The sequence below is a fragment of the Nuphar pumila genome, chromosome 10, assembly GCF_984573655.1.
Source record: "Nuphar pumila chromosome 10, dmNupPumi1.hap1.1, whole genome shotgun sequence".
In the NCBI taxonomy this organism is placed as follows: Eukaryota; Viridiplantae; Streptophyta; class Magnoliopsida; order Nymphaeales; family Nymphaeaceae; genus Nuphar; species Nuphar pumila.
In genome coordinates, this window is record NC_143258.1 from 118,849,051 (window position 1) to 118,921,139 (window position 72,089).

A 72,089-nucleotide genomic window follows, 5' to 3' on the forward strand; every position below is an offset into this window, starting at 1 on the left:
CTCTTAACAAACTTCACAAGTACTGTCACAATTTTTATATTATAAATGCAAAAATCGTGAGAAATTTTGCAACCCTTGATTGCAAAATTTCTTATTCACCTCCATCATTCGCATAAGATTTGGCAAAAAATCGTTGGAGGGGGCTGAAATTAGAGGTTTGCGGAAATAGGGCATCCGAATGCAAAAAAAAGGTTGAGAAATGAGGTGTCATTCTTTAATAAAATGAAACCGCTCATACATTACATTCATTTCATTCTTTCATAAAATGAAGTTGCTCGTATATTGCATTCATTTAATTCTTTTACAAAATGAAGTCGTTCATACATTGCATGGAGAAAAAACATCATCATTGTTTAACATATCTTAAAAGTTTTCACAGTTTATTAGAGCAGAGGCACCCCATCAATTCTACATCATCATCTTTCATGTTCTCTATGATGAGAACGAATTTTTAGCTAAACAATTTTCGCACTCACGAACAACTCACATACTTTTGGTTTTCTATCCCTCCCATACCATACGATCTCATTGTCGATGCTTTTATCAGAAAAACTCATCATCAATGAAGTATCGTTGATCTTCTCACTGCTAATGCTTTTAGTGAAAAAAGTCACCGTCGATGAAGTGTCACCCATGCTTTTACAGAAAAAATCTCACCGTCGATAAAACTGCCACCCATGTTTTCGGGGTTTTTCACCGCCGGTGAACTGCTACCGATGAGAGATTTTTGCAAAATTGAAATATCGTCGGAAGTATTGGGAGTATCGGTTGGGGACCAAAAGAACACTAGGGGTTGTAAAAATAGCACATTCACATGCAAATAAGGGTTTGAGAAACGAAACATCATTTATATAGATAGAAAATTTACAAAAAAAAGGAATTTTGCAATACCATTATGATACTCCTCGAGAATTTCACAATATAGGACTTTCGCAAGTTTTTAGTAATTTTGCAATATTTCATGTGATACTCTTTAAAAATTTTGCAAGGTAAAGGAGTTTCACAAAAAAAATTTAAATATTGCAATATCAGTTGCAATTTTGTTGACGAGTTTTGCAAGTCCAACTTTTAGTGTTGTGACTTGCGAAAATAAAAAAAAATTGTAGCTGCCAGGGGTAAAAATGTTAAAAAAATGAAAACCTACAGAATTGTTCATTTTGACAAATTTGACAAATTGTGAAGCATTTTAGAAAATACCTTAAATTTGTTATACAATACCGTCATTTTCTGTTCAAAGAGCATAAAAATCAAGGACTCAAAACACTGAAATTTCACGCTTGGACTTGGAAAAACATGCTTTTACATATCGCACAACCAATAAACCACACGCTAAACATTGGGATCAGATTGATCAGACGATGTTGGCACCTATGAACTTCCCCAAGAGAGTACAAGTACCAAACATAATCCTGATAAAGATTAAAGCTCGAGTGCCCCAAAACAACAACCATCAAAAGGTAGATTCCAACATGGCAAGCAATATTAAGGATGGAAATTCATAGGAATTGGTTCGATGTTAGCCTGCGTAATTTAGTAGAATTTCTTTTTTTGAAAAACCATTATGAGAAATAACCCCATATATATAGAGTGATGAAAACCTACAAAATGGATTTTTCATGTGTTTTTGGCTCTTTTCCTAAATAACATTTTTTTTATATTTATATGGAGAAACCACCCAAGGATCAAAGACCTAGCTGCACTGACTCTGCCTGCTGTACTTACGATCACTGTCCTGGCAGCGCAAAACTCCGTGAGCTTACTCCTTGCCCCCAGGGAGTTGCCACGCTTTGGCTTGCACAAGGGGTGACACTCATGGGATTTGATCCTAAGCCACCTGCCTAGGTGCTAGGTCACATCCCACTATGCCAACCTCCTTGGGGGCCTTAAATTTTCACCATAAAGATGTGATCTAAATACTTGATTTAATACAGATCAGCTCTTACATCTAACTCTCCTATACATAGATGAGTTTTTATATGGTTCAAAAAATCAACGGTCTAAATTCCTTGTAAATGTTCAGGGATCAAAATATTTATTATTCATTGAAAAAACATGATCTAAATTCCGATTTCTAGAAAATTGACTATGCTGAAAACATCTGTAGGGTCAAAATTGTAAAAAAATGCCAGAAAACTCAGTTCAACTCATTTGTAGGTTTCATCTCCCTCTCTCTTTCTCTCTCTATATATATATATATCACGTGGCTTTTGAAAGGTTTTTTTCATGCTTTTTCAAATCTGACTATACAAATGTATTCGGCATTCTTGATTTTATAGGAATCGACATTTGAATAGCCCAAAATTCTGACATGGCAGGTTTTTATAAGGTTTGATAATCAATAATTTAAAATTTTCATAAAAATTCAAGGCTTGCAAAGTCATACTTTTTAATCAAAAAATACAATCCAAGTATGGCCTCCTAACAAATCGACTATGCCAAACACATTTACCAAAAGCACCCGAGTTCAATCACTGTAGGCACCTGGTCCCAATTTCTCTGTATATATATCACATTTGTACGATAAAATTTTAAAAATAAAACAAAAGAAACCTGGAAAACTCATTTCGCATGTTTCATTTAGCACATACCCATTACCATAGTGACAAACGTTTTTATCGGCAATTTTTCATTTTTCAAAAACTCACAAGAAATTGAAAAAAATCCATAAATCTTGCATTTTCTTTAGCAAAATCTCGGCAATAAAAAATAAATTAAAAAATCTAAAAATGATTTTTTTTATGAGAAAATATTAATAAAATTTATTAATATCATGTTTAAATCGCGATAAATAGCCGATTAAAATGCAAATATCACGTTTAAATCACGGTATTTACGTTTTTTCATAAATCTTGCGATATTTTGAAAATCTTGCAAGAAATTTCTGCTTTAAACTTTCAGGCAATTTCTCATGATATTATCGCGAGATTTTCATAAATCTCGCGATATTTGTCACTATGCCCATTACTATATATATATATATATATAGTGGTACCTGCACAACCCTTAGGTGAGCCTGTTTACCCGACCCGTTTATTAAACGGGTTAACCATGTCGTGTCGGGTTACCCATTTAATAAATGGGTCAGGTTCATGTTTGCCACAGCCAACCCGTTTAATAAATGGGTTGGGTTCATGTTGAGGTATGCTGACCCGCCGACACGACCCGATTGTCACCCCTAGTACAAACTACAAAGGTAAGCACACATTCACCTTCCAAGAGGCGCACGGGGAAGTATAAGAAAAAGTGGTTGATCTGGATAAGATCTGCGGTAGTAAAAGTCTTTGGTTCTTCAGTCAAGAAGTCTTTTGTGTCATCCAATTGATTGGAATGAATGTAGCACCTTTAAAAGCAGTGGTAATTTTGAAAATGATGAATCTAACTTAGACATAACAAGACAATTTCACTTTTTAAACTAAAATTACTAAAACATTTTTTGCTATTTTTTTAAAACTTTTTTGTCTCTACAAAACAAACTTCTTAAGAGTAGGTTAGCATATACTCAAAAGATTAACACCATGATAGTCTCAGTTGAATCTAATCCCATCTAAACCAGTTTCTTATGCAACTAGGTACTGGATTCAACTCGCAAAGTATGAGAGTTTAGGCACATGCAGACATTCCACGTCCGGTACTTCCCAACTCGTCACCTATTTCCCCGTTTACATGCAATTAATGGACTTAAAAACTATCCCGAACATTGGCCAGGTGAAAATCAAGGTTACGCAGTCAACATAAGCTGCCCATGTATGACCAGGAACAGGTACAATCCAAAGGCGCAAGAGTACCATGTAAGACTAACAGTGCTCAAAGTGCCACTAAAACGTCTTGAATAAAAGTTTGAAGGTGCTGATGAGCCAGTACCTTGAAAGCCAGACCCTAGAACACGACAACATGCATACGAGCTCAAGATAGCTAAGTTTAACATATGGCATATGTGCAAGGTACATCAACATCCAGAATGAAGTCTCAGCCTTTTAAATTGCTAATCCCTACCGTCTGATGATGCTTTCTCCTTGAATTCCCAAGGAATTTCAAGAGTCAATAAGATAAGATGCACTTGACCCTCGGTGTAAATGAAGAAAATAGAAAGTTAATAAACCAATCCACATGTAGACCGAACTATACTTAAGGTTACAACACTGCTTTTTCACAATAGAATGATGCACAAACACTTCAAGCCTAGATAGAGCATAATGAATTCTATGAATACCAAACCGTGTTGAAGGAAATAAACGAATCCAATAATGATGCAGTCATAACAGTGAAATTACCAAATATGAATCCAATCTCCACATCTGACGGCCTGCCACATCATAACAACTGCCAGTCGTCCTCATTTGAAGGGCTATCAATTATTTCATCACAGGAGTTGGTTGAGCTCTCCACTGCAAAACCATGCATACCATCACCCAATGAATCCGCCGAGACATCATTGCATGATCGTCTAGAAGAACGTGTGGCCTGAGAAACAGTATATAGGGGTGCACCATTTGATTGATTCACAAGATCTGTAGACCGAACACGGAAGTCTTCAAAATCATCTGCATAACCATCCATATTCCAGGTTAATCCCAAACCAAATTATTGAAGAAACATATATCACGGAATGTAATAGAACCTACCCTTATCTCTGCAATAAAATCCAATGGCTATAGATGGATCTATCATGTTCAAAGGCATTTGCCGAATGATACTGAATCCATACAAGCAAAAGGAGCAAAACGGAAAATATGAATGGGTTAGAAATGGAAAATGTTGTCTCGCTTCTGTGCATATTAGAGCAAGGAACTATCAAAGTGAGCTGATGATATTGCTTACTTGCAGTGGTATGAAGAAGGATCTGCATCCAGGTTATCAGTGGATATATCAACAACCTGTTGCGCCAAAAAAAACCACAATTGCTTACTATGGTGTTATTGCCAAATTTTAAGGGCATATTTGCTTGACCTTTCGAAACGTGTACATGATGCAAACATGAATGTGATTCCAATTCACAGGGTCACCCGTGAATTGGAATCTCATGACTTGTGCGTAAATGAATTGTATTTGATTCATTTGCACAGACCAAAACTTACGTGTGGTTGGAGGTATGTAAATGGCCTAGTGTGAATCAGAATCTCACAATTGTGAGATTCCAATTCACATTGGGGACAAATGAAAATGTGCCCTAAATATCAAACCCAAGAAAGAAAATCCAAAAGAACAGAAACAGGAAGAGGTCATGTAAACATGTAGTTTCCACAATTTCCCAACATATTGTCCTCTAATTTGCATGAACCGGTACAAGTTGCACTATCTTAATTGAGGGATTTCAGGTTCAAATACCATCAGGGGCAACCCTTACCTTGACTATCAAAAAAGATTATAACTTCAGAGAGGACCCAAGGGGGTTTGGCGTAGTGGGGTGGAGCCTTGGCTGCTAGACGGGCAGTCAAGGTTCAATTCACATGGGCCCCTCTGCCCAAGCCGATGCCAAGCATAGGCCCTGGGGCCGGGGGTCCTAGCCTCAGAGTTTTACGCCACCGACACAACGACCATAGGTATGGCAAGCTGAGCCAGTGAGACCAGGTCTTTGGGGCAGGTGCAGTTTCTTCGGGTTATAAATCGGGATAAAAAAAGACTTCAAAGAGATAAACTTGATCTACTAAACCACTATAAGATCTATAACCAAAAGTGACAAATGTCAAACAAAGAACCTACATGTGGTTTTTCTAGCAAGTATTCAAGAGAAGATTGTGATACACAATAAAATGGATTGGCCATAAGGATCATTTACATCAAAATAAATGCTTGAATTAAGCAATCACTAAAACAGAACATGGAAGAAATAAAATTCACATGGTCCTAAGTGTTAAGCACTTACCATGATGCTTCTTTATTGTAACACGTGTTTCACATCTATTACTATATATAAAGGCATCATCAGTCAAAAGATTTGCGGAAAGTAAGGTTTCCCATCTTTCCAATTGGTTATGAACTAAATTACAATGTTTCAGTATTGGATGCAAATATGAGGCTGGTTTTCAGACGTGTATGTTTGACTTCATCATGCAAACCTGCAGTGTGTCTCTGTTTCCTAATATGTAGCTGACTCATGGTTTTAAACATGCACCACCTGGGGCGTTCTCGAGTGTAGTATGCAACATATCAAGCAAACCACCTTTCCCAACAATAGCAGCTGTTCAGGTTAACACAAATTCTTATCGAGTGCAAACACCTTTTGTTGCTGTCACATGTTATGTCTGGCCTAAGTATATTGGTGGCAGAACTCATTCTTTGTAGCTGCGACCTGTTGTGCCTGGCCTAAGTGTGATTCAAAGCTAAGGTTGATTAACGATTCTTTTATGGGTTGCTAATACACAGCCATGTCTCAGTTAGTGACAACTCAAGACTGCTTCTCAGTCTCCAATCATATATTCCGTGTTCTGTCTCCCTTTGTGTCCTCCTGACCGAGTTGCTAACTATAGAAAGGTTAGTCAATTTTGACTTTTCCCCAGAAGGGCCAAGTGGGCACATACACTCAAAGGACCCTCATTACTCACCGCCCCCTTCCTTCGAGGTCCATCCCTTCTTTAACCACTGCCCCCATATTTATTAAAATGTAAAACTGTACATATATATATATAAATACATTTTTCATTTCTGTAATTTTTTTCCTTTATTTTTATTTTTTGTCTTTGTCATCTAGTTCAGTTTGAACTAGAATGACTGTTGCTAGTCAAGTCCTGTCCAGACTTGACTAGCAATAGAGTTGTTGGACTGACACAGTCCAACAGCTCTTAATAGAGCTGTTGGACTGTGTCCAACAGCTCTATTGAGTCCTCTTTCAGCTGTGTATACAAAGGGGTGCAGCCCCTCTTATATTTCATTCCAATGCTTCTTAAGCAATTGGTTTTTCATATCAATAAAGAATACATTTTTATTTTTATTTTGTTTCCAGTTATACCCTTTTTAAGGGTTATGCTTTAGTGTCATTCTTGACACTTGCCCTTGTGAATCTAAGCTCGTGTTTCGAAGATCTCCATTTCATTTCATGGTATCAGAGCCGCGGAAGTACTAAATCTTGAGGAAAAGCTGCTTCGGTTTCTGTGCCCGTTTGCAAAAGTGTTTGCCACTTGAAAAAAAGTGTTTTATCACTTCATTGGGGAAGATTTCACATCTTGTTGTATTGTTTTTTTCTTCTTTCTTTTTCATTTTCCTTCTTGTTTCTCTTCTATCCCTATTCTTTCTCTTCTGGTAATCGATGGATGACAATGATAAAGTCACCATCATGCCTATGAAACTAAGCGATACGAACTATATAACATGGGCATCAATCATGAAGCACCATATATGGGGAAAAAGCCTATGGGAGATTGTGGATGGTTCCGATTCAGAACCTAAGCTATCTCTTACTAAAAAGAAGGGAGATAAAGAGGTCCCTCTATCAAAAGAAGAGAAAATCAAGGTTATTGCCTCATACGAGAAGAAATGGAAAGAATGGAGAATATCTCATGCGAAGATAATGTCATGGTTTATCAATAACGTTGACATTAAAAAACGCTCAAGTCTTGCCAAATTTGATCATGCCGATAAGGCGAATACCTTAAGAATATGTATTCCCTTAAAGATATTGCACACGTGTGCAACCTCCAAGAAAAAGTTTGAATGATGACACAAGGAGACAAAACTATTCGTGAATATTACAATGGGTTGTCTGAACTTTGGGAAGAACTTTTCCTTTTAGAACCAAAGTGGCATTGTGCCGAAGACATCGAGTTTCGTCAGAAACAACTCGATGTTGAACATTTTTACCAGTTTATCACTGGATTAAGGCCGGAATTTGAAACCACTAAATCGGCCCTACTTCATCGGGGAAAAATTCCTTCTATTGTTGAAACTATTGAAGAGTTAACAATGGAAGAAAATCGTCTCCGGAAAGGTTCTTCAAAAATTGAAGATGATTCCGTTTTAGCCGTGTCTAGACCAGGGAATCATGTTCGATCATATAGGCCTCCTCACTTTAACCGACAAAATGGTGACTATGATAAGAAGAAAGTTATTTGTCATCACTATCATGAACCGGGACACTACAGGCCACAATGTCACAAACTTAAGGAGCTGAGAGAAAAAAGAGCTGCAATTGCTAGATCGGAGCCTAAAGACCAGGATGCACCAGTTTCCCTGGCCCAACTAATGGAGATTCTTCAGTCTCTCATCAAAAGTGCCTCTTCCTCATCTGAAGCTTTAACCGGCACAGCAGCTTCATCTTTTTCTGATCTAGGTAAAATTTCTTGGCTCCTTGACTCTGGTGCATCTTTTCATATGACCCCAAATAATCAAAGTCTATCCAAATGTGTTAAAAATAAAACAAGTGTGTCAAAGGTCTTTACTGCTGATGAGACTTCTCTTGAAATAGAAGGAATAGAAAATTTTGAAAAAATTTATAAAACAAAGAAATTTTCTATTGCAGAAATTAGACATGTTCCCAAATTAAATTTAAATTTTTTATCTGTATCTCAAAATTCTGATTATGGGTGTAATATTTCTTTTTCTTCTCATGGTTGTTGGGTACAGGATCGCCAGTCAGGCAAACTGATTGGGGAAGACCATAGAGAAGGACTCTATTACATGATTTTTTTGAAAATGCCGAAGAAAACTTTTTGATATAATATTCAAAAAATATAGTTGAAACTGTGGCATAAGAGACTTGGTCACCCACATATAGCCAAAATCCAACATTTTCCAAATCTAGGAAAATTTTGTAACTCTCAATCATTTGATTGTAAAGATTGCATTCTCGGCAAAATGAAAAAAGTACCATTTCATAACAGAACCTTTTTTTCTTCAAGACCACTTGAATTAATACACTCGGATGTTTGGGGTCCTGCACCAGTAATTTCTAAAGGAGGATTTGTTTACTATGTTATTTTTGTCGATGATTTCTCCCGACATACGTGGATGTACTTTCTCAAACATAAGTCTGAAGTATTTTCATACTTTCAAACTTTTCATAATATGGTTAAAAACAAATTTCAAAATGATATTACTATTTTTCGCACAGATTCAGGGGGAGAGTTTTTATCCACAGATTTTCAAAATTATCTTAAATTGCATGGCATCACACATCAAAGATCTTGTCCTTATACACCTCAACAAAATGGACTGGCAGAACGAAAACATCGCCATATTATAGAAACCACTAGGACTTTATTAATAGCAAATCAAGTCCCGAAAGACTTTTGGGCAGAAGCTGCCTTAACTAACACCTATCTCATTAATAGGATGCCATCTTCTTCGTTACAAAATATCACTCCCATTGAAAAACTTATGAACATTTCTCCAGACTACTCTAGACTAAGAATATTTGGGTGCAAATGTTTCATATTTACTGACAAAAATGATAAATTGTCCCCTCGTGCGATTCTCTGTGCCTTTTTAGGATATGTTGAAAACCAGAAAGGTTATAGATGTTTTGACTTCAAAAATAATAAACTATATATGTCTAGAAATGTTTCCTTTCTTGAAAAGGAGAGCTTCTTTGATTTTAGAAAATTAAAAGACGTCACTGAGTACTCCTTTTTGCTAGATCTAACATCAACATCTGATGAATATGACTTTGACTGTAACTTTGATGATGATCAAAGAATTATTGATCTTAATGTTGAAAATGAAGTTCATAGAGATACTAGTATTCAATATTCCAGGCGACAAGAGTCTAATCCTCCATGTGCACTTGAAAAATATTCTAACATTCCAACTAGACAATCATCCCGAGTCTCGAGGCCTCCAGGAAAGTTTGTATCATACGAGTCTTTTTCACCCACATATAGGGCAATTATTGCATTAATTCACTCATATGAAGAACCATCCACATATTTTCAAGCAAAAAATAATATCAAATGGATAGAAGCCACGAAAGCTGAATTATATGCACTTGAAAATGCTTCTACATGGAATATTCAAGATCTTCCTCTAGAAAAGAAAACTATAGGATGTCGATGGGTTTATAAAATTAAAACCAAGAGTGTTGGTACTCTTGAAAGATATAAAGCTCGTTTAGCAGCCAAAGGTTATGCCCAAAAATATGGGATTGATTATGAAGAAACCTTTGCTCTGGTGGCTCATATGACAGTTGTCTGAACCTTAATTGCCTTAGCTTCTATCAAAAAATGGTCTATATTTTTCAAATGGATGTCAAAAATGTTTTTTTAAATGGAAAGCTAGTTGAAGAAGTATACATGGAACCCCCTCCTGGTCTAAGTATTCCTAAGGGTAAAGTCATTCGCTTAGAAAAAACTCTTTATGCACTTAAACAAACACCAAAAGCTTGGTATGATAGGTTTAGTCGTGTTATGATTGATATTGGTTTTCAATTCTGTTTAACTGACACTGCTTTGTTTATTAAGAATTCTGATGCAGGGATCATTGTGCTTCTTCTCTATGTGGATGATATGATCATCACCGAAAGCGATAAACAGTGAGTTGAAACAATCAAAACACTTCTTAAATCTCATTTTAAAATAATTGATTTGGGCTTGTTGAGATATTTTTTAGACATTGAAGTTGCTTATTCTCCTAGAGGATATTTATTATCTCTGACTAAATTTGCTTTTGATATTGTTTTCAGGTCTAGTATTACTGATGATAAGAAAGTTGATACTCAAGAAGTTGTTAATGTTAAAATGAAGATTGATGATGGAGAACTTCTTGCAGACCCTACTCCTTACAGACAACTTGTCGAGGCACTTTCCTATCTATCCATTACCAGACCAGATATAGCACATGTTGTTAACACAGCAAGTCAATTTCAACATGCTCTTACTTCTGTTCATATGGGAGCAGTCATGCGTATTATTAGATACATCAAGTCCTCTCTTTCACGAGGACTTTTCTTATCTTTTTTTTCTTCTCTTAATTTAATTGCATATACTGATGCTGATTGGGGAGGTGATCCCAATAACAGACACTCAACCACTGGCTTTTGTGTCTTTTTAGGAGAATCATTGATCTCGTGGAGGTGTAAAAAGCAGCAGAAGGTATCTCTCTCATCCACCGAAGCTGAATACAGAGTCATGGCAACCACGACCATGGAAGCAGTTTGGCTCTGACGACTGCTTGCTGACATGGGAGCTGAAGCAACAAAGGCTTCACAAATGTGTTGTGACAACAAAAGTGCGATCTACATTGTCAGTAACAGAACATTCCACGAACACACCAAACACATCGAAATGGATTGTCACTACGTTAGAGAGGAATATCTACACGAGATAATTGATCTGCCATATGTCACTTCAGAATATCAGTTAGCAGACTTCTTTACAAAGCCTCTCGCTGCTCCCCGATTTCACTTTCTCTTAGACAAACTTTCGCCCATTGTACCGTAAGTTTGAGGGGGAGTATTAAAATATAAAATTATACATATATATATATATATATATTATATTATTATTATATATATATATAAATACATTTTTCATTTCTTTCTTTTTTGTATTTTTTTTCCTTTATTTTTATTTTTTGTCTTTATGTCATCTAGTTCAGTTTGAACTAGAATGCCTGTTGCTAGTCAAGTCCTGTCCAGACTTGACTAGCAATAGAGCTGTTGGACTGTGTCCAACAGCTCTATTGAGTCCTCTTTTAGCTGTGTATATAAAGGGGTGCAGCCCCTCTTGTATTTCATTCCAATGCTTCTTAAGCAATTGGTTTTTCATATCAATAAAGAATACATTTTTATTTTTATTTTGTTTCCAGTTATACCCTTTTTAAGGGTTATGCTTTAGTGTCATTCTTGACACTTGCCCTTGTGAATCTAAGCTCGTGTTTCGAAGATCCCCATTTCATTTCAATATTCACCTACCACTTCTGCTGCAGCGCTTTTTCTTGCAGGGCATGCACTACACTTTTGGCTTTACCCATATTCCAAAACTGCCCATACATTTGGTGAGATTGACACAGGAAAAGTATGGTTGATCCTGCATATTGGTTAGTTTAGCAACCTTGGTCAACTGAACCTGGATCCGATTAGGCTATCTACGATTCTACCCTGATCAGATGCATATTGCATGTTTTCGGATTTTAAGTGGACTCTTTTCCAGATATAGATTCGGATCCAAAACTTCTCCATCTTAATCCGAGTCCGATTTTCAATTAGATACAAATTTGTCTACCAAGATTGACTTGATGTTCAGTTGGGTGAACCAAACCCATACCTATATATAAACACATATTTAGGATTTTTTTTGGCACTTTCTTGACACCCTCTTTGACAGATATAGACAAGCCCTTTGCTGTACCTTTGTTGGTGTCGATTCTCCCGTTAATGTTAGTGCATTGCTTCATTTTTTATGTTGATACTTATTGAAATTATGAAGTATATTAGATATTTGCTAAAAGGTTTATGCTTAAGGCCAACATCTTGGAGATTGTTTTCTTCTAGACTACCTTTTTTTTTTTTCCTTGCACACTACCCCTCACTGATGTGCTTAGTTTTATATTCTGAATTTTAATTTAGTATTTCCCTTTTACATTGGCAATACTGGCTTCTTTAGTGCTTATAAACCATTGTAGCTACTTTTATGTAAGGGTTTTTTATATGCTTTTTGATTTCCAAATTTTGGTTCTTTACTATCACTTTGCCATTTTGCTTGGTCAATCTAACTCTCTTAGTTTAATTTTTCCTTTTCTTTCTAACATATGGTTTCTATTGCCTAGCTAAAAGAAGTCATAGTTTTAACTTTTGCTCATGCCTTATCAGCATGTTTCTCTATTTAAATCATTGACATAATTTACTTGGTTGATAAGTCCTCTTGGTGCGGAATCTATCCATGTAGCTTATTTATGAAGTTAAATTACTGAATTGGAGGCATCAGTGTTGATTGTGTTTGTACTTTAAGCAAAGTAATGTTTATAATTATCAGCACCGTCAATCATGTGAAAGATGGAAGATGACCAACATGAAGTTAATAGTTTCATCATTTCATGTACTTTAAAAAGAAGCATATGTCAAATATGTGTGCATCTAACTTATAGTTATCATATGTAAAATTGCAAAAAAAAAAAAAACGTCAAATAATGAATTGGTGCTTAAAAATGTTTTGCATTCAAGTTGGATGAAAAAAAGCAGCATACTGAATTAGTTAAAAAATGGGTTAGGTACAATTCAGTTTTGAAAATGGACATCCACATGAGAATTTTCCTTGAAAATCATGCTACCAAACAGGAACTATGGGATCCAAATTCAAGACTCAAAATGATCCAAACCCAAGATGTGATAAAATTGGTTGTTCTGGTTTGCAATTTTTATGATAGGTATTTTTTCTATTTCATGTTATTAATCCTCGTCTCAAAAGAACAAGTTTTGCCAGCATTTTGAAAAGGCAAGAGTTTTCTTGTTTTTGTTTCCAAAATTTTTATTTGAAAAGGATGTACAGAATTCTGCTAACATGGTTTATCTTTACTAAATTGCTTAATAGTTATCATTTTACAAGGTAAAGCATAATCACTTGAAAATTTAAAGCTCTCCTTGTGTTTTTAGGTGAACATCCCGTTTTGCTAGTAAAGAAATAAACTGTTAGATTGAAAATTCATCCCACTCATGCAGAATTTACACCATATCAACTGAAAGGGAAAAGGGATGCATTTGAAAACCTGTTGTCCCTCCAAAACAATGACCATCAACAGACAAATATAGGACCAGGTAGGGCTGTCAACAGTCAGGCAATACCAACCTGACAGTATTAGGGCTTAAACTTTGAACACACTAAAGTAGGTCTGATTAGCTATTCAGGTTGGACTCACAAGATCTAAGTAGCAGATGGACCAGGGTAAGGTCTGGAAGTTTATAAACAAGACAAGTCTGACATGAGAGCAATTTACATGTAAAATGTTAAAACAATATAGATGTTTTATCAGGTCTGCTTCTTGCCATCCAGACCCCAACCCAGATCTGGTCCTGCTTATCGGACCCTATACAGTACCTCAAACTCAGATTCAGGTCTGGATCCAGCAGGGTACAGACCAAAAGCCAATCTATTAATAGCATAGGAGCAGGCACAAATTAGACCAATATCCTTCAGGCAATAAGACCGACTGTAAATATTTCAAAATATAGGGCTTCATATTGTTAGGGCACTGAATCCAACTTTAACCGTGTATGGAGGCAATAACCATAAAGCCATCAGTCTTGAATTCAAAACCTTTGTTCAATGTAAGTACAAGAAAGTTCATTTAATTTCAATTATTAAAGAACTCACTGCTTGAACTTCATGGGGATCCAAATATATCGCTTGATCATCTTGTATGCCTACAATGTAAGTTGAGGCTCCAGGCTTTCCGCCCAAAATGCCAAGAGATTGAGGAAACGTGAAAGTTGCACATAGTGATGGTATATACCTGATTAAAAACAAGGACCGAATTGTTAAGCACCACAAAGGATTTGCATTGGAACTACTATTTTAGTAGAGCAACATCTGGAAAAAAAGTTCATTTAGATTCAAATGCCACCTAAGAATATATATAATGAAGGTAAGGAACTAATGAGCTAGATATCAAAGGTGAAAGTTGTATCGACTCAATCTAACCACATAGATGTGTTCAGCATGGTTTGTTCGCTAAGGATCAAGCCTTGGATTGTGCTTTTCTGATGTAAAAATGTGATTTTTTGAGTAATGAAAATTTGGCACATTGTGGGCTGTTGATTTCTGAAGCCCTTTAAAAACCTTGTGATAATCACATGATTCAAAACAAGTTTTCTACTAAACAAACCATGTAGATCACATCCGTAACATTTAATCCACAAAAAATTGGATTTTAAGAAAATAATGATTTCTACTCATTAGTTTGTTACCTTCATTAGTAGCAATGTTAATTACACATATATGGTGAGATTTAACATTTGGTAGCTGGATCCATGCAAACAAGGTGTACTGCTGCACAGTATCGTGGTTCAACCATAATAAATTCTCATTCAAAAATATATATATATATAGAGAGAGAGAGAGAGAGGGTAGCTGCCTACACCAATCCATGCCTATTGCATCCTACATGGCCTTTGAAGGGTTCTTTTCCGTGTTTTTTTCAAATCTGACCGTACAAATGTGTTCTATGTGCTTGATTTTATAGGAATTGACTCTTGCATCATCTGATTTTGACGTGCGGGTAGGTATTTATAAGGTTTGAAAATCGATGGTATAAAATTTTATAAATAATCATAAATATCCAAGGCTTAAAAAATCCTGTTTTTTTTATCAAAAAACACAACCCAAGTGCTGCTTCCTAGCAAATCAACCATGCCAAACACAACTGTGGAGTCAGATTTGCGAAAATACCAACCTGGAAACCTTCCGTTTGCTTGTGGTAGGCACGAATATATATATATATGGTATCAATGAGTTGAACCTCATATATGCAGGTTGTTTCGATTCTCGACCCAATCTGACACTGTAGATGTGATCTACATGTTTGATTTAGTAAAGATTAGCCCTTGGATCACCGGATTCTGGTGTATAAACAGGATTTTCCAGCAAATAAAAAATTCAACGACTAATTTTTTTGCACAAAAAACAAATTTTTTGTCAAAAAAACATGATCCGAGGGTGATCTTTACTAAATCAAACATGTAGATCACATCTACGGTGTCAGATTGGGTTGAAACAACCTGCACTTATGAGTTTCAACCATGGTTGCCAGTTGAGGAAGTGGGAGCGGGAAGCAATACGAGAAGCGGAAGCGGAAAGCGAGGCACTTTCAAAATTTTAGGAAGCGGGAAGCGTGGGACGACTTAGGAGCGAATCAGGAATCGTCTCGGAAGCGAGGGGGAAGCGGAGGGGGAAACGTGATGGGAAGCACGCTTCCCAAAAAATGGCACTTCCCCGTGCGTTTCGGAAGCGCGACGTTTCGCGCTTCCCCACTTACCTAGGCATTTTCGGTAACCCTGGTTTCAACGCATTGATACCGTACGGACATGTGTAACAAAGACTTGTATATATATATATAGGGCTACAAACATTTGTCTGAACAAATGCCTCTAGATCACATAGGCGCAGTTTGTTTTGATCCAATTGGCCCTCATAAATGGATTCAGCATGGTCCAAATGCTAGTAACCGGCATTTGGATCATTTTTTCTTGTAGCTAAAAACAGGATTCTAGGTGTTGTGAAAATACCGCATAGTGTTGGCTGTTGTTTTTTGAAAACGTTCAAAATCATGCCCATGTAATGTAGTTGGACGGTCAAAGTGCCAATGTCCACTAAACAAAACATGTAGATCACATCTATGATATTAGGCTCATGAAAAACAACAAAAAAATGAAAAAAGAAAAAAAATATGAGGCGTTTATACATACAAATGACTGTAGCAAATATCACCCAGATATGTATACATACATACATATATTATTGATTTATACATGTATGTAGAAAACATGCTTCAAACTGAACCATTTCCAAGAAAGACTGAATCTTTTTATTGTAAGAATTTAGATGCAATATGAAACATTGAGTTTTAAATTCTTTTATAAATATGCATACATATGAAAGTTCTTTATTCTAGAATATGGCTTTGACTAATAAAGGGTCTGATTTGCAAACTATGCAATGCAACATTGAAAACTAGAACCATCAGCACCACGCAGGTATATATATATATATGTCTCTGTTCTGTAACAAGAGTACAGTCAGGGAGTCAAAGAGAAGTCCCTCTTTTCTGCATACTCCATCTCCAGGGCATGCTGACTGCACTTCAAATTTTAGCATGCTGATATTTTCTTAAGTGCTCCCAATGAAAACAAATTTTTTTTAGTTCATCATGATGTTTTTTGCGAAGATTTCCGATAGAACAAGATTTGTGATATTGCTCCAAACTATAAATTCAACAATGAAAATTCTAGTTTATTCTATTCATAATAGAAAACCAAGGAGTGAGGAGACAATTAAATTTAATGAATAAATGGCAACAGCAATATAGACAGAGAAAGCACAAACATACTGCAAGAACTAGAGCAATTTCCATAACCATCCTTAAGATAAAAAAAATCCAATCTAATGCAATAATTTTTTTTTGCTGACCTTGGGTTAACTTTATCAAGTCCAAGAACCAAAGGAACCAACAATAGAAGAGGCGCCCATGCTCTTTGATCCTTTGAGAATTCTGAACAAAGTCTAGCAGCAGCATCAATGCAAACAACTGGTGCTCCACCTCGCTCCCCATGCTCATCACCAGAAACTATATACACAGCCATGGGCAAGGATTGGCTGGCTTCTTCAAGGTCATCTAGTTCTCTTTTAGTACGAGCAAGAGATTCCCAAGCCCGACACATAGCATATGGTCCTAACCAAGAACCAGGAGTCAGGCCATACGCTTTCCCAGCTTGAAGTAGATTGTGTATGGACAAGGCAGATGCCCCAGAGTCACCAAAATGATGCAAAATCCTGATATACTCCAGATCAAATGGCTGCATAATCAACACGGTACCATCATGAGCAACCCTGCAGTGCAATTTAAAGATCCTTATTACCCTCAAGATCCTTATTACCCTCTATATGATAACTCACATGAAAGATTCAAAACTATGCAATGGAGAAATCATCTATTCCCATGATCTGCTACTGTATCCATGCATCTCACCTTCTCAATGGGTTTTCTCCAAGATCTTCCCAAGTAGTGAAAAAGCAGAGCCTGTATTCAGAAAATCAATGTACAGTGTATTAATCAACATAAGAAAAAAATGCAATAACATTACATGATGAAAAAACAACTTTGATTCAAATTGGACCAAAGGAGAGGTACAATATATCATTAGCAATCTAAAAGAAACAAAGGAAAGTAATAATGGTAATCATATTTTGGAGAGAAAGGGTTGAATGTGACAGACTGATTAATGGGGTTACACATGGACAAGGGATCATGAGTTCCACAGTGGCTAGCTCCAAGATTGCTAGCAAGAGAGAAAAGAAAATAAGATACCTGAGCAACAAGCATCTGACTACTTCTAAGCATGCAACCCCAGTGAACATCACTGGTGAACTTTGACTCACCAATAGCTTCAAAACCTATCAAACACCCCAATAACTTAGTCTAGCAAAACATGTTTACTGTGATATATAATATAATAGCCAAGAAAGAATGACTTGTTCAGTGATGGATAAGTGCTCAGTCATGCAAGTTTCAAAACTAACCTTTGCGATATGTCATCCGAATTCTTGAGGAGAAATCTTGTAAGAATGCAGTGTATCCATCACTATTACTTGCATCACTTGTGGCTTCCTCAGGTGAAATTTTATAGCAGACTCCCAGAAGCCATATTTCACTGGTAGAGCTAGAAAGACCAGGCCTGTTAAACCCAAGCACACGCTCCTGGAAGCGCCTCATGGGGTTGCACGTTACAGCTTTTCTCAAAGCTGTGGTCCAACCATCACTTCTAGGTTTGTGTTCCTTGGACCTCTCCCTGGAAGACGACTCTTTATATGCATCAAAGACAGCAAAAGTGGAGGCAAATAAGCTTGACCAAAGAGATTTATTATGAGACTTGTTCTTTGAATCAGAGGTACACGGAGCACAGTCTTTCACAGAGCAATCAGAAGAATTTCCAGTAAGAAATTTTGAAGTTACAGTTCCCTCAGGCAAGCCCGTCATTACCTATCATACAAAGAAAAAAGACCCAAAAGTTAGCAGCTAAGTCAATAACAACATCAAAACATATGCCTTCAGAATGGTAACCTTGTGTGGAACTCAACAGAATGTAAGTTGCAACTTTTAAGTCCAGTCATAACAAAATGTCTGGAAAAAATAGGCATTGGACATTGACCAGAAAAGAGAATCACTTGCAGGAAGGCTGGCTAGAGATTTCTTCTCTTCTGCTCTTGAAAAAGAAAAGGGGACCTCACTATGAACTACTAAATGAATGTTTTGCCAATCTATATTTGATCAATAATAAAATAACTCAAAAGTGATATCCAAAATGGGCCTCAGAGCAAGCAACAAGCACACATTTAGGTAGAAGATAATTCAAAACAATTATTCTCTAGCCAATGACCCTTCCAAAATTTCAGAACATCAAAACTCCAAACCGCCATGCTGCTCTTTCCCTCCTAACATAACTAGTTTGATTTTTCTATTTGGATCACATTACCACAAACTGCAGAATCATGCTCACAACAAAATAGTAGCTTGCTTCTGACTAGATGGAAGTATGAAGTATGCACCATCCATTACATTCATGGCAAGCACTTTTTACCCCTAGGCTGAAAAGATAATAATCTGAATTAAAGATCAGATTTATTCTTGATGTAATGGTCATAAGTACACTATTCACATTTTGTACCTGATAGATACATTTACACAAGTGGAAGACTGATATCCATGTTCTATAAATCAACATGATTTCTAGGTAATCGAGTAAACATAAGTACCTAAAAAAATTAATGCACATAACTAAAACATTTTTATTCAACAAGAACATATGCATAGATATTTACGCACAATAATGTAATGAAATGGTGGTCTTCAACAAATGCACAAATAACTCACAAACAAGTGTCTATTGGAGACACTACAAGCATGACCCTTGAAAGGGTATAAAAGGAAGAACACTTGAAAAATAAATAATACTTTATTCATGAACAAAATGCTTAAGAAGCATGGTGATTTACATTGAAGGGGTTCACCCCTATATATACAAAAAAGTGGGAGAGAGGAGAGCTCATTTTGAGCTCTCCAAAAGAGACGTTGGATTCCAACGTCTCTTAATATAGCTGTTGGACTACAGTCCAACAGCATTTATTATTATAGCTGTTGGACTATAGTCCAACAGCATATATTATAGCTGTTGGACTACAGTCCAACAGCTATTTGCACAGTCAAGTTCCAACAGGAACTTGACTGGATCAAATATCTAGTTTTTATTGAACTAGATGCTAAAAAAGAAAATAAAGAAAAATAGAAAAAGAAAATAATAAAAGAAAATATTATAATAATAAATAATATATATATATTACAGTTTACATTTTAACAAATAATTTCACTGACAACACACAGATAGAGAATACTAGCCAAGTCGAGCCTGAACCTAGCTCACCATGCACAGCTAAGCCTGACCTGAGACAACCCCCTTACTACAAAGGAGGGGACCTTAGTTGTCAAAATCGCTAGTGCCTAGGCGGTGTTGGAACATGATATATGGTTTGGATCCAGATATGGATCCACATTCGGATTCATTGTGAAATGTGTTACTTTGTAAAACAAGTTTTGTGTGTATTTTATTCTACATGCCTATTTTATCCCTTATCTCTTATTTGATGTATATTATAGTCTAGGGATAATATTGTACCTCTGATGTAACAGCTATAGAAAGGTAACCACATAATGAGGAAACCCCACACATCTAAAGGACTGACGTTTTTTCTAGGGTATTCACTGAAAGGAAACAAGGTCCTCCGAAGATGTTCACCAAATCAACAAAGTAGACACTCAAAGAGTTCGACCAAAGCAACAAAAAAAACATACACAAGCCAAAAAATGGGTTCACACACAAACACCCACTAAAGGGGCAAGCACAAAGAATAAAAAAATAATATTTTATTTATCAACACATGCAAAAAGCATACATCATAAGGGGAGTCATCCCTTATTTATATACACAAGAGAGAGACTCTAAGAGACGTTGGGGCAGGTTCAACGGCTCCATTTAGGGCCGTTGGGCCGGTCCCAACTGTTAAGTTGTACATGTATATATATTTTCATACATATATATTTGTTTCATATTATACATATTTACATATATATTCACATATATATATATATGTATATTATTTATAATGATGTAATAGGTAAATATCCTCTAAGGGTATTTTTGCCTTTTCACTAGTCAAGTAATAGGTTGTGCACATTAGGGGCATAATAGTCTTTTAATTATTTTTTGTATAGTTGAGGGCATAGTGGTCAAAGCCACATAGAGTCGTTGGGACCTCCCCAATGACTCCATTTCTAGCCGTTGGGGAGTGTCCCAAGGGCACTATGGCTCCTTTGTGTGTATAAATAGGTTGTCCCCCCTCCTTGTAACTTAATGCTTCTCTTAAGCATTTATGCTCAATAAAGATAAATAATTTTTATATTTTGTGTTTTTCTATTTAGTTCTTTAACGTTTTATATGCACTTAGTGCTTGTGTTGTTGTCTCTTGATGGCTATTGTTTTGTCATATAGTAGACTTGTGCTTATGCACATTGTGTTGCAATCTTGTAAGCCCTTAATGGCATTGGTTTGTGCTTATGTACTTTTTGTGATCGTAATCATGTAAAACCCTTAGTGGCATTGTTTTTGTATTTTTCGCTATTTCATTACATGGTATCAGAGCCAAGAAATTCTTCTTGACATTTTGCATTTTTGGGTATTGGGATTCTTTGGTTCGATTTCATGTTGCGTGAAAGATTCATGATCGTTGAATGGCTTGGATTTAAGGGAAATATAAACCTGGTATATATATTATATCTTTAAGTATTTCTTGTGTTATCTATTTCATGCATTATGCATGAGAAAACACTTATTTTATTTATCGTTAAATATATATATATATATATATATATATTTGTTATTATTATTAAAACAAAAAAAAACTTTAAATGGTTTTTCAATCTTCATTTTGACATTTACAACTTCGGAAGTGTAAACCTTCTTATCATCCGAAATACCAGACCTGACAACAATATCAAACACAGATTTAGATTGAGTCAGCAAATAACTTCTAGAAGAATAAGAACTTCTATACCAAGAAAATATTTTAGAAACCCCAAATCAGTCATTTCAAAATGTTTTTTGAAAGTCTTTTAGTGTGTTCAACTCCCTGATTGTCACTTCCTGTGATGATCATGTCATCCGCGTAAAAGAAAAGAATAATAATACCTGCATCAGAAAGCTTAATAAATAGAGTCATGTCAGTTAGACAAGATTGAAATCCAATATTGAGTATAACTTAACTAAACCTGTCATACCAAGCATTTGGAGCTTGTTGAAGGTCATATAGGGCCTTATCTAAACGAAGAGCCTTTCCTTAAGGAATAGCTATGTTGTGCGATGCCTCCATATAGACTTTTTCAACCAATTTTTCATTTAAAAATGTGTTTTTAACATTGTAATCGTTGAAAAAAAAATTCCCTTTTTAGGGAGAAAAGAGAAAAACTCTCGCAAGGTCTCACTTGACCTTTTAAAAATAGATTTTGAAATAACTTGCATCCGTTTTTTAGAAATTGCGGGAAAATTGGGAGACGGGATTCGCTCGTCGGTACGAGGTTCAATCGTTCATGACGCCTTTACCAAGGATAATCGAAACTTGATTTGAAAGATTATTTGAAGATAGATTTGAACCAGACTTGAAATGATTTCGAAAATCATTTAGATCTTGAAATTGATTTGATTTTAAAAATGAAATTTTGAACTTTGAAATTTGGACTTGAAAGAGTTGAAATTATAAATAAAATTGAAAATTCGAAATTGAATTTTGAAATTAAGAATTAAAATTAAAATTCAAAGATTGAAATTGAGAATGAATTGAAAATGAAATTGGAAATCGAAAATGGGATTGAAAAAGAATAAGATTGAAAATGGAAAATTGAATTTAAAGTTTGAAATTGAAATTGAGATTTTGAAAGATTGAAATTGAGAGTAAATTTGCAAGTTGAAATCGAATTTTGGATTTAAAAGTTGAAAGGGAAGTTTAATTCAACACTGAAATTTGAAATGGAATTTCTAAAATCGAAAAAAAAATGGAATTGAGATTAAAGTTTAGAATGAAGAATTGAGTTTGGAAATGGAATTTTAAAGTTAATTTTGAAATCTGAAATGGAAAATTTAGAATTGAAAATGGAATTGAATTTGAAAATTAAATTGGAAATTAAAACCAAAATTGAGATTTGGAAATGAAATTGAATTTAGAATTTGAAATTAAAAGCATTAGGGCAATAAATTGAAATTGATTTGGCCCATAGAACGTAAAATTTGATCTATTGAAGATCAAATCCTAATTCTAAATGGCGAAAATAAAAATACACTATGTAAATAGCAATTTGAATGGATCAAAACATAGAAAATGAAAATTTACATGGAATTAAACTAGATCTACATTGCTATTACACGAAATTGAAAGAAAATGCAAGAAAGAAGGGAAGAAAAGGGGGGCGATTTTTGAGAAATTGAAAAAAAAATAATAAAAAAATCAAAAGTGAAGGAGAGGACCTACCTTGAGTTTCTTTTTTTTTGCTCCAGCCACCACTCCAAGCTTGAGCCACAAATGCAAAGGAGGAGAGTTTTCTTCTTTAGAAAACTTGTCAACCTCAAAGGGAAAAGGAAAGAGAGAAGAGAAAAGAAGGGAAAGAGAGAATTATTTTTTGTTCTCTCAATTTCTCAACTTTTCAAGATAGTTTAATTTTAGTTTTATATGTTGATTTAATTATAGTTTAATTTCAGAATTAGTTTAACACTAGTTGTAGATGTAAATTAGATTTAATTTTTAATTGTGTACTAACTTAGTGTTTTCATTGTGTAGGTTGATAAGTTAGAACAGGTTCACAGATGTAATTCAATTGTGATGTGTGACTGCACTTGTTATGAAAAGACAAAAATGCCCCTGGAGACCTGCAGAAGACTTAGCCTCCTATTGTAGTTTTATTTTCATAGTTTAGATTGTAATTTGATCTAAATTGTAATATTGACATAGATTGTAAACCTTGTTATATTAATAAAGTGTTATTTTAGAATTAGTTCAGAAGTATAGATGGCATTTTGTTAATAAGGTAAACTACAGTTAATGTGGCTTAGGCTCAAAATTCTTTAGGTACTTTATTTGAAATAAGCAAAGTTCTTATGGTTTCTATGATGTACATATGTTTTCTTTCGGCCAAGCCGTTTTGTTGTGGTGTTTAAGGATAAGATTTTTTATGCATAATATCATTTGCTTCTAGGTAATCTTTAAAATCTTTTGATAAAAATTCTCTCCCTGAATCAGTGTAAAAAATAGAGATATCCTTTTGAAATTTATTTTTGACCAAATTGTGAAATATTTGAAAGTATAAAAAAACTTTAGATTTGTGTTTAAGAAAATAAATTCATGTATGTCTAGTAAAAATCATCAACAAAGATTACACAATATGCAAACTAACCCTTAGATACAACAGGTATTGGACACCAAACATCCGAATGTTTTAACTCAAGCGATCGTGTAAAGACAAAAGTTCTTTCTTGGAATGACATCCTTTTCATTTTGCCAAGAATATAATCTTCGTATGTAAAATTTTCAAGATTACGAATTTTTTTCATATTTGGAAAGCGTTGGATTTTGGATACATTGGGATGGCTAAGGCTTTTATCATAAATTTAAATTCAGATTTTGAACATTACAACAAAAAATATTCTTGGGTATTTCCAAAAAATCCATATAGTATAAACCTCCTTCTCTACAGCCTTCTCCAATCAGCTTCCCTGATTGATGATCCTACACTCGACAACCAATAGAAGAGCAAGAAACATTATACACATGGTTAAATAATTGAGAGACAAATAAAAGATTTAGGTTTAGTTTGGGAATATACCTAATTTTTGGAATAGAAAAACTTTTTGAAATACTTTTGAATTTTTCTATTCTCTTTATCTCAAGAAATGTCCCATCAGTAGAAAAAACATTTGACCTACTTGAGTTACGACATTCGGATAAAATATAACCATTTGAAGTCATATGAAATAAGGCACCTAAGTCAAGAAGCCAAAGAGATTTACCGAGGTCAGAGATGCCAACAGAATAAACCGCAACTCCGGTTGATAAGGCTCCTTTGAGTAGAGGTTGAAGGAGTCAAGGACATGATCCCAATATTTGATTCTTGTGTAGTTTTGAGCTCACTTGATTCTTGTGTAACCGAGGCAGTCTTCTTCTCGTAATGTCTCTTTATTTTAGGACAATACGTCTTGACATATCCCGGTTCTCGACAATAATAGCAAATGATTTTTTTTTCTCAAATTCATTGCCTTGTTTTCCACAGTGATCATTGTTTGGTCTCATAGCTAGGACGAAGTCATCATCATCTTTAATTGTCTTCTTTTTTAGTCTATTTTCTTCCATACTTAGCTCTTCAATGGTATCTTCAATAGAGGAGACTTCTCCTCTACGAAGAAGAGACGATTTAATAGACTCAAACTCCGATCTTAGACCATTAATAAATTGATAGAAATGCTTCACATCAATGTCTTTTTCGGAGTTCTATGTCTTCGGGACAATGCCATCTAGGCTCAAGAAGAGCCAATTCATTCCAAAGATGGGATAACTCACTAAAATATTCTCTAATACTTTTTTCTCCTTGAGTCATAGTACTTATTTTGTCTTGTAGATTGCATATGTGTGTAATGTCTTTAAGAGAATACATTCTATTAAGATAGTCCCATGCTTTATTTGCATGTTCAAATTTCGGTAGACTCGAGCATTTTTTTATGTCAACACTACTAATGAGCAAAGACATAATCTTGGTGTGTCCCATTATCCACTATTTCCATTTTTTCTTATAAGTAGTCATAGCATTGATCTTCTCTACCCCTGTAAGAGGTACTTCTTTTCCTCCTTCTACCTTAGTAAGAATTAGCATAGGTTCCGAATCAGACTCATCCACTAATCCCCCACAACCGTTTCCCCCATATTAGGTGTTTTATGATCGAAACTCATGTTACATAATTTGTGTCACTGAGCATGATGGATTTTACGGTGACATGATCATTGTTATCCACGTTTACAATAGAGAGGAAGGAGAAAAAGAGAAGAGAAGAAAACAAGAAAGGTCACAAATAGTCCACTACTAAGAGAGCACATCTCTTGAAGAGAACGAACCCACTAGCACTCCTCCATCAAGAGAGCACCTCCAATGAAGAGCATGAACACTACACAAAGTACGTACCACATTCTCACAAGTACTTAAATGGGTCTTGCAAAAGAGACTTTATCTCTTCCAAATCATAAGTAGCATGCTTCTCAATGCACCAAAAAATCAGCTTGATCTTCCAAGCTTTATACCATGAAAGGAAATAAGGTCCTCTGAAGATGTTCACCAAATCAACAAAGTGGGCACTCAAAGAGTTCCACCAACGCACCAAAAAAAGCATACACAAGCCGCAAAATTGGCTCACACCCACTAAAGGGGCAAGCACAAGGAATTAAAAAATAATATTGTATTCATCGACACACATGCAAGAAGCATACATTATAAGGGGAGTCATCTCCTATTTTTATACACAAGAGAGTCTCTAAGAGATGTTGGGGCCCAACATCTCTTTTGACTAGTCAACTTTGTGTTGACTAGTCCAAAAGAAACTAGAAAAAAAAGAAAAACTAAAAACCTAGTTACATTGTAATATATATAAGGAATACATACATATATGTATATATACTTAATTATATACAATGTATATAGATATACCTTTTTAACATTACCAGCAGCCGCCTCTCCATTTCTTCTTCCTCACGATTTTCGTGGATGATCCCTGACTTTCATGATATCGGAGTGATCGATCCTAGATTGACTATCAAGGTGAGTTCAAGATCTTGGTTGTTTATTCTCTTGTTCTTCGATCCTCCTTCTGTTCTTTCTTCCCTCTTTGATTTCTACATATTCTAAAATCTTGAACATTCTCCCTTGATCTTAAAATCTTTTCTTTGTTTGGGTTTTCTATTTAACCCAAAAACAAACCATTGATCTTGTTTTCAATACATCTAAAACCAAAACCTTTTTTGAATCTGAAATATTCTTCGAACCGCATCTTCAGGGCATCTAAATCTCTCCTTTGTATCCGGTTCTCACGCAAAATATAGTTTATTCTCCAAAATCGTATGTTACTGATTTTTTGGTCTCAAAAAAAAAAAAGCACCCCAGTTTTCTGTTGAAAGATGATTATTTTCATATATTTCTGTCTTTCGAATTATTGCCTTTATTATATCTTCTCATAAATCTTGAAATGGATTTCTTTGCATCTTCATCCCTTTCTGCCAGTTTCTTGAACCAGCTTGTCTCTGAAAAACTTATCAATACCAACTTTCTTACCGGGAAGAGACAAATTGTTCCATTTATGTGCAGTCAAGATCTTTCAGGTCATCTGAATCAGTCCCGATCCCACCAGAATTTATTGTGCAGGAAAAGAATGATGAAAAAGGGGTTGTTGAGATTACTCATGTGTGAAATCCAGATTTTGTTTCTTGGATGAAGCGGGACTAGGCACTTGTGGCATACATCACATCTTCTAATTAGTATTTCTGATGACTACATGGCTATGGACTCTGGACTGAGTTGGTTCAAACATTTTCTAAAGTTTCAAAAGCAAAAGTTATGTTTTCGAAAAGATAATTTCAGAATCTCAAAAAGGGTTTCATGACCATAATGGAATACTTGAATAAGATGAAGCAAATCATTGACCAACTCGCATTGGTCCGGTATGAAGTTCTAGAAAAGGATAAAGTGCAGCAGACACTTAATGGATTGGGACCTGAATACAGTGTGGTATATACCACATTATCTTGTTTTCCTGAGTTGCCTAGTTTTGAAGCACTAAGATCTAAATTGCTTATCTATGAAATGAATGTGCTCGGAACATCAGGAGCAAACTCAGTTACTATGGACAACCATAGTGTTTTCTTGTCTAAGTCAAAATATAGAAGAGGATGTGGTGGAATGCGAGGTGGAAGAGGCATTAGACGTGCAGGAAACCAGGGAGGCCGAGGTCTTCTTCCACTTCCAAATACACCACCATTGCTAAATCAAAACAAAAGAATACAAACATGTTATGTGTGTAAAAAGCCAAGTCATGTGAAGAAGGATTGTTGATTTAAAGATGATCCCAAATACAATCCAAAGGCCAAAGTTCAAGAGAAGTCGTCAGATAGACCAGAAGGATCAAGATTGAGTTCAAAGGCTCAGGCACCCATGGATAGACAACTTTTGTTGGCAGCTCTTACAGGACTCAATTTGGAACAAAATAATCAAGGAGGTTGGTATGTGGACTTAGGGGCAGCCAATCACATCACTGGAGATAGAAGATAAATTCCAAAAGTTGGTCTCTTATTTTAGAAAAGATAGAGTCATTACTAGAGATGGCACTCGACACCCCATCGCTGGCACTGGAAATTTTTTTATTCCTATGTCTAATTTCAGTCTTCAATTGTCGAATATATCATACTCCCTAACATAAAAAAGAATCGCGTTTATGTTTCCAAGTTAGTTGACAATATCAATTTGTGTGATATTTTTACTCCTTACGTTTATGTAAAGGATCTTCACATGAAGAAGACGCATGCTGAAGGTCAAAGATAAGGAAATATGTACCTCTCCAAGGAAGACCCATCGATTGAAGCCAAAAATAAATCCATCCAGGAGTCCAAGAGTCACTCTTTGTCATTATGTTTTGACAATGAGTCTGAGTCAAATAAGTCTAGTGTTTGGCATAGTTGTCTTGTGCATTGTAATAAAGCTTTCATTGGAAAGCTCATTTACAATAACTTAATTTCTATTTCAAGCGAAAATCAAGAGTTGGAAAGTCATATTTGTCCTAGTTGTCAAATGTCCAAGAGTAATGTACTATCCCGCATTTTCAACAATAAAAGAGCCTCTAAACCTATGTCACATGGGTGCGGGTGCAGGTGCGACACGAGTGCGGCGCAATTCCAAAAAATTTGGACACGGGGACTCGGCTATATATATATATATATATATATATATATATATATATATATATATATATATATATATATATATATATATATATATATATATATATATATATATATATAACAATAAATTAACACATAAAGATTGTAAATTTTAAAGCAAAAATAAAAAAGCAATTCTTAACAATACAAACTTACCAAAATATAACACATAAAGAAGCTTGTGAGTGTGATAAACAACAAAACTTATCATAAATCTGCCTCATCGTCTAAATTAGAGGAAAGAACAGGATCGAGGTAATCCATGTTGAGAGTATGCAAATTATGTTCTTCCTCCAAGTCAAAATCTTCTGGATTTACATCCCAATTCTTGGATGGTCCATAATTGCATCAAAAAATGACTATATTAGTATCTAACTTAAAACTTTGAATACAAATATTTAATTACAAACTTTGAATACAAAGAAAAAAAAGTATTTATACTCTTCTTTGGTGCGGCGAGAAATTAATCGTAGATTTGAATGAACATAAACCAAATCCTCTGGTCTTTTACTAGTGAGTTTGTTTCTTTTAATGTTGTGAATTTGAGCATATGTACTCCAATTTCTTTCACAACAAGATGATTTAACAGGTTGGGATAACAACTTCATTGCAAGACGTTGCAGATTTGGTGTCTCTGATCCAGATGTTGTCCACCAATTAAGGGAATCTTCCTCGTCCTTTGCCACAAGTGCTGCTAAAGAATAAAATCTCCCAGTAGAAAACTTGTCAAACTCACTATTTACAACCTTAAACATGTGAGGATCATTAAAAAAACTTCCCAAACATATCATTTTATTTCTTGATATCTCAGGATCTTCATTTGGAGAAACACGACCAACACCTGCTGTCAACCATTTTTTTGCATAGTATTTTGGATTGAGAGAGTGTGTCATGCAATGCAAAGGTGTATTGCTTTTATTCCATCTTCTCACTAAAACTGAATGTACATGATTGTAAAATTCTGAATCATCAAGTGCAATATCTTTCTTCTCATATTTAAAAATGATACTTTGAACTTTTTCAATCATATTGTCCCACATTTCATAAATTCTATGAAGCATGGGTACATCTTTGTCAACTTCTCTCAACATTTCCCAAATAGGCTCTGTAAATTCAACAAAATATGTAATTTTATCCCACCAAAAATCATCACAGATGCATTTTTTGATAGCATGAGCCTTGACATCATCTTCAGTACGATAAAAATCTCAATCTTGATCAGCCACCATCATCATCAATGCATTCTTGAGTTGCTTAATTCTTTTTATCATAACAATGAGAGAAGCAAAACGAGTTTCAGTAACTTGAGATCAGAATGACTATTAAATATAGAAAGGGCATGACGATGGTTTACAACAAAATTTCTAATATTTCGAACATTATGCTCTATTTCCTCAATCCATAAGCACATTTCATATGCATTTGCATCATCTTTTGATGGATTGCGTATACTAAGTGTCAAATTTAAACTGTGTGTTGCACAAGGAGTCCAAAAAATATGTGAATATGTATCTTCACTTGCCAAATTCATTCATGCACGACTGCAAACTGAAGCATTGTCAGTAATGATTTGCACCACACTTTCTTCACCCACTTCTTTTATCACTTCGACACATAATCTCTTTAAATATTCAGCATCTTTATACTCTCCAGATGCATCAACAGTCTTCAAAAAGATTGGCCCATTAAGTGAGTAAGCAATGAAGTTTATCAGTGGTCGCCTTTGTATATCAGTCCACCCATAAAAAACAATCGACACTCCATGTCGTTTCCATGCAAATTTTTGGGTCTCTAACAAGTCTTCAATTCTATTTTTTCCCTCTGCAAGAATGTTTGTTCTTAGTTTTTCTAAACTAGGAGGCACATAACCACTCAAATTACAATTAGCCAAAGATGTAATCATATCTTTCAAGTATAGACTTCTAGCTACATTAAAAGGAATTGAGCTTGAGTAAATGAATCGACCAATCTTTTTATCAATTTCTACTCTTGCCATGTTTTTGAATGACGCTTATATTGTTTTATTGCTTTCCATCTTTCTTTTCTTTAAAAGCTCTTCTTGTATATCACTAGCAGTAGGAAAAGACAAATTAATCGAATCGCTTCTCATCTCTGCAGTTTTCTTCTTTTCAGCTTTCTCTTGTTCTTTTTTTAATTGCTTTAACATGTCTTTGTCAACCCCAGAACATGCCCTAATTCCTTAACCACGAATATGCAAAAAATGTGCTTTCACACGCGTCTAAGAACCTGTGAAAACAGTCTTACATAGATTACAATGAAACCGTACATTCACACCACCACCACTACTAGCTTTTACCCCTTTTGTCACAAGCCTCCAAAGTGGTTGAGAAACTTCTAATTCAGGGTTAGAACTTGAACCAAATGTATTGACACTGCCGCTAGAACTCGCCATTATATCTGAAAAGTGAAAACTGAAAAAAAAATAAGTAAATAAAATAAAGTTAATAAACACTTCAAAATAATAGTAATAGGAGCTCCAGGTTTGTTCCCCCTGTTCAAACCAGGCCCTCCTCTGCAAACCAGGTTCAAGATAGGGGGCCTACCCCCTATCTGACGCAAAAAGGAGGGGCAAGGCAAGCCCCTTCTGAACCTTATCAGTGGCAGGGGCTTCGCCCTTGCCAAAAAGCCAAAGGCAGTTTTGTTCGGCAGGGGTAAGAAGGAGTGGGGGAAGGAGGGGGCTCGGCTGACAGGCCAAGCCTTGCCCGCCGGACAAAAGGAAAACGAGAAAGGGTCGAGCCCCTCCTCTGTGAATCGAATGCAAAGGGAGGGGCCGAGCCCCTCCTCTATGAATCGAATGCAAAGGGAGGGGTCGAGCCCCTCTTCTGCGAGCAGAGGGTGCAAGGAGGGAGGCTGCGAGCAAAGGGTGCAGGAGGGTCGACATACCTGTTGAGTGTTGACGGAGGGGGAGACGGTGGCTGGCACCTGTGCGTACCGTCGCTGGAGTCTGGATCGCCAGCGTGGGTGTAGAACAAAGCTGCAGGGGCTGAGGGGGAGAGGCAAAATTGAGAGGGTAAGCCCCTCCCCCTGTCGATAAACCCCTTTTAGGGTTCGGTTGTAGATAAAATTTCCATCTGGGTCGAGTCCGGACCCGATCCGACCCGGATCCAAAACGTATTTCAGAAATCAAAACAGACATTTTTGGAATCGGTCAAAGTTGACCGAGTCCAAAATGTGGACGAACTCGACCTCGACTCGTTGACCGAGTCCGACTCTGCGTTGACCGAGTCCGGGCCGAGTGCGAAGCCGCACCCGTGTCGGAGCGTGTCGACTCGGGTGTGGCGCCTCCTTAGCCGAGTCTGTGTGACTTAGCTCTAAACCTTTTTAAATTGTTAACTCTGATGTGTGTAGACCAGCTCCTAAATTATTATTCTTCTGGAAGTCTATTTTATGTGATCTTTGTTGATAAGTATTCCTGGTATGTTTGAAAATATTTTATGAAAAATAAGCATGAAGTTTTTAATATTTTTAAAAAATTTCATGCTATGATTAAAAATCATTTTTCCATGTCCATGAATACTCTTCGAATGACTTTATTGATTACATCAAAATAAATGGGATCAATCGAAGAGTGTCCTATCTCCAGATAAGGAAATAGGCGGAAGTGTAATCCAAGAATGCACAAGCATTCACAAAGTTCAAAAATGGACAAGCACTACGGCATTCAAACAAGAAGTCCACGAAGGGACAATGTGAAAGCCTAAAAAGGCTACACAAGCATGAAAAAATAATAGAATATTTATTGAATTGAGCCTTGAAAGGCATATAAATACAAGGAGGATAACCCCATATTTATACAAGAAAGACGACCCAAGGAGGGGCGGCCATATAGGCATTGGAGCCCCTCCAACGGTCATATTTATGACCGTTGGAGGGGCCCAACATCTATATGGTGGGCCCCTCAATGCCTAAAATACAAAAGAAATAAAAATAAAAAATACAATAAGAAATAAAAACATATTAAAAAATGAATATGCGAGAAATGGTGAAAAGACTATTGTACCCCTATCGGGTATTACAAATAAATTACATATTATATATATATATATATATATATATATATATATATATATATGTATATATATATACGTATGTATATATATATATATATGTATGTATATATATTTTTAACATCTCAGCAAAATGGGCTTGCTGAGAGAAAACACGGGCACATTGTCGAGAGTGCATTAGCCATGATGCATGAAGGGTATGTTCCCACATATTTATGGACAAAGCCTTTTCATACTGTTGTTCATGTTTTCAATATGCTGCCAATGAAAATAATTTGGGATAAATCACCTTATTATGAGTTCTTTGAAAAACATCCTGATTACGGATTTTTAAAGGCTTATGAATGTGTTTGTTTTGTGCATATTGATGCATCTTTGAGAAATAAATTCGATAAGAAGGCATACCTTTGTAAATTTGTTGGTTATGCTACTGATTATAAAGGTTATCGATGTTATGACATTGAGAACAAGTGTACTTGAATATCAAGGAATGTAGCTTTTGATGAAAGGAAATTTGATCACAGGGACAACACACATGGAGAAGCACAGACAGCTGAGTTTTATTAGCCTTGGTTGAGTGAAAAATTATTTCCAGCAGAAATTAATGAATCAGCTCAAGAATGGAAAAATGAAAATGAATGTGAAGATGAAACCTATGAAACGCAGCAACATGATGATCCAGATGATTGGCAGCACACTGCACCGAATGCAGATTTGACGTCTCATGATGGCAGGTTAAAGGGTAAGGTATATAACCGCAGAAATAGGGATGAACTCATTACAAGTGCAGAAAATCAGACTGATCAGCAAAATGCAGCCAGCACCTATGTTGATCACATGCCTTCAGGTATAAGGAGATTTGGTCGTATCAGACATCCAGTGGAAAGATGGGTAAGCTATGAAATTTTCAACATAGATCATATATTTTTAACGGTTGTCTCAAAACAAGTGTAACGCCCCAAAATCCAGGACTTGTAACTTTTTATGAAAAGTTTGAAAGCTTTGAAATCAATTATTTATCACAGTTTGAAATAGAAGTTCAGCGAAAAAAACTTATTTGAAATAGCAAGTCAAGGGGCCTTAGGCGCATTACAACACAAACTTTCTCTTTCACAACGGATTTGCAACACCACACATTTAAGAAATCAAATAGATTATGAAAATGCAATTTTTATTTAATAGTTTAAGACTTGTGCAAAGAAGAGATTTTTAGGAAAACTTTTATGCAAATTTACCAAAATGTCCTCAAGAGCAAAACGTCAAACAAAGAGTCTCATCTTGAACTCATCACGTCATCGTGCCATCGCAAGCTGCCTCAACTTGTCCACCACCTGCAAGCAAAACTCCAGCAAAGCAAATAGCTAAATACAAGAGCAGTAAGAAACAAAGTATTAAATAAGTAAAATATGCATTTATAGTAATCCAACTGATTCTATATGCAGGAAGTAACTAACTTCACCAAGCAGTCAAGCATAGAAACTGAATAAGCATTTATAACGAAGCTCACAATACATGCGATTACCACTGAATTCTTTAATTTACCGACAAGTAACTATATTAATCATAAAGTGCAAGTCATTGCACAACAAGCATAAGCTACCCGTGATTAAGCAATCACACGACAACAACTATATATTAACCACAATGGGTAAACAGTTTATAAGACAAACAACTACATTGGTTCTAGTTGTAGACAGTTCGTAGGTTACGAGCTGTGAGCAATTACATTAGTCATATAAACAGTTCGTAGATTACGAGCTGTAAGCAGTCACATTCGTCATAAGAGACACAAGCCAATAAGTGTTATATTACAACAAGCACGAAATAGTTCAACCAAGTAGCAAGTCACGTGCTAATATATCGCAACTAGCATAATGCTATCATCATAAGCATTTAACTAACATGAGCAACTAATTATTAACAAAAGACTGCGCAACCAGTTAAACCAACTACAGCAGCACCGCAATAGGCATGCATAGCTCAACGAATAGTACGCCAAACTACAGGGCAGCCAAGCAAGTCACGACACGCACATCTCTACAATGTGAATAGTTTACATTTTGTTCTGATTATTAGTTGACCGTTGTGGGTACACGCACAAGGCACGAAATGTAGAAACATTCGAGATCGATCTGGAGGTTTATTATGATATGTATTTTATGATACCCTGAATGACTGACTGAGTTCGCTCCTAAGGAGATGGACAGTGACCAAGAGAGTAAATCCCCAAAGGCATAAGTGGCTCGTGGATGCATCCAAGCTTCTGCAGAAGTAGCCTGAAGGCTATCTTTGTAGCATTTTCCCTAACTCCGATGATTGGGGAATCTGAGTCTTTTGCCCGTAACTGCCATTAAAGGACCTGTCCATCGGAGTTTTGTACCATCCATCCTCTTTCTTGATGAACCGTGTCGAATGAGCACGACGAAGGTTTTTTAACCGTCGTCTCATTCTACATGCTCTGGTTTTTTGACCCACTAGAGCATCTTGCGTGTGAAGGCGCATAGTCATCATTTAGTGAATTATGCGTGTCAATGCATGTTCGAGGCAACCACACACCTCTCATCCTACTCACCGAAGTACGCAATGTACATGTTCAAAAGTACAACCGCGATGAGAGGGGTCAACTCATAGTAAGGGTAACAATATCACCATTTTGTGATCTCAAACACGTGTCATTGCACGTTTGAGGTAAACATAGACCTCTCATCCTACTCATCGTGGTACGCAAAGTACTTGTTCAAAAGTACAATTACGATGAGAGGGGCATAGATTTCTCAAAAGGAAATCCCCACACCAATGTTTTGCCAATAAGATAAGGTGTAACTATTCAAGTTCAAACTTGTCATGCTCAGGTCCTTTAGACCGCCACGAGCCTCTTGCATGTTAGGCGAACATCGATATTACATGATTAATAGAAAGTGTCAAAACACGCCTCGAGGTTACTACAGACCTCATCCTGCTCCTCATAGTTCAAACATATCGTACATGACTAAAGGTACGAGTATGAGGAGAGGGGCATGGATTTCTCAGCAGAAATCCATCAGCAATCGTCTCGCGAAGGAAGGGAAAATGCCAACTATCTTAGTTGGCCAAAAAACCCAATAACTAGGTCTCACACTGGTCTAGCGATGGCGCATGTTCCTCAGTAGAACCTTCGCCCATCTTATGCACATGTCCTTAAACAAGGTTATCCGAGTTGTATTGAGTATGCGAACTGAAGTTGTAAACACTTCTCCCAAACACATCAATTTGGGAGATCCAGCCGCTATCTCGCAAAAGGCTTTTGAAATCTGCTTTATGAAACAATATGTTTCGAAAATAGGTTGGTGCCTAAAAGTTATTCTTTTTGGAGAACCAAGTGCATAAGTGTGCATCATGCCTTTTAAGACAAAAGAATAGGTTGAAATATGCTTGAAGCTGCACTCAATGAGTGTAAGCTAACAAAAGAGTAAGCATGTGCACGTTACAGTGCGACAATAAAGTACAATCGATTCTCAAAGTGCAAAACTATGTGTCGAGCGCAAAACCTCAGAAGCAATGCACAAAGTACAAAATTGTACCTCACTAAACAATCGAGCAACTACGCGATTACTAAAAGCAATGCACGAGGTACGACACTGTACCTCGGCCAATCAAACACACAAGCAAGTGACATACCCAAGGCAGTGCATGAGGTACAAAATTGTACCTCAATTAACTAGACATGTAAGCAAGTAATAGTCAAGGCAAACGAACATTAACAACATAAAGAGCAGAGAGAACAGGAGAAAAGCCTTGTCGCATAAAGCACGGAGCAATAGAAAGAAAAGTACAACAATTAAATATGAAACAGAAGCCTGAGCACATATAGTGCGACGGTAAAGTAAAGACAAGTAAAAAGTCATGGCGAATAAAACGCGGGGCAGCAGAAAAGTAAAGAGGACAAGGATCGCGAAATAACCTCCCTGAATTAAAAGACATGAAATGTAAAGACATGAATTAAAAGCCTGGGCACATATAGCGTGACGGCAACAGAAAAGAAAAATGCAAGAAAAGTAAAGAAGACAAGAATCGCGAAACCACGTCCTTGAGTTAAAAGACATACGTATATATTTTATACATATACAAATATCATCGTCATCTTTCATTTTTAATTATCTTTCCTTATTTTAGCATTTATCCATTCATTGTCCTTTTATGCAAGAATCCCCTACCTTGAGGAGTTGCGGGTCCTCGTACGCCTATAACGTAGGTAAGCACGAGCTCGGCCATGGGGCGCGAGCGGGATCCACCGTTCAACCTGCGATGCTTAGAATGTTAGTGATATGTCATTAAAAGAAGAAACACAATAAGCACAAGCCGAGCCCTAACCTATAATCATAAGATCACAAGGAGGGGCTCGGTTCCTGGCTTGCAGGCAACAGAGGCTTCCTGCTTGCAAGCTGCAGAGGCAGAGACTCTGCACCCTGCCTGCAAGGGTGCCAGAGGTAGGGGCCTCACCCCTGCCTGGCAAAAAGCAGCAGAGGCAGGGAGCAGGGGCTCCCTGCCTGCCAGAACAGAGAAGGCAGGGGAGGGAGCAGAGGCTCCCTGCCGAACCTGCCACAACAGGACAGGGGGTGGCACCCCCTGTCGGAACACGAAGTTGGATAGGGGGGTGCAGTCCCCTACTAGAAACGAGACAGGCAGGCGACGACAAGATCAAGGCAGGGGGGCGAAGCCCCCTGTCGAAAAACAAACGAGATACAGGGGGCTTCGCCCTGCCCGAAAAACCAGAGGCGGTAGGGGAGGCAGAGCCCCCCACCGAAAAATCGAGAGACAGGGAGCAGAGCCTCTAACCGGAAAGATCACGTAGAGGCAAGCCCCCTGTCGGAAACACCAACAGAGGCAGGGGGTCAGCCCCTGCCAGGAAACAGGAAGAAGGCAGGGGAGGCTTCGCCCCTACCGGAAAACCAAAGGAGGCAGGGGCTTTGCCCCTTGCAGGGAAAAACAAAAGTAGGGGGAGCCTCGCCCCCTACTGGCAAACCACTGGAGGCAGGGGTAGGACCCCCTGCCGGGAAGCAACAAGAGGCAGGGGGTGGAACCCCCTGCCGGAAAACGATCACAAGGCAGGGGGCTTCGGCCCCTGCCGAGGAACAATAGAGGGCAGGGGGGCTTCTCCCTCTGCCGAGAATATAAAAAGAGGCAAGGGGGCAGAGTCCCTGCCGAAAAACAAATGAAGGCAGCGGGAACAGGCAGGGGGCGGAACCCCCTGCCGGAAAACCACTGGAGGCAGGGGACAGAATCCCCAACCGAAATACAACAGAAGGCAGGAGGCTTTGTCCCCTGCCGAAAAAATCTGAAAGAGGCAGGGGCGGGCTCCGCCCCTACCGGGAAAACCCACTAGAGGCAAGGGACAAAGCCCCCTGTCGGCGATAAGAAAGGGAAAAAGGAAAAGGGGAGAAGGGACAATACCTGCGAAGACCGACAAACGTCGACTGACGGCTGGCGATGGTCGCCAGCAAACAAAAGAAGAGGACGAAGGAGCGGTAAGCAGTGGTGGTGGCGTTGTCGCCTGGCGGCGGTGCTCGCCGACGACGGCAGGTGGCCGGAGGCGGCAGCAGCGGGTGAAGGTCGTCGACACGATCACCAACGGCTTCGATCGTCGACGGTGACAGAGAAAGGGGAGGAGACGGGAGTCAGAGTAGAGAGAGAGAGAAGGGGCGAGGGTTTTTCCCCTTGTCTCACAACCTGTGTCATTAAAAAGGCGCAGGCTCTCGATCCTTCGAGAAGTCGGGTCGCGGGTCCAGGTTGAACTCGGATCCGACACGACGGACCAACCCCGACACGTGTCTGACACAATTTTTTTTTTACAGGCTTTACAAAAAGAGCCCAAAATATATCATCATGCATCAAAATCAAATAGATGGATCGAGACTGAATAAAGAGATGAAGGCACTATATGAGTGTCAAACATGAGAAATTGTGTTAAGACCTCTTAATAAAAATGTTGTGGGATCAAAGTGGGTGTATAAGATTAAATATAAACCGGATGGGAGCAAAGAGAGATATAAGGCTCGACTGGTAGCAAAGGGATTCACACAAGAACACAGGTTGGACTATGATGAGACTTTTAGCCCAATGGTAAAAATGGGAACAATATGTCACATTTTGTCCCTTGCAATTGATTATGGTTGGATGTTAAGCCAATTGAATATTAAGAATGTGTTTTTACATGGAGACTTTGAACGAGGAAGTTTACATGGAACAACCTCAGGGATATATTAAAAAGAACCAAATCATATATCATGTTCCAACCATATTATTGAGATCAAAGAAGTCCTGAGTCGAAGGTTTAAAATGAAAGATTTGGGAAGGCTTAAATATTTCTTGGGAGTGGAGGTTGATAGAGGAAAGGATACATTGTTGCTGATGCAACACAAATATACCATTGATTTATTAAGTAAAGTTGGTATGAAAGATTGCAAGTCTCTTCTGACCCCTAGCCCTTTAAATCAAAAGCCCAGTTATGATAAAGGAGAAGCTTATGAAGATCCCACCAAATACAGGAGTATTGTAGGCATGCTTCAATACCTCACATTTACTCGATCAGATGTTTATACAGTAAATCAGGTATCCCAATATATGCACTGTCCGAGAATTAGTCAAGTAGAGACTGTTAAAAGAATTCTTCGATATCTTAAAGGCACACTCAGGGATGGTCTTTCTTACAAGAAAAGAGATGAGAATAAGAGTGTGATGACAATAATGGCTTACTCCAATGCAAATTGGGCAAGTGATTCGGATGAACGAAGGTCAATTTTAGGATATAGCATTTTTGTTAGAACAAATCTTATTTCATGGAGCAGTAAGAAACAGAAGGCAGATGCTCGTTCTAGCATAGAAGTTGAGTATAGGGCTATGGTTGCGGCATCTTCAGAAGTGAGATGGCTTAGATAATTATTAAGTGAATTAGGTCATAAAATGTCATGTTCAATGTTATTTTGTGATAGCCAAACTGCAATTAAAATTTCACATAATCCAATTTAGCATGGAAGAACGAAGCACATTGTAATAAACCGGCACTTTATCTGAAACAAGATAGAGAATGGTGAGATTGAAGCTAAATTTGTAGGAACAGAAGAACAAGTGGCTGATATGTTCGCAAAGGGACCGTGCAAGCATCGTTTTTTGTTTCTAAAAAACAAGTTGTCCATGATTTTAACCATGTACAACTTGAGAGAGGTTGTAGGAACATGATATATGGTTTGGATCCAGATCTGGATCCACATTAGGATTCATTGTGAAATATGTTACTTTGTAAAAACACATTTTGTGTGTATTTTATTCTACCTGCCTATTTTATCCTGTATCTCTTATTTGTGATATATTATAGTCTGGGGGTAATATTGTACTTTTGTTGTAACAGTTATAGAAAGACAACCATATAATGAGGAAACCCCACACGTCTAGAGGATTGACATTTTTTGGGGTATTCATAGCAGCCTCCTCCTCTCCATTTCTTTTTCCTCATGATTTTGGTGGATGATCCCTGACTTTCAGGTAGAAGGCCCTTAAAAGGATTAGTTGAGGCCTAGGAGGGACTAGTCAACCTAGGTGGGACCAAAAAAATTAAACATCAAAAAAAGCAAAAATTTTATAATAAATAATTAAATTAAGTAACAAACATATGATTGTAACTATGGATGAAATGTGTAATTCAATGTAACATGTCGCAAAATTCATGACATTGCATAATATTGAACATACACCAAAACTTGGGGCACGCCATCAGATTACTCTATACACATATATATACATACATACATATATATATATAGAGAGAGAGAGAAAATGAGGATTATCCTATCGGTGTTTCGTTAGGTCACTCTTAGGGCCCTCCAAAAATCATAGCTTTTAGATATTTTATACATGATCTTAACCTGTCACTTGGGTGCGGGTGCGAGTCCAGAGGGTATGAAATGGCAATTTCAAAAAATGTGGGTACGGGGACATGCCTATATATATTAAATATTGCATAAATAAATTCAAAATAAGTTGAATATAATCTAAATATATATATGCTATATCTAAAATATATATTATATACTGAAAATATAAAGTTACAAACTGAAAATATAATTATAAATTGAATACAAACTTGTATGTACGAAGGGAGGGTAAAATGACGTGTCCAGGTGTCGACACGGGAACACGCGTGTTGACACGAGCACAGAGGGCAAAATGGAGCGTTTGAATGACATAGATCTTAGCCGTTAGATGGTTTATGATTGTTGTTAAATGAAGAACATATAATTGATTAAGCACAGAGTTACCGGAAGCGCCTAGGTAAGTGGGGAAGCGCGCTTCGGAAGCACGGAACATCGCGCTTCCGAAACGCGTGGGGAAACACCATTTTTAAATGGAAAGCGTGTTTCCCTTTAATGGGAAGAGCGCTTCCCTTTAATGGGAAGCGCGTCCCATCACGCTTCCCCCATTTTTCAATTTTTATTTTATTTTTTAATTTTTATTTTTATTTTTATTTTTCACTTCTCCCTCGCTTCCTAAGTCGCTTCCGGTTTGCTTCCTAGGTCGCTTCCGAGACGATTCCCGATTCGCTCCTAAGTGGTCCCACGCTTCCCGCTTCCTAAAATTTTGAAAGTACCTTGCTTCCCACTCCTGCTTCCCGTTTCCCGCTCCCGCTTCCTCAACTGGCAACCATGATTAAGCATCTTTATGCTCAAATGTGTATTTTAAAAAGGTAAAAAATCATTGGTTGATATCGTACTAAAATTTTATGATAAAATGTTTACATTTTTTATATCAAATCAATTTGAAACAAAGCTTGTTTTTTAATAAATAAGTATTGATAAATACATCTAATGGTTCAAATTGAGCATAAAGCACCTAAAATTTTGATATTTGGAGGGTCTTAACAGTGACGTAAAGAAAAAAGGGATAGGATGAACCACATTTTGATATATATATATATATATATATATATATATATATATGAGTTAATTTACATTAAACTAGTTGTGTTTAACATTAGATGGATTCAACGTTATTAAAATGAGTAAAGAGCCATTAAAAGAATGGTATTTTTTAAAATGCATGCTTACTTTTATGAGCACTACAGGTCGAAAGAATTGAAAAAGTCAAACACCTTTTCTAAAAAAGTAACTTTATGAATCTATCAAATTTACCCTTTTTATCTAAACAAGTAATCATGTATTTTTAAAAATGCCTTTTTAAGGGTATTTTAGTCATTTTAATAAGGTTGAATCCATTTAGTGTTATACACAAGTAGTTTAATGTTAGATTAACCCTATATATAGATAGATAAATAAAAAACAGATTTTATATATGTGTGTATTAGTGTGTGTGTCAAAAACACATGCATACATGTAAACAACAAAAATAAAATAAATAAAAAGAGACAAAAAGAAAGAAAAAAAGAAGAGTGGAATGATGAGATGAGGAAGAAAAAGAGAAAAAAAGAAAAGGAGAAAAGGAAGAAGAAGAAAAAGAAAAGTTGGAGGGGTGAAAGGAGGAAGAAGAAGAAAAATAAGAAAGTAAAAAAGAAAAGCAAAAGAAGAAGAAAATGAGAGAACAAAAAAAGAAAAGCTTTTGGAGAGGGAGAAAGATGAAAAAAAGGAGACAAAAATTAAAAAAATGATGCCTATGTCCCTGCGGCCTAGGCGAGGACAGCCCAGGCAGCCTAGGTCAAAAAATAGGGCCGTACCACCTAGACCCACAAGCCAATATGGTGGCCCTACACCTAGCCAGAATAGGCAGAGTTTTTGACAAGGACTTAAAACCATCACCTCTATTTTGGAAGGAAAAGTGACATGCCAAAAGGCTTTTTTATATCACAATAATTGTGCAAAATATATATAATATCAAATCTCTTTAATATTTTTAACAACCTAAAATGAGCTTAAGCTCAAACTTAACTTGTTTGACTAAATGGAACTCCTGGTTAAGCTTAGTAGTCAAAAGCATAGGTGCTAGGCCCTAAAAGACAGCGGGCACCTAGGCAACAACTAGTCATTAAGGTCACGTTTGCTTTGGTCACTGGTGGGGATGATAGTAAGAAGGGTCAATCTTGTGACCAACTTTCACAAGATTTAAGGCAAAACAATCACAGTTGGCAATCACAATCACAACTTGTACTTTTCTCATGTTTCACTAACCTTGAGAAATTGTTGTAATTGTGACTAAAAAACACAGGATCTTGAGAAAATCCAAGAATCACATGTCATTGCAAGCATGTTGTAACTAAGGACCCAATCTTTTCTTGCTATCTTTTTTTTGTAAAATTTCAAACAATAACAAATGCTAGAAATAACAACCTTAAGAGAAAAAATGAAGTAAAGCACAAGATGAGGGATGAACAACAAAAAGAGATGGAGAGAAGAAAAAGAGGGAAGGGGAAGCAGAAGGGATACCTGATTTTCTAGACCTTCACCTCCCTTCTTTCATGTTAGAGGGTGAAGGAGAGAGGGCAAGGAAGAAAAAGGAGCAGGAATGTCAGGTCTTACCATCCAACTCCCCTTCCTCCCTGCTTCCTAACAGAAAAAAAGGTTAAACTCTAACAGCAGCTAGGTGAGCTAGTGACTGGCTGACTAGGAAGGTGGGACTGGTCAATCAGCTAGTGCCTAGGTTGACTAGGTGATTAGTTGACCAACCAATTGTGCTATTGACTTTTAAGTTCATAAGCTCAACCATAGATCATGTATTAAACAACGTGCTCAAACTGAGATTGTAGCAAGCCAAGTTTGTTGCCCACCCATATACACACAAACATGGTGAACAATACTCCCTAAGTAATCTGATTTTTGTTCCCTTCGTATACAAGATCTTGTTCCTACTACCAGTTTCTTAACCCCCTTTTAATCATATAACCCCTAACCAAAGTCGGATCTCATAGTTTGATTGGAAGAGTTGCACTATGTCAACAATGGTATCTTATGTTCAAATCCCCACAAGGGACATCCCTTAGCTTGACTATGAGGGGATAAAAAAATGTCATCCCAAAGCCGTAGTTTCCTAGCTTAAAAAGGTAAGCAGAACATCTTGGATTTAAAGTAATCAAAGATCCAAACAAGAACCAAACTCCAAGTAATAGCCAAATTTAAAGACAGGTCCCACAGTAAATATTAATTCCAATTCCAACATAAAACCAAATTCAAAGCCTAATAAAACTTAGACCAACTAATAGGTCCTTCTAGAGTTCCTTTAGATGTCAACTTGCATCAAGATCATTTCTAAGATCTTTAAGTTGGCTGAATTTAGAAAGCTTAAATATGGCTGTCCTAGTATGTTTGACTCAATGGCCAATACGGAGAAACTACAGTCATGAGCCTCTTTGACACATGATCACTGGTAGGAATTTTGCTTGGATAACCGTGTAGAAGTCAACTTAGGCATTTGTGGTCAATGATCTGTTTGAAGAACTTTCTATTTGAAGATCTGTTTATCTACATAACCAAAGTATAACTTTTCAAGCTCATAGTATAGAGCATGAACCAATAGAATTTCTAATTGTTATTGATGAAATCATTGGAAGGTAGACATTGACATCAAGTTATCAAAAGCATACATAAATTGTTTTATGATAGACAAACCTAATGTATGCATGACATCCTAGCACATCAATCTTTAATTGCATTGAACAATGTAAATTTGTCTAAAGCATTAAATTACATATAGACAATATTGTTCCTTCCATTGACTAGAGTGCTTGAATTATGAGCACGTGGAGTTTATGGATGTGTTACACACACACACACATGGAAGCACACAAACACCCATCCATCCACTCACCTGTCTACAATCCCCATACATGCACATTGTAAGTATCGTACAATATCATATGATAAGGTATTATACGTATCGTTACTATGAGGTTTTTCAATACGATACATACATGTATCTCGATACAAGTGTGTAGCGTATGATACAACCCCGTAACTTACGATATGACCCTGTATCTTACGATACACTACGATACGGGGCGTACCTTAAGATACGCTATAAATGCAGTTTAAATGCCCTTATTTCAATTTTTATTTTTAAACATATAAGGCCCCTTGGGGCTAGTTCATATTCATCCCTAAAGAGCTTAAGAGTGATTTAGAGATATTTTTTTCCAACAAAAAAGAAAATGATGTTGATGATACTCAATGATTGACATTATCTAATTCATTTTTGCTTGAAAAATTAAAAAAATAGTTATGTAAAATTTTTAAGCAATAAAAAAACACTGTTTTTTTTTGTTTATGCAAACATACATTATTATGAATCTTGTGATTTATTAGCTTAGATTCATTATTTAATATGTATATTATTTCATAGTTTGCATTTTTCTTGTGAGATTGCCATTTATAGCATATTATCTTGATTATTTAATGTTCGATGTCTTATGCATGCCAAGCACAAAATTGTTTTTATATGTAATATTATAGTTTTATCTTATGCAATTCGTCATTGTTTGATGATGTCTTATGCAGCTCTTAGCGACATAAATGCTTCATATGAGATTTTATGGTTGTATTTTGTGAAATTCATCATTGTTTCATGTGTTATGATTTTTTTAGAATTTATTTAAGTTTTTTTTATTTTTCTTGATTTTTTTTATTTTTTGAAAAAAAAATATTAAAACTTTATGATTTTTTATGATACGATACGTATCTAGCTTTGGGCCCGACTGATACGGGTTACGATACGATACTTACAACCTTGGCCATAAGCACACATGCACATACATGGACACAATGATAGCACACATCAAGTGTACGGTCAGGTCCAGTCTCAAGTTGGGTTTGGGGACCTACTTTCGCTTTAGTTTAGGTCATTAAGGGTTTTGGTCAGGACCTTGGTTGTTCCAGGTTAAGTCTTGGTGTTAATGTAAAGGAGGTCCAATTAGAAGGGTCTGCAGTTTAAGGCTTCTTAAGGTTGACTATTTATACTCTTATGTAAGAATGAATTGAATCATTCAATGAAGTTCTTTTAAGCCAAGAAATTGTTTGGTTGGAAACCAAGGTTGGAAACCAAGGTTGGAAACCAAGGTTCCTCTCTCTCTCTCTCTCTCTCTCTCTCTCTCTCTCTCTCTCTCTCTCTCTCTCTCTCTCTCTCTCTCTCTCTCTCTCTCTCTCTCTCTCTCTCTCTCTGCCTTTAAGGAAGTAAATGGTTCAAACTCGACTAGGATCTATGCATTACCGAGTCCGACCTAATCGAATCAGGAGTCAGATTCAAAGTCGAATGGGCATCAGCTAAAATGAATCCAGATTTAACTACCTTAAAATCCAGCATCTACATGTATTTGGATTTGGACCTTGGTCAGATTTGGATTTTATCTTGGTTGCTATGGATGAACTACAGCAGCAAGTTTCCCTTAATTCCTTGGACAAGAAGCCGCATAAGGCACCACAACAACTCTGCTTCTCCTTATGGTGAGCTACCAATCTAAGGCACCTGACCGAAACATTACTTGCCCAGTTCTGAACATGACTTAGACAAAAAGAACTAGCCTCTAAAGTGCAGCCCACTACAGACCAGCATACATCCCACTTACACAACTAGTTTTATTCTGCAGATCTCTCATAGAAACTGATTTTGAATTGATCCCTCACACAGATTACTGTCAGATCTACTGGATTGCAATATCAAACTTTCAAAGCTAAGTGCGGATGATGAGTCTGACAACCCAAAGGAAGATGTGCTGAATGGAAGGACCATGCCATGAGGACAAGGGGTGTGTACAAACATGGTAGAATGATAGCATAGGTTTAGTCCATGTTGGGTCGGTGCCAAGTTGGGTTTTTTAGAGGTCCTACTTTGGATTGAGTTTAGGTCATTATGAGTTTTGGGTTTTGGATTACATTTTGGTTGTTTTGGAGTCTTGGAGTCAATGTAAGAGAGGCCCCTTTAGAAAGGTCAATAGTTTAGCACGGTTGGCATTCTCAGAATTCAGTATCGGGATCTCCTGCCTGCAACTAGATGACTCGCCAGAATCAAGGTATTTTGTTTAATTTATTAAAATTAAATCATAAACATATACATAATAAATCCATCCTACAGTAATTAAATAACCTAAGGTCTTAAACTAATCATTAAGATAGAAAAAAAATGAACAAATTTTCGCTAAGTATCATTACTGTTTAACTAAATTCAACATCAAAGAAATCTAGCATCATATATCTATACATTACCATCATACATTTATATATTTATTAAAATCAAATAATAAACATATAAATTTTCTTCGATGTATAAATATGTTCAACTATACCGTCCAACAAATCCAAATTCCAAAGACATTAAAACAAAATAAGCAATAGAAATGAAGCAGACTAGCAGAGGTAAAACAAGAAAAAGAATCAGATCAAAGATCATAAATCAACATCTACAAGCTACGAAATTTCATCATGAGCGATTTGGACGAAAATATCCACAAAGATAACAAAATCAAGGGGGAAAATGATCCACAAACCAAGAACTAAATTCCCCAACTCCAGATTCGAGTCTGCAACGGTGCGATTGAGACCCCAATCGGCGTCAAAAAGAAGTGCAGAGTAGCGTGCCATCAATGGCGGTCAAACTCGAACCCAAGCATAGCCCCTATCCAAAGAGAGGCGCAGAATTCAGAAGATCGTCAATGGAGAGAAAGAGAGAGAGGACTTGCCTACCTGCCTCGGTACCTCCTCCTTTGCCGGCTCCCTTTGGCCTTGACTCACCGGAAAATCCCACCGGTCACCGGCGGCGGACCGGCGTCAAGAGCAATTGACAGAGGGAGGGTGAGAAAGAGAAAGAAAGGGGGGGTGGGGGATGTGAATAAGGACGAGAGACGAGAGGGTTCCCTTCTTGTTTTCCTTTTTTTTCTCTTATAACCGTGTTATATGTTGAATCGGACGATTCGTATCAGTTTGTGACTCAGCCGATTTTATCAAATTTCCGCAGTTTTGGAAAAGTAGTAACGAGTTTATCAACTTTTTATTTTTTTTACTCGAGAGTCGAGAGGACTCGGATCCAAGACGATTCAACCGAGTCACGAGTTTGACTGGTGCAGAAATATGGTTTGGTAGGGCTGCCTAGGGTGATGGTCAATCGAATCATTGAATCAAGTTCTTGTAAGCTGTTTGGTTACGGACATCAAGATTCCATAAAACGCTAACCCTCTCTCTCTCTCTATAGCTTTCTCATATAACCTACCTTGGCTGGCTGGACTAGCTAGCGGCTAAGGCCCCCTTGCACATCCAAGCTATGTCACAAAGGTTCCTCGACACTCATAAGTTCGAAAACAGGACACGAGGGCATGAATTTTCTAATTTTTAATCAATAAAAAACTAAATTTTTGATATTTTAAGGATAAAAATGCATTACTGAAAACATTAAAAAGTATTAAAATATTAAAATAGTAAGCATACATGTCGATGTCTGTGTTGATATGTCTGAGCATGTATGCTTGTGTCATCAGGGACATGCACCCAATACAGCGTGTCCCTGTGACATAGAATCCAAGAGTCCTTGGACGTGAGGCAACCAAGGCCATCGTGACCAGCCCGCTTTTAACGCATTGAGGGTTTTTTGATAGCCAGATTTTTGCTTGCTTTCCTTAAGCTAGGCTTGTGGTTTGGTGGAGGGGCTTGTGCATTCGCCTAGCCCTAACTGACATTTGTTACACTTATGTCAAACTTGATAAAAAAACATGAAATAAACCTGGAGCCTTTCTTGACCTGTTTGCTGACATGTTTATTGGGTTGTAGATTTCATTAGGCTAAGTTTAACCCGGTTTTTAACACGCACAACGGCCGACTGATTGTTCACTAAAAACATAGGTTTCAACAAAGTTAAAATACCATGTAGGGGGCTGATGCCCACACAATGCCTGAAGGTCCAAGAAATTGAGAACCTAATTACAAGGAAATCAATGGTCCAATGCTTCAATGAACTACACATATAGCTATAGAGTCCTAAGAGCATGTTTGGTGGTTTGTCCACCGCGTGATTTGGGACAGTGTGGCCACAAATAATGCGGTCGCTACTAAACTACGGATGTAGCGGACGAGTGGAAGGCACGTCCACCACCACATCTCTAGAACGGTATTTCACTGTTTCAATTCCCCCGCCGTTACACCGAGAACAAGACAGGGAACGTTCCAAAAAAAAAAAATAGGTGGGGTAATACCCCCGACACCCGCCTGTTCTCGCCTAACCCCTTTTCTCCTCTCTCTCTCTCTCTATATATATATATATCAGCCACCTCCTGCAAGCCTCTCTTCGGCACTTCCCTCCAGCAAAGAACATGACCATCACTTTTCCCTTTGAAGGGGGGAGGGGGAAACCTTTCAAAAGGTATGCCTCATCGTCTTCACCATTTCTTCCATGCCTCTCTCTAAAACCCTAAATCCTAACCTCTCTCTAATAACCTTCCTCGGTGATTGAGTGGGGTTTTAGGACTTATCCATATCTTTCCTACTGATTAATTTGCTCTTTTGGGCTATGCTTTTCTCGATTGCATTGAGAAATGTTGTTTTTCATAGAGTCTATAAGCTCAAAGATGGTTTTGTTGTTAGGGTTTTTAATTGATAGTTGTGTGTTTACTTCATTGGTGTGTTCTTCTCTTGTTTATGTATGAGATGGATTTACAATAGAATGATGAAGTGCGCGTGTTTATTTTCGTGTATTGAGGGTTTTACTTTCGTTGATGAAGCATGCCTTTGCCATCTTCAGAAAAAAAAAAACTTTTATGATTATTATCTTTTTTTGTTTGTTACTAGCCGAGGATCATCTTTGGAAGGGATCTTGAGTTTATAGAATTTTTTTTCTGTATGCACTATGACCTTACATAGGTTAAGATAGTGATTATTGCATCTTAGGTGGTTGTAGTAAAAGGTTGAAGACCTCTATGTAGAATCTCGATTTTCAGCTCATTTATAGTTGGCGTATTGTTAGTTTTGTATTTTTATATTTTTATTTTTTAAATATCGAGTGGAAAGAGAGAGGTAGAGAGGGATTGTGAATGCTATGGTGACGTGAGAGGGGGAGAGGAAAGTATGGGAAGGGGATAGGAGATAGAGAAAGGGTGTGGGATTGGGTTGAGTGTGAGAGAGAGATAAGGAGAAATGTTGTTGGTTAAGGGCTTTCTTGATCATAGAGCCTTCTCCTTTCAAGGAAGGAGCCTATTCTACTAGAAAAGTAGGCCAATAAAGGTGAACCTTTCAAAGAAAAAAATTCATTAGATGATCCTCTACTAACTAAATACAGGAGCTTATATAGGATATTTGGCAATTTGAATTATTCAAATGGAGTCTAGGCCGACCATCTGTTATCATCGCAAAATTTTTCCTCCCTCTCCCTCTGCGAGAGTGAGAAAAAACGATTGTGAGTCAAACTCGACCAAAGTTTTGAAAATTACTCGCCTCCGTTTTGAAAATTTGCAGAAAAATTTCGTGGAATGGGATTCATCTGTCGGTACGAGGTTCAACCGTTTCTAGCGCCTTTACCAGGGGTAATTGAACCAATGATCAATTGTGTGCTTTGACTAAGTTAAATTATCTAAATTATGCTATGTTTTCCTAGAATGCAGAGAGAATCAGGCTTGTGTTATGAAATTTTGAAAAGATGCAAGCTTTGAGAAAATATGATGTTTGCTTTAGAAAATTAGATGTACTTGAAAAATGATTGGAAAAGTACTTGAAAATTGAATTCCTGGAAAAATCATTGAATTTCATTGGAAATCGGAAATTGAATTGGAAAATGAATTCTTAGGAAAATTAGATCTTTGAGAAAATTGATTTATAAAAACTTAGGATTTTTGACATTTGAGAACTTTAAAACATTGGAAAATCTTGATTTGAACTTGGAAAATACTTTGAAGTCGCATGTGAAAACTTAAGATTCTGAGAATATCAAATCTTGAGAAAGACTTAGAAATTCTTGAGAAAACTGATTTTTCTGAAATTGGAATTGGAAAATGAATTTAGAAATAATGCAAATTGAATGAATGAATATGAATTTGAATGATATTTCATTGAGGAATTGAGAAATCCTTTTGAGTTTTGAGAAATGCAGTGCATTTTTTAAGTTATCCTAAGAGTGTAGGCTGAATGTGGTTAATGTGAAGATCATAAATATTGGTTTTCTTCGTATTCTGACTATGGCCATAAATACGAATCCCACCAAATTCGTGAACTTCATAAGAGCTTGTGCACGTGCCATTCGTGTTAACCATAGTGGATTTGGAAAAATGTGCATAAATGATACATCAGATATTGAAAATTGTTGAAATTAAACTATATATAATGCAGTCATATTTTATGCAGGAATGTAACTCTTATTCTAATTTATTACATCCTTACATTGAATTGAAATAAAATAAAATAGCTAAGTCTTCTTCTTGGATATCCCTGTAAAACTAAAAAACAATGTTAACATAGAAATGTAGGTTTTTCTGAATTTATCCAAAAATATTGAAAATTATCGGGTATTATTCAGATATAAACCCCAATTCATACCTCCCTGATATAAACATGAGAAATAATGAATAAATTTTGAAAATAAACTTGGAAATTCGAAATTGGGGTTAAAATGACCAAAACACCCCTGATGATCTTGAAATCAGGATTTTCTGAAAGAAAATTTAGAAATTTGAAAATCAAATAAAATAAATCAAACATAATATGATAAAATATGATGATATGCATGAAAATTTGGAGAATTAGAAATTGGAATTTCGAAATTGAGGTCAAAATGACCAAAATGCCCCTGATAACAAGAATATGGCCTTGAAATCAGGGTTTTCTAAAATAAATTTTGCAAAAATGGGAAATTGAAATGCAAATGACATGGAAATTAACCCTAATATGAAATGACATGCTTATTTATATGATAAAAACCCTAAAATGGCAAAAATATCATAAAATGTCAATTTTAACTTGATTTTCGCCTGATTTTCGCTTCTGAATTTAAAAATAAATTAACATATAAAGCAAATAAACTTGGAATTGAGCCAAATTTGGTATGGACACCTAGACTAACCCTAAAAACAGAATGGAGCTCTAAAATCTATTTTTTTGTATTTTCTTAATATGGAAAATAACTAAAATCCTAAAAAAATCAAAATTTTGCCTAAAATGCTGATTCTAAATGGGATTTCGGATATCAAACTTCCATAAAAATTTCCCAAATTTTATGGAGTGACAGAGGACAGTTAGGCAAGGATTTTTGCCTTTTACAGATTTTGGTTTTGACCTATGTTCGGAGCTTGACAGCTCCGACAAGTCGGATCGGAATCCGGCGACTCTAGGATTTAGGGTAAACAGATAGGTTTCGGGAGAAAATGTGGGGAAAATAGCAGACAGATGGGAAAATGGCTGAATTGTGAGAAACTGACTTTGACAAATAGAGGCAAATTTCATCTTTTTACAATAATGGAATTAGGGTTACGGTTTGGAAATTGGCACACTATTATCAGAGACCTAGATCTTTGAAAATTTTGGATGTGAGAATCTGTCAGACAAAAAATATAATTTTGGAAAAATACTTAGACAATCTTAAAAAAATTTAAATTTTGGGAAATGACAGAGAAATGAGTTAGGAACAACTTTCATGTTGAAAGTTTTGACAAACGACTTATGGATTGAACAGACACAACACATTAGGGTCAATCTATACCCTGACAAGGAAAAATCGAGGTTTTCTCAGGGATCTGAAAAAAAACGATTTTTAACAGAGGTCAAATCTACCTTTAAAAATTCCAAAATTTTCAGACAATTAGTAGATTCTACCGTGAATCTACTGTAATTTTTAAGGGAGATTCGGATCGTCCATTTAAAAGATCCCATAGGTTCTTGTCTGCTAAGACAGAAATTGAAATTTCTGGTGGGTTCAGAACCCGATTTAGGATTTGATTTATTTTATGGAGTTTAAGAATTCGACTCAATTAAGAGTTTTTTGCAGGAAATCAGAGTCACATAAATGCATTTAGCCTAAAAATATCAATATTTATTGAAGCAAAGGTGTGCATAAAATGGCAGTATAAAATACTATAAGACTTGAATGAAATTAAACTAAATGCATGAGTTAAATAAAAAAATGCTATAACATTAAACGTGATACTTAAGATATGAAACCTACATCAAACCCATAACACAATAAAGAAAAAGAATCCAGGGAAATATGGCCTACCTTTTGATGTTAGCTATTGGATCAGGTGATTTCATCCATGGAAAGGATGAAACACCATGTCTGATAACACCCTTGTGAAGAATACTTTTTATTTATTTAACTTCATAACTTGGATTTACCCTTGTACCGATTAAAGTGATTGTAGTGGAGGCTGCTGGGCTATGGTGACAGCTTCAAAGCTTGCTGCAAAGAGAGGGAGCAACTGGATTCGACTGGAGCATGTAGCAGTTGCTGGTGGTGTTGCAGGTGGCTTGGAGCTGGATCAAAGTTGTGATTGGCGCAGGTGGTTGTAGCTGCTGCAACTGATGGCCGACGTCTTGAGCTATCACCAAGAGGGTTGGAGAGGTTGTTGTTGTGGTAGTGGTTGTAAGGAGGTTGCTGAAGGTGTGGAGGATGCTGCAGCAATGGGGGCCAAGAGAGAGGGTTTTTGAGAGGCTAAGGAAGAGAGAGATGTGAAAGAGAGAGAGGCATGGCCAACGTATGGTCTCTTTTGATTGTTGAGGGAGGAAGGAGGCTTTACGTGAATGGCTGGAGAAATAGGGAAAGGAAGGGAAGAAGGAAAGAAAGGAAAGAAGGAAAAGAAAGAAAAAAAAGGAAAGAAAAAAAGAGAGGGAAAGAGAAAAAAAATCTGGAATTTTATTTTTTGTTTTTTATTTTTTTATTCTTTTCTACATGTGGTGCCACCTTTGAGTGGGCTCACATGATTTTTCAAAAGGGGTTTAAAAGTAAGCCCGCATAATTTCTAAAAAAAAAAAAATTTAAATCCCTAAAAGGTTTCAGTGTGACGCCACTTAGAGTGGGTTCAATTTCTAAATTTGAAATTCATTTTGACAATTATATGGGTAAAATAGTCTTTTCAGAAAATTTCCAGACGAAACGAGCTATTTTTGGTAGTTTTTTAAACGAGCTCGGATTTTGAAGTTCAATACCTCGTTGCGAAGCAAATCCAGCGTAGAATTTGAAAATTTGAGTTTGAAATAAATTTAGATTGTTTTTCTTGGAAAAATATTTCCAAATTTAGACTTTCGGGGGTAAAAATGTCAATTTTAGAAACCCAGGATTTGAAATTGATTTATGAAAACTTTTAAAACTCAATCTGGATTGAAATTTATAAAATTGAAGTTCTGGACTTCAAAAATGAAATGAAATGTGATGAAATGTTATGAAATGCTGAGAAATTATATAAAATGATAAGAAATGGTGTGGAATGTTATGCAAAATGCAAACCCTGAATGAAGAATTTTGGATGTTAGACCCTGATTGGCAGTTGTACCAGTTCAAAAGTGTTAAAATTGACAAAATTTGCAAAATGGTTGAAGAAATGATTTTATGGGCCAGAGTGACACTGAAGATTGGGGTGTGAGCTGGATTGAACTGAAATGAACTGGATTGAGCTGTGTTTTAGGGTCTCAGAACTCTACTGGACTGACAAGGCACTGACTCAACTAGACTCTTCGACTAAATTTTCAAGAAAAACTGTCATTTTTAGAGAAATGGTACGGAATGGTCACTAGAGTGAAGTGAATTACCAACCTGAGCTGGGTTTGAGCTAAAACAAAGGTCAGTAATACTGAGATGAACTAAAATCAAAGCTCAAACATTAGCTCACGTGACTGAACTCAGCTCAATTTCAGCTAAAAGAGCTAAGACGGGCTAAAATGGGCTCCTAGACACTTGGAAATGGTTTTGAACTGAAACTGGAGCGCTTGAACTCCTGATGAGCTCAAGTTAGACTCAGGGGAGTAGGATTGACTGGGAATGACCGACTCGAAGACAATTGGCTTGGATTTAATTGAGAAATGAGCTCATTTCTGAAGAAATGATCTCATTTTGGCAGGAATGGTCAGAAATGGAAATAATTTGTTCATTGTGAGCTCGGGTGAGCTTGAAATGATTGATATTTTAACTGTTCTGAACTGACCAACGAGCTTGGTTGACTTCGACTGACTGGGGTCTGGGATAACCTAGGGGTAAAATGATAATTTTCCTAATGAAAATGGGTAAAGTGGTGATTTTCTGAGACTGACTCGGGGTTTGACTCATACACTGACCTAACAGGGTTGGCACTGCACGAGGAGGATTATTTGAGAATGGATGAGGAAAATTTGGGGTGTTTATAGATGCTCATCTTTGCTACTAAGCCGTCTTGAGGACAAGCTTAGTGGCAAAGAAAAACACACCAAATTTGGGCTATAAAAATGCCCCAGTTAGAAGGATCTGACTGGATACGAATAAATTAGCCCTAAAGAAAATGATAGATATGAAATGGAGAATAAAAAAAAAATTCGCTTCAAAAGAAGTGAGATTCAGGTTTTGCCTTTAACCTGGATGGGGCGAGAAATACCTCATATAGAAATGAAGCTTAGGTTTGACCCTTAACCTGATCGGGAAATGAAAATGATGGGATTTTTAAAAGAAGAACTCATGATGGAACCTTCGGACTTTCGCACAATGAATCTGATAGGGGTTTTGCAAAAGGATGAAATTGGGGTCCCTAAAGCTTGAAAAGGGGTTTGATTTTGGGCGCTTCATTGCTGAGACTAAATAACTTTTGAAATTGATGACCTTTTGCGAGAAAATGATTGGTGGCTTAACCTCAAAGTCGAAATTGGACTGTCTATGGTGGGACAGTGGGGACATAGGGAAGTGTGTGAATCTGAGAGCCTAGGCGCTCAAATTATACTAAAGAAGGGAAGGAATCTTGAGAACTCCCATTATCAAGTCCTAAAAGAGTTAACAAATGATGTAAGGATACGTCAAAGATGAACCTTAAGCTCTCGCTTCACGTCAAGATAGCTAGAAAATATAGTCAAAATGTTGAAAATTGTTGTTGATTCAAAATAATTGAAAATGATGCACATTGGTGCGAAAATATTCTCTCTTTTCTACCTGAAGTATTACCTCCGACTGGGCTTAACTCTGTAGAATCAAGATTTGAATTCAAATTGCTTGCGATTGACTTTCTTTCAAGGAAGCTATCAATTTCCTTGATATGAGCAAAAAAGAGAGTATTCTTGATATTGTGAAAGCAATTGGTGAAAGAATATTGATAATAGAATTTCATAAATTTTAAAGAGCATTCTTGACAGATTTGGCAGTTTGATATCCTGAGATTCTTTTCTCATGATGATCTTTCTGCCCTCTTTTTTTTTTGACAGAATTGGAGCTCTCTTGGGTTTTTGAAAAATTTATTACATCATCCTTCATTTTGGAGATGTCCTGACGTTTCTCTCTTTTTTTTTTTGGGGGGGGGGGGGGGGGGGGAGGGGGGGGAAGGGTACGTCACAAACTCCTTCATCTCAAAGATGTTCTGATCCTTCTTTTCTCTCAGGGATTATATTGATGGTTATTGGCGCTTTGGTTGGAAATCTCTTGATGATAGCAGAAATTAAATATCCTTTAGGGTTTGTCGGGAGGCTCATCGCAGTCGCCTTCATCTTGACGGTGATCTGAACTTTCCCTGAAAGGATCTGTTACAAACTCCTTCATCTTGGAGATGATACGAATCTTCATTGGCCCCGGGGGTCTAACTCGCATAATTCATCTTCATCTTGACGACAATTGAGAGATCCCTTTTGCAGATATTTAATTGCAGCTTAGGTGATTGAGGAGATATGGAGATTGAATGGATTTTTCTGTATCACCCAAGATATTTCGACTGCCTTATTTTCCAAGAATGATCTTTAAAAATGTGTCATTGACTGCGATCAATACCGATCACTTATGGCTTTGCAACAACATTGAATTTCCTTTGCTGACCATATCGAGGACTTATTCTTTATCCTTTTGGTTGGCCAACAGAAAGATCTTGAATTTTGAATCCTTTTTTGCGAAAGCTTTGTCCTTTCGGAAGTAATACTGAAGGTATTCTGAGGTAATGTTTTTGTGCAACAAAGATTTTTGAAATCAACAAGTATTTAATGACAAATTGGCAAAATTTTCTTGAAATCTTTTATGAAAGCGAGCATTTAAAGCATGACTCAACACATCCATGACAAAAATTTTTCTCTCCTTTCCCAAAGGAGAAGATTCAGAAATAGGAAATAGAAATTACTCGTCTCTTCCCTGAAGAGGAGGTGTTTGCAAAATGAACTTTCGAAGAGAAATTAAGCTTTCGTCAAAACTTCCTAACATTAGGCTTCTCTTATGGAAATGAGGCCGGTAATAGTGAGGTCGGTGAATTGGTCATGAAGAAGCGAGTCCATCACACTCTTTCTGAAAAGAGGGTCCTCCATGATGAAATGGTCTAGTATGAAATTGAGTTCACAAGGAAAGTGAACTTTCGTCGAAGTTCTCCCTGAACTAAGGGTTCTTTGTGTGAAATTAGAATTTTATTTTGCAAACGGTTCACAAAGACACGAGTCCCTTCAAACTCTCCCTGAAAAGGGGCTAGGTGAACAAAGGATAATATGTGAAAAGAACGAGCTCCCTTGAACTCTCCCTGTAAAAAGGGTCTCTCGCAAGAGAAAATGATTGAAATTGGTATTGAGTGACCAAAAGGTCGAAATTGAAAATTGGAAATTGAAAATTGAAAATTGAAAATTTGGAATTTAGAATTTGGAAATTGATTGACCCAAAAGTCGAAATTGAAATTGGTTGACCCAAAGGTCGAAATTGAAATTGGTTGACCCAAAGGGCGAAATTAGAAATTAGAAATTGATTGACCCGAAGGTCAAAATTGGAAATATAAAATTGGAAGTTGGAAATTGGAAATTGATTGACCCAAAGGTCAAAATTGAAATTGGTTGACCCAAAGGTCGAAATTGAAAATTAGAAATTGATTGACCCGAAGGTCGAAATTGGAAATTGTTTACTGAGAACAACATGGGTTCAATAGGATTTCAGCCTAAGAACAACATTGGTTCAATTGAGAACGACATTGGTTCACTGGGAACGACATGGGTTCAATAGGGATTCAGCCTAAGAACGATACTGGTTCAATTGAGAACGACATTGGTTCACTGGGAACGACATGGGTTCAATAGGGATTCAGCCTAAGAACGACATTGGTTCAATTGAGAACGACATTGGTTCACTGGGAACGACATAGGTTTAATAGGGATTCAGCCTAAGAATGTGGATCAGGAGGACTTCAACCTATAAATCATATTTCTGAAAAATACCAATCCAAAAGGGGTTCAACCTAAGGACTGTAAAGAATATTGGATCAGGAGGACTTCAACCTACAGATCAAATTTTTGAAAAATACCAATCCAAAAGGGGTTTGACCTAAGGACTATAAAGAATATTGGATCAGGAAGACTTCAACCTACAGATCGAATTTTTGAAAGTGTGATTAGTTCCAAAGGGGTTCAACCTAAGAACCGAGGATCAGTAGGAATTCCACCTACAGATCAAATTTTTTAGAATGAGATTGATTCAAAAGGGGTTCAACCTAATAATCACTGGGTTGAGAAGGACTTTTGGTTTATAAAGGGGTTCAACCTGAGAATCGTATTGGTTTAACAGGCGTTCAACCTACAAATCACATTGGTTCCACAGGGGTTCGACCTACGAACTATCAATTCCATAGGGATTTAACCTAAGGACCACATCAGTTCCGCAGGGGTTTGACCTACGAACTATTAATTCCATAGGGATTTAACCTAAGGACCACATCGGTTTTGCAGGGGTTCGACCTACGAACTATCAATTCCATAGGGATTTAACCTAAGGTTCACATCGGTTCTGCAGGGGTTCAACCTACGAACTATCAATTCCATAGGGATTTATCCTAAGGATCACATCAGTTCCGCAGGGGTTCGACCTACGAACTATCAATTTCATAGGGATTTAACCTAAGGATCACATCAGTTCTGCAGGGGTTCGACCTACGAACTATCAATTCTATAGGGATTTAACCTAAGGATCACATCGGTTCTGCAGGGGTTTGACCTACGAACTATCAATTCCATAGGGATTTAACCTAAGGATCACATCGGTTCTGCAGGGGTTCGACCTATAAACTATCAATTCCATAGGGATTTAACCTAAGGATCACATCGGTTCTGTAGGGGTTCAACCTACGAACTATCAATTCCATAGGGATTTAACCTAAGGTTCGCATCGGTTCTGCATGGGTTCGACCTACGAACTATCAATTCCATAGGGATTTAACCTAAGGATCACATCGGTTTCGCAGGGGTTCGACCTACGAACTATCAATTTCATAGGGATTTAACTTAAGGATCACATCGGTTCTGCAGGGGTTCGACCTACAAACTATCAATTCTATAGGGATTTAACCTAAGGATCACATCGGTTCTGCAGGGGTTCGACCTACGAACTATCAATTCCATAGGTATTTAACCTAGGGACCACAGTTTAAGAAGGAATGGTTCAACTTGTGGGCTTTGAATGAACGAGGTGCTAAATTGAGTTTTGAAGAAAGATTCAAATCGAAATTCAAATCTTCAAGGGAAAACTAAATGAATTGGGTTTTGAAAGAAAATTCGAGTCAGAACTTGGATCTTCTAGACCAATTACTAAATTGCAGGAAAGTTTGGGTAGGAGTTCAAACCTTTAAAGGAAGCTAAGCAAATCGGATTTGGGAGAAAATTGAAGTCAAAACTCTAATTTTCTAGACCGATTCTAGACATTTGAATTAGATTTAGAAGAAAATTCAAGTCGAAACTCTAATTTTCTAGACCAATTCGGAAGGAAAAGAAAAACTTGAGTCGGGACTCGAATATTCGAAGGAAAACTAGATCCATTATGGAAGGAAAAGAAATTCGAGTCGAAACTCGAATCCTGAAGAAAAAGTAGATCAATTTGGAAGGAAAAGAAATTTGAGTCGGAACTCGAATCCTGAAAGAAAAATAGATCAATTTAGTAGGAAAAGAAATTCGAGTCAGAACTCGAATCCTAAAGGAAAAGTAGATCAATTTGGAAGGAAAAGAAATTCGAGTCGGAACTCGAATTCTGAAGGAAAAGTAGATCAATTTGGAAGGAAAAGAAATTCGAGTCAGAAATTGAATCCTGAAGGAAAAGTAGATCAATTTGGAAGGAAAAGAATTTCAAGTTGGAACTCGAATCCTGAAGGAAAAATAGATCAATTTGGAAGGAAAGGAAATTTAAGTCGAAACTTGAATCTTCGAAGAAAAACTAGACCAATGTAGACAATGAATTTTAAAGTGTAATAGTATGAACACTGGATTTTGAAAATGAACCAGTACAAGCATTATTTTTAAAAAATTACCAGTACGAATACTGAGTTTTGGAAAGTTACCGGCACGAACACTAGGTTTTGAAGAATTACCAGCACGAACACTGGGTTTTGAAGAATTACCAGCACGAACACTGGGTTTTGAAGAATTACTAATTGATTCTGATAGAAGATTTTCAGTCTTCACCCTCACGACGACTTGGACAACTGTCGGGGTCTCAGGATTTATCCCTTATCCTGAATGGGCAACTCAGGTTTATCCCTTAACCTGAAGGGAAAATAAATTTGATGCAAATGAATGTAAATGAATGCAAATGTATGTGAATAAATGCAAAATGATGTGAATGAATGCACATGCATGCAAAATAAGAGATTTGTTTGATCATGCATACAGGATGTTTTGAAGACAATTTTCAAAATAATGCCCTAGTATAATAGGGAAAGAAGAATTTGACCATTATTGAAGAAAATATATTGAGGAATTACAAAGGATGGAATAGAGGATTTAAGTATAGAAAATTTTCAAATGTTAAGCATTGATGGGGTCTGATAATTTCACACCATCGGCATTGATGAGCAGATATGAATTGCGGGGTAATGCTTCCTCAACAACATATGGCCCTTCCCAATTCGGCGACCATTTGCCACCTGGGCGGTGCTTGAGATAAGCCATGGATCTGAGCCCTAGATCATTGACTAAGAATTTCCTTTCAATGACAAATTTTTCATATTGTCTGGCTACCCTCTGTCGATATGATTGAGTGTGCTCTACTGCTCTGAGTCTCCTTTCATCGAGCAAATCAAGCTATACTAGTCGTTGTTGCTGATATTGATCAAGTGGCAGCTCCAGAAGTGGTGCAAGTTTCAGAGCAGGTTTCTGAACATGTAAAGGTAGTACTACTTCAATTCTATATACAAGTTCTGATGGAGTAGCATTGGTTGGAATTCGAATGGTGGTTCTGTATGCTCATAATGCATCATTGATCTTCTCATGTCAGCCACAACCTGTTTCCAAAGTTCGTTCCAAGATTCTAATCAGAATTTTATTGGTGACCTCTACCTGACCATTCCCTTGAGGATAATAGGGAGCAGAGAAATGATGTTGAATTCTGAACTTCAAGCAAAATGTCCTCATTCTTGAAATGACAACCATTGTCCAACACGATATCGTGTGGTATGCCGAAATGACAAAGGATATTCTTGTGGATGAATGAGACCATGTGTCGACTTTCTACTGTACTCAAAGTGATAGCTTCGACCCATTTAGTGAAATATTCTGTTGCGGCAAGAAAATATTGAAATTCCACTAGAGGAGGGGTGAATAGTGAAATATAATAAAGATCGATAATATAAAAATTAAAGGCAATCAGGCACAACACATAAAACACAAGATTTATACTGGTTCGGTCGAGTTACTGACCTACGTTCAGTCCCCAAGAAAAACACTTGAGCCTTTCACTAAAAAATTCGAGTTACTGGATAAATAGTATAACACCCACTTCCTCAGAGGTCTACTTCTCTCAACAGAGAAGAAAAACACCATCTTTCCTAGAGGTCTACTTCTCTCAACAGAGAAGGGAAACACCCTCTTTCACAGAGGTCTACTTCTTTCAACAGAGAAGGAAAATACCCTCTTTCTCAGAGGTCTACTTCTCTCAACAGAGAAGGAAAACAATGAATAACAGAAAGTTGCAATACTTCCTATAGAACCTTCAGAATGATATAAATACACGAATGAAGATTTTCAGAATGATCTGTTATTTTCACTCAGATGATTTTCTTTGTCAAAGAGTTATTCTTGACTTTTTCTCTTTCTTTTCTTTCTTTTTCTAGGCTCTCTTTTTTTAATATTGAATAAAAAATTTTCTCTTTGTAAGCTCATAAGTCTTGTTCGAAATACTATTTTGTTAGTGTATATATAGCCTAAAGAGAATAGTCGTTGCCTTTTTGAAATGATTGTCCTTTTGAGATATGAGATGCCAAGTCATTTCAAAAACAACTTTGTGTAAAAAGATATGTGTACTACATTGCTTTTTCGAAAAGTTTTCTTTCCATAAGTGTAGCATTTGGGGTACACTATTCGTTTGTTGTATTTTAAGTGTGATATAATTTGTAAAAGGTTTATTCTCATAATAAATGATGTATAGTACATTGAACGTTTGAGTGTAAGATATCATATAGTTTTGTCTTTATTCAATTTAATGATTTGTAGTATATTAGTATTTTTCTTACAAATCGTCACTTCTTTAGTTAAATGCATGTAAGTACAATAAATGCTTTGTTGAATACTTTATTTATAAATGGTCATTTCTCAAATGCTTTTTGAGATGATATTTAATGTTTACAGAAAGAATGATGACTTTAAGTAAGTCGACATTCTTGAGTGGGGATTTTATTAATAAATAAATAGTCATTTCTCAAATGCTTTTGAGGTGACTTTTAATGCTTACAGAAAGAATGATGACTTTAAGTAAGTCGACATTCTTGAGTGTATAAAGTGAATAAAGTCTTTTCTAAACACAATTGTTTTGTATATAATAATATTTGTTTTGTTAATTCAAGATAGTCGATTATGTATTATGACTTAAATTCATTTTGTCTTTTTCTTTCATACTTGAAATCATTGGCTTTTGTTTCTTTTCAAGTTGTCTTTTTCATAAATGTATGTTAGAAGGTACAATTAATGCTTTTGAAATCATGAGCTATTATATCTTGTCAAAATACCTTTTTCATAAATACTTGTAAGAAGGTACAATGATTTGTTTCCAAAAAGGTGCTTTTTGAAAAATCGTATCCTTTTATGAAACGTATCTTTTTAAAAATAGATGGCTTTGTATGATAAAGCATGTAATATGAAATATGCAATATGCATGCTTCTGAAGGTTCTGTTACATATGACTCTAAAGAAGAAAAAAGTCATCATCTTGAAGTAGCCGATCTCCTTGAATAGTCTTTAAGAGTGTATGGCTCATCAAGCTTTTTCTTCAGAGAGTATGATTCCATCAAATAATTGTACTTGATCAAGTTGTCTCCATTCTTCTTAGGGGAAATAACCTTGCATCAAATACTCGTTAAATGCATGACAAATCATATTCAGTCATAATATAGCATTTTTCATGAATGGATATCATCATATCATATTAAAGCATATATGACAGTATATCATATTATGTGTCATCAAAACATAGTTTCTCAAGATTCTCCCCCTTTTTGATGATGACAAAATATGCTCCCCCTATCAAAAAGCTATATGCATGATAATAATGATATCATAAAAATGCATAAAATATAAGCATAAAATATAAAACTTTTAAGTTTAAAAAGTGATCAGAGTATTTTTCTCCAACATAGGAGACATGGTTTTTCTCCCCCTTTGTCAGAGACAAAAAGGAGGGGATCAGAGTATAGAAAGTATTATTATTACAGACCAAATAGAAAAGTTCATTCAGAGTCGGAGGTGGGATTGAACTTTTGGATTAAAGCATCTTGGCCGATCTTCAAAGATTCAAAGGCTTGGTGCAGAGAGGCTTGGTTCCTCAGAAGGAGATCCTGGGTATTCTGGACGTTGACAAGTGCTGAGAAGATGTCTAGTTCAGAAGTTGCTACTGGATCTGCTTCGCCATGGCCTTCGTCGTTAGAGTGGTGTTGAGGTGACCCTTCCTCAGGAAGGTAGGAGTCATCAAATGCATGAATCGAATAGGAGACAACACCATTTTGAAGAGGCACTTGGAAATACTAAAGAATATGGGAGATGAAATACCTGAATGGAAGAGAACAGAAGGAACGAAAATTAATCATGTTATTAAAAATGATGCTGGACCAGTTTATGGGAAAGCTACAGAAAATTGCATAAAGAAGAAGAGAGATTTCATTAGCAATAAATCCCTTGGATGACGGTTTAGGGAAGACATTTGATGAGAGGATTTGTGACAATAGCAGAGCATGAGGCTTCAAATTGCTTGTATGCCACGGGAAGTGGGTTGAACAAGTGGAGTTGAGGATCTTCTTAAACACAATATGATCTACAGGTACTATGTTTGGGAGTTCAATGCCATAAGAAGAAATATTAAGAATACAACCTAATCTAGGAATGTCGAACAAAATGATTTTTTCATGAACCATGGATATGATAGTTGATTGGTCATGGTCAACTGAAAGGTTGGTGTAAAAAAATTTGATAAGTTGAGGATAAATGGTCATAGGGTTGGATGATCCTAAGATATAGACAAAATCTGAGAGAGAGGTTTGGAGGTCGAAGGAGGAAAAAGCTTCAAAATGAACCAGCTTACCAGTTTGAATCGACATAGAGTTAATGGAGTTGTAGTGGTGAATGAGATCTGGAAATCTCAATTCGGATGCTTCAATCATGTTGTCATCGGAGGATCGTGAAGAGGATGTCATTTCAAGTAGTCTTGAGAGAATAGAAGCTTGGAGAAGATAAGAACTTGGAGATAGTAATAGCTTGAAGGATGATAAAAAATTTTGAATGAATTTGTGAGGAATGAAATAGACAGATGAAAATTATTATGATAGAAAGTGAGTGACACTTGAAGTGAATGAAATTTAGATTTTAGTTGAAGTGAGAACTCGTGAGTTGTAACTTAAGGCTTCTTGTGAATGATAGATCAAATCATTCTTTGGAAGATAGTGTTGATGAGAGTATATTATATTAGGAAAGATGTCAAGAAGAACATAGTTTCAAAAGTTAATTTTCTCTATAAGGAATTTTGAATATAGGAGAGTCCATCAATTTGTCATAGTTTGAGTATGGAGTGCTTATAGGAAAATATGGATGAATAAACTAGGATCAAAGGATAGAGCCAAAGAGGTGTGTTCCACGATGTGAATTATTATCCATAGATTTTAAAGATTTCCATGTGAAGATGTGATGAGATGTGAAAAAGAATCGTGAAAGGAAAGGTGTGTGAGAGTGTTATAAAGCCATATCATGTGAGATGAATAATAGCCTAATAAAACAAACAACTAAACAATATTTTTACTTTATAAGAATAAATTCTAAATTCGTGAGAGATGGATTTAGAAAGAGACAGAAAGAGACTTATGATGTCTCATATAAAAAGTAGTTTTTATGAGTATGAGTGGAAGGAGCAAGAGTAGTCAAAGAAAAGTGATGTCATACATGGATTTTCGAATAAGATGTGAATGGAGAAGAGGACAAAAATGATAGATGATTGACATGGAATGAATGACTTAAAGTGATGTCATGATTGACTAGATTTAATGCTTATTTTGAAAGACATAGTTTTAAAGAAACTCGATATAAGGGATTTTATAGTTTTGGAGAATAAAAGATATGTTTTTCAAAGTTGGTAAAGGATCCAAAACCATGGTTTTGAGATGACAAAAAGGTGGATTCACATTTCGTAGATGAGAGAGAGAGAGAAGGAGAAAGATGGTACAAATGAAAAGAACATTTAATAATTAAAAATAAGAGGAAAGACATGTTTGTTGAGAAAGAGTTTTTATATGAATTCTTATAGAGAAGTGAAAAAGGTGATTGAACAAAAATTGAATGTACTTTGAGAAAAATGATATAGTTAAAAAGAGAGGTGACATAAAGTGTTTGTTTTTATCATAACTTGTAATGTACGTGAATCCATGCAAAGACTCTTGTTAACCTTGAAAAAGGTGAAAGGGAAGAAAGATAAAACATGAAAAGAATAAACACTTTACATTATGAAGATAGTCTAAAAAGTAATTCGTAAATGAATAAAAAATGATTTGACACAAAGTGTTTTTATTATTCTTGCTTGTTAAGCTCTAGTTAAAATAAATTTTGTTAAGTACAGTTTGTAGTTTTAATATTTTATAAAGGTGAACTCGAGTAGACTAATTTTATTATATCCTAATTAGTCATATGGATTAAATTTATAAATCACTTAATTTACAAATTCCTAACTCTCTTATAATTCTTATAAAGTCTTCATTTTTCAATGGTTTAGTGAAAATGTCTGCTAATTGTTTATTAGTGGGAATAAATTCTAGTTTGATTATGTTGTTTAGGACTTGTTCTCTTAAAAAGTGGTGTCTAATTTGAATGTGCTTAGTTCGAGAGTGTAAAATATGATTTTTAGATAAGTTTATAGCACTAGTATTATCACAGAAAATAGTTGTATTTTCAAATTTTAAACCAAAATCTTTTAAGGTTTGTTTCATCCAGATGACCTGTGTACATGCTAGGCTTGCAGCTATGTATTCAGCTTCAGTAGTTGATAATGATACACAATTTTGTTTCTTACTGAACCATAAAACTAGTGTGTACCCTAGCATATGACATGTTCCACTTGTGCTTTTTCTGTCAGATTTACTTCCAGCGAAGTCAGCATCACTGTATGAGATTAAATCAAATGTAGATGATTTTGAATAAAATAACCCAAAATCAACTATGCCTTTTAGATATCTCATTATTCTTTTTATAGTTTTAAGATGTGATTCTTTTGGATTTAACTGAAATCTAGCACACAAGCAAACACTGAACATGATATCTGGACGGCTAGCAGTTAAATAAAGTAGTGATCCTATCATACCTCTGTATAACTTTGTATCCACAGTCTTACCATTTTCATCTCTGTCCAATACAGTAGTTGTGCTCATAGGAGTATTCTTTGAAGCAGTTGAGTTCATGTTGAACCTTTTCAGAAGTTCATGAGCATATTTAGACTGATTGATGAAGACTTCATCCTTGGTTTGCTTAATATGCAATCCAAGAAAGTATGTGGGTTCTCCCATCATACTCATTTCGAATTCTTTCTGCATGGACTTAGAAAATTCTTCATAAAGACTGTTGTTAGTAGATCCAAAGATGATATCGTTCATATATATTTGAATTATTAGGGTATGATCATTCACTATTTTTATAAATAAGGTTGAGTCTGCTTTGCCTACAGAAAATCTGGTTTTTAATAAAAAGGTTTTAAGTCTGTCATACCAAGCACGAGGTGCTTGTTTTAAACCATATAAAGAACGTTTTAGTTTGAAAGCATGATTCAGAAATTGTTCATTTTCAAAACCTGGAGGTTGTTTTACATAAACTTCTTCATTTATAAAACCATTTAGAAAAGCACTTTTAACATCCATTTGATATAGTTTGAAATCCATATAGCTTGCATATGCTAAAAACATTCTAATAGATTCAAGTCTAGCAACAAGAGCAAATGTTTCATCAAAGTCAATACCTTCCTCCTGATTGTATCCTTGAGCCACTAGCCTTGCCTTATTTCTTATAACATTACTTGTTTCATCCAGCTTGTTTCTAAAGATCCATCTTGTCCCAATAATTTGATGATCTTTTGGTCTTGGTACAAGATCCCAGACATCGTTTCTTTGGAACTGATTTAGTTCTTTAGTCATGGCTAGCATCCAGAACTCATCAATGATGGCTTCATCAATCTTCTTTGGTTCAAGTTGAGAGATGAATGTCATGTTTGCAATCCGTTCCAGCTGAGCTCTAGTTTGAACCCCCTTAGTCAGGTCTCCCAAAATCTGCTTTTGAGGATGATCTGTGATTTCAGCAAATGTTCTTTGAAGATCATCTTCATTTGGATTAGCTGTGTTATCTAAGAAAAAATCTGTACTTTCAAGATCATCATCGTTAGTCTGCTTATGAACAAATTGATTGATAGATTTACAAAAGCTGACATGCATAGATTCTTCAATAGTATTTGAACTCTTATTAAAAACTCTGTATGCTTTACTATGACTTGAATATCCTAAGAATATGCCTTCAACAGATTTAGCATCAAATTTATCAAGGCTATCTTTTGTGTTAAGGATAAAACATTTACACCCAAAGACTTTAAAGTAGTCTATCCTTGGAGTTCTGTCATAGAATAATTCATAAGGAGTTTTATTTAATAAGGGCCTGATAAGAACTCTATTTGAAATATAGCATGCAGTATTAACAACTTCTGCCCAAAAATATTTAGCAAGATTATTATGTTGTAGCATAGTTCTAGCAGATTCCTGCAGGGTTCTATTCTTTCTTTCTACCACACCATTTTGAGGTGCAACTCTAGGAAAGGCAAAGTTAGTGAAATACCATGCAAGTTACAAAAATTTATAAAAAGATCATTGTCAAATTCTCCTCCATGGTCACTACGAATTTTGATGATAGTAGAAGTTTTTTCATTTTGTAACTTTTTACATAAAATTTCAAATTCATAAAACGTATCACTTTTGTTTTTCATAAATATTATCCAAGTAAATCTTGAGTAATCATCTACAATGACAAAAGCATATTTATTGTGCTTAAGACTAGCTACTCTAGAAGGACCAAAAAGATCCAGGTGGAGAAGCTCTAAAGATCTTTTACTTGAAACAATGTTTTTTGATTTGAAAGATGATTTTGACAATTTTCCTAATTGACATGCATCACAAAAATAGTTCTTTTTAAATAATATTTTAGGTAACCTACGTACCAAGTTGTTCTTAGCTAATTTAGACATATATTTAGAGTCAACATGACCCATTCTCATGTGCCATAAATTTTGAGAGTCATTATTAGCTATAAGACAGTGTTCAGTGATATTTTCTAGGTATAATTCATATATATTATTTTTTCTTATACCTTTTAAAATAATATTTTCGTTGGTGTCTGCTATGAGGCAAGCATCATGTTTAAAACTAACGTTATAACCTTTGTCACACATTTGACTTATACTTAATAGGTTATGTTTTAAACATTTAACAAGGAGAACATCTTTGATAAGAGGTTTATCGATATTACCAATATTGTCAGTACCAATTATCAACCCTTTGTTGTTATCTCCAAAGGTGACGGTTCCTCCTTCTTTATGATGAATAACAACAAAAAGATCTGGATGTCCTGTCATATGTTTGAACATCCACTGTCTAGTATCCATTTGTTCTTCTTCTTTAGAGCATGCAAAACATCAAGTAAAAATTCTTTGTGGTACCCGATCGAGTCCCTTTTTGTTAGACTTTGGTACCCATATTCATTTTGATTTGGGTTTGTCTAAAAATTTAGAGGAGTACATAGTACTAGGATTTAAGTTGTAATACTCCTACTTAGGTTCAACAAAACCTTTGACAAAAATAGTCTTTTTATTCATGCAAGAAGGTTTATTTGTATGAGAGAAACCAATATCATTCTTGTAAAAAGAGAATTTTTGAGAGGATAAGAGTTTTTCCAGGTTCTCTTTCCCTTTGGTAAACTTGAAAACCGTTTTCATAAGGTTTTCAGTTTTGCTTTTCAATTCTGAAATTTCTACTTGAAGATTTTTTGTCTTGGAATTAGTAGAACTGATTTCAAAAGTAAGGATGGAAATTTTCTTTTTCAACTCAGAATTTTTAATACTGAGTTCCTTATTTTTCTGGAGAAGCTCTAGATTTTCATATTTCAAACTTTTGTTTTTGAGAATCGTTTTTCTTGATTCTTCAAAAAGATCTTGAAAAGCATTTTGAAGTTCTTCAAAAGAAAAATCAAAGGATTCACTTACAGAGCTTTTTGCCATGAAGCACATGTTGGCGGTTTCGGCTTCATCATCACTTGACTCTTCACTTGAGGATAGTTCTGAATCATCCCATTGAGCATGCAGAGTCTTCTTCTTGAAAAACCTTTTCTTTGGTTCCTCAATTTTGGATTTCCTTTTTAGAAGAGGACAATCATGTTTCATGTGACCTGGCTTATTGCATTGATAGCACATAGAATCGTCCTTAGAATCTTTCTTTTCCTTGTGCTTATTTGACATCTTGTTCTTTCTTATGAAGCGCTGAAATTTTTGAGTAAGCAGCGCGATTTCAGATTCCTTTTCTGAGTCCTCATTCTCAGAAAGGGCTGGGAAGGCTAGAGTTTTCTTTGTAGGTTGTTTCTCTTTTTTTCTTCATATGGACTTCATAGGCCATAAGATTGCCTATTAAGTCATTCAGTGTAAGCTTGGATAAATTTTGAGCTTCTTCAATTGTTGTTGTCTTTTTCTCTCAATCAGTTGTGAGAGATCTCAAGATTTTCTTCACCTTATCAGTCTGGGAATAGGTTTCTCCCAGAGATTTAAGGTCGTTGGTGATGTTTGTGAATCTTGTAAACATCTCTGTGATGAGTTCATCTTTGTTCATTTTGAACAACTCATATTTTCAAACCAGAGATGAGATCTTGGCTTCTTTCACTTTGTTGGTTCCTTCATGAATAACTTTCAGAGAATGCCAAATATCATAAGCAGATTCACAAATAGATATTTTGTTGAATTCATTTTGATCAATGGGACAATACAAAGCATTCCTAGCCTTTGCATTTAGATTGGCCATCTTCTTTTCTTCATCAGACCATAAGCTATAGTCTGAGGATGGAGATGTGTATGGATATTCAACAATTTTCCATACAGCAAAATCTATAGACTTTAGAAACATAGTCATTCTGCATTTCCAGTATCCATAGTTGAAGCCGTTGAAGAAAGGAGGGTGAGATGTGTGTTGTCCTTCAATATCACGAGCATAAGAGGTAGATGTCATTTGTGCTGAAAGACTTGTTATGTCGAAACCATCAAAATCTGCTCTGATACCAAATGAAATTCCACTAGAGGGGGGGTGAATAATGAAATATAATAAAAATCAATAATATAAAAATTAAAAGCAATCAGGCACAACACATAAAACACAAGATTTATACTGGTTCGCTCTAGTTACTGACCTACGTCCAGTCCCCAAGCAAAACTCTTGAGCCTTTCACTATAAAATCTGAGTTACTGGATAAATAGTACAACACTCTCTTCCTCAGAGTTCTACTTCTCTCAACAAAGAAGGAAAATACCCTCTTTCCCAGAGGTCTAGTTCTCTCAACATAGAAGATAAACACCCTCTTTCACAAAGGTCTACTTCTCTCAACAGAAAAGGAAAGTTTCAGTTTCATTCTATATTCATTATGTTGTGATCTCACTAAAGTTTTCATGAAGGATCAGTTGAAAATAGGCATATTTGATCACATTGCATGTAATTTTCATGCTTCACATCCATACTTGATCCATATCATTTGGTTATGTCGATATACGTGATCATTGATGGGTCCAATTATGGTTTTTGTAATGAAGACCGCTTTGGTTCTATGTTGACATGATCAATGGGCCAAATTGGTAGAGATATCAATTGATAAGACATTATTTTTGAGCTCATAAGGTTATAATGTGTGATTATAAAGTTACGTATGTGGCCCAAGTGAGAGATTGTTAGAAAATTGTGTGGGCCTATATACGTTGAACCACACATTGTATGACTATCTTAGATTCGGGCCCAATTTATGTGATCTAATCTGGTAGGGTCATGTGAAATCTTATATGATATGATACATTATGTGAAGAGACCTGTTTTTTCTACAATCTTGTAATGGGGTGAATTGAAGACAAACTTCTAATTACATGGTCCCCAAACCCTATATAATGACCCTCTCTTCAGACTCTCCATAATCAGAAAGAGAATTCAATCCCTTTCTCATTAAGTTTAGAGAAAGGAATAAGGCTACATATACAGGTTCTAGAAGATCATACCCGTCAATGATCTACCAGAGCACTTATGAATTCAGATACGCTTTTGCATTAAGTTTTATTTATGTTTTTGTTTCAACGATTTAGCGAGAACATGTAAATCAATCATCTTTAGTTTTCGATGAATTTTCAAATCCAACATTAGACACACTTGGGAGTCCTTTTTGCTTCATTTTAGTCTTGTTTTGACATGCAGGAGCATTGGGTAGGTCCAAGTCATGGTCAAAGGAGCCAGCTCAAACGGTCCATTGGATCAAATCAAGGTAAAAAATGGTTGGTCAAAAGCTTAAAGAGGGTCGATTAAAGTCTTGAGGATAAAAATGTCCCAATAGCTAAAAAGATGAGCTATCCAAACCAAAGTGAACTGAACCGAGTTGAGCTTAGTTTATCGAACCAAATTGAAACTAAAGCCTAAACTCAAACACAAATACAAAATCCAAGATTTAAATTTCAAAGTTCAAAGTTTAATTGTCATGCACTCAATAAGATTTGTTCATATAAAAGCAACTCTACCTTATATGAACCCATGTGAAGG

At 36.2% G+C, this 72,089-nt stretch overlaps 1 protein-coding gene across 3 annotated transcripts; it reads right to left on the minus strand.

Annotated features, from left to right (window-relative positions):
* Window positions 1-3,952: 3,952 nt before the first annotated feature.
* Window positions 3,953-47,557, minus strand: LOC149828082 (cysteine protease ATG4B-like). Of its 3 annotated transcripts, XM_090018639.1 has the most exons (10): window positions 47,377-47,557; window positions 47,181-47,308; window positions 18,156-18,615; window positions 17,944-18,029; window positions 17,605-17,655; window positions 17,046-17,431; window positions 14,235-14,373; window positions 4,819-4,874; window positions 4,623-4,693; window positions 3,953-4,541 (listed from the first exon to the last, which is right to left on the minus strand). In XM_090018639.1, exons 3-10 carry the CDS (start codon window positions 18,610-18,612, stop codon window positions 4,312-4,314), a joined length of 1,476 nt encoding a protein of 491 aa, XP_089874765.1. In that variant the 5' UTR covers window positions 18,613-18,615; window positions 47,181-47,308; window positions 47,377-47,557; the 3' UTR covers window positions 3,953-4,311. The 3 variants fall into 3 exon arrangements, with proteins under 3 accessions (XP_089874765.1, XP_089874766.1, XP_089874767.1); XM_090018640.1 differs by lacking the exons at window positions 47,181-47,308; window positions 47,377-47,557 and adding an exon at window positions 33,964-34,060; XM_090018641.1 differs by lacking the exon at window positions 4,623-4,693 and having other exon boundaries at window positions 4,406-4,541.
* Between the last annotated feature and the right edge of the window lie 24,532 nt (window positions 47,558-72,089).

What these genes read in the sequence shown, in the direction of transcription:
- LOC149828082 (XM_090018639.1), bottom strand. Translation starts at nt 18,612, where the DNA reads ATGACGGGCTTGCCTGAGGGAACTGTAACTTCAAAATTTCTTACTGGA. An exon ending in GGAGAAAACCCATTGAGAAG is followed by an intron (nt 17,432 to 17,604) that starts GTGAGATGCATG and finishes TTGATTATGCAG; the next exon opens with CCATTTGATCTGGAGTATAT. An exon ending in ATCCCCATGAAGTTCAAGCA is followed by an intron (nt 4,875 to 14,234) that starts GTGAGTTCTTTA and finishes TTGGCGCAACAG; the next exon opens with GTTGTTGATATATCCACTGA.